Raw genomic sequence first — 60,948 nt, forward strand, 5'->3', positions numbered from 1 at the left:
TTCTAGTTCAGTTCTAGTTCAGTTCTAGTTCAGTTCTAGTTCAGTTCTAGTTCAGTTCTAGTTCAGTTCTAGTTCAGTTCTAGTTCAGTTCTAGTTCAGTTCTAGTTCAGTTCTAGTTCAGTTCTAGTTCAGTTCTAGTTCAGTTCTAGTTCAGTTCTAGTTCAGTTCTAGTTCAGTTCTAGTTCAGTTCTAGTTCAGTTCTAGTTCAGTTCTAGTTCAGTTCTAGTTCAGTTCTAGTTCAGTTCTAGTTCAGTTCTAGTTCAGTTCTAGTTCAGTTCTAGTTCAGTTCTAGTTCAGTTCTAGTTCAGTTCTAGTTCAGTTCTAGTTCAGTTCTAGTTCAGTTCTAGTTCAGTTCTAGTTCAGTTCTAGTTCAGTTCTAGTTCAGTTCTAGTTCAGTTCTAGTTCAGTTCTAGTTCAGTTCTAGTTCAGTTCTAGTTCAGTTCTAGTTCAGTTCTAGTTCAGTTCTAGTTCAGTTCTAGTTCAGTTCTAGTTCAGTTCTAGTTCAGTTCTAGTTCAGTTCTAGTTCAGTTCTAGTTCAGTTCTAGTTCAGTTCTAGTTCAGTTCTAGTTCAGTTCTAGTTCAGTTCTAGTTCAGTTCTAGTTCAGTTCTAGTTCAGTTCTAGTTCAGTTCTAGTTCAGTTCTAGTTCAGTTCTAGTTCAGTTCTAGTTCAGTTCTAGTTCAGTTCTAGTTCAGTTCTAGTTCAGTTCTAGTTCAGTTCTAGTTCAGTTCTAGTTCAGTTCTAGTTCAGTTCTAGTTCAGTTCTAGTTCAGTTCTAGTTCAGTTCTAGTTCAGTTCTAGTTCAGTTCTAGTTCAGTTCTAGTTCAGTTCTAGTTCAGTTCTAGTTCAGTTCTAGTTCAGTTCTAGTTCAGTTCTAGTTCAGTTCTAGTTCAGTTCTAGTTCAGTTCTAGTTCAGTTCTAGTTCAGTTCTAGTTCAGTTCTAGTTCAGTTCTAGTTCAGTTCTAGTTCAGTTCTAGTTCAGTTCTAGTTCAGTTCTAGTTCAGTTCTAGTTCAGTTCTAGTTCAGTTCTAGTTCAGTTCTAGTTCAGTTCTAGTTCAGTTCTAGTTCAGTTCTAGTTCAGTTCTAGTTCAGTTCTAGTTCAGTTCTAGTTCAGTTCTAGTTCAGTTCTAGTTCAGTTCTAGTTCAGTTCTAGTTCAGTTCTAGTTCAGTTCTAGTTCAGTTCTAGTTCAGTTCTAGTTCAGTTCTAGTTCAGTTCTAGTTCAGTTCTAGTTCAGTTCTAGTTCAGTTCTAGTTCAGTTCTAGTTCAGTTCTAGTTCAGTTCTAGTTCAGTTCTAGTTCAGTTCTAGTTCAGTTCTAGTTCAGTTCTAGTTCAGTTCTAGTTCAGTTCTAGTTCAGTTCTAGTTCAGTTCTAGTTCAGTTCTAGTTCAGTTCTAGTTCAGTTCTAGTTCAGTTCTAGTTCAGTTCTAGTTCAGTTCTAGTTCAGTTCTAGTTCAGTTCTAGTTCAGTTCTAGTTCAGTTCTAGTTCAGTTCTAGTTCAGTTCTAGTTCAGTTCTAGTTCAGTTCTAGTTCAGTTCTAGTTCAGTTCTAGTTCAGTTCTAGTTCAGTTCTAGTTCAGTTCTAGTTCAGTTCTAGTTCAGTTCTAGTTCAGTTCTAGTTCAGTTCTAGTTCAGTTCTAGTTCAGTTCTAGTTCAGTTCTAGTTCAGTTCTAGTTCAGTTCTAGTTCAGTTCTAGTTCAGTTCTAGTTCAGTTCTAGTTCAGTTCTAGTTCAGTTCTAGTTCAGTTCTAGTTCAGTTCTAGTTCAGTTCTAGTTCAGTTCTAGTTCAGTTCTAGTTCAGTTCTAGTTCAGTTCTAGTTCAGTTCTAGTTCAGTTCTAGTTCAGTTCTAGTTCAGTTCTAGTTCAGTTCTAGTTCAGTTCTAGTTCAGTTCTAGTTCAGTTCTAGTTCAGTTCTAGTTCAGTTCTAGTTCAGTTCTAGTTCAGTTCTAGTTCAGTTCTAGTTCAGTTCTAGTTCAGTTCTAGTTCAGTTCTAGTTCAGTTCTAGTTCAGTTCTAGTTCAGTTCTAGTTCAGTTCTAGTTCAGTTCTAGTTCAGTTCTAGTTCAGTTCTAGTTCAGTTCTAGTTCAGTTCTAGTTCAGTTCTAGTTCAGTTCTAGTTCAGTTCTAGTTCAGTTCTAGTTCAGTTCTAGTTCAGTTCTAGTTCAGTTCTAGTTCAGTTCTAGTTCAGTTCTAGTTCAGTTCTAGTTCAGTTCTAGTTCAGTTCTAGTTCAGTTCTAGTTCAGTTCTAGTTCAGTTCTAGTTCAGTTCTAGTTCAGTTCTAGTTCAGTTCTAGTTCAGTTCTAGTTCAGTTCTAGTTCAGTTCTAGTTCAGTTCTAGTTCAGTTCTAGTTCAGTTCTAGTTCAGTTCTAGTTCAGTTCTAGTTCAGTTCTAGTTCAGTTCTAGTTCAGTTCTAGTTCAGTTCTAGTTCAGTTCTAGTTCAGTTCTAGTTCAGTTCTAGTTCAGTTCTAGTTCAGTTCTAGTTCAGTTCTAGTTCAGTTCTAGTTCAGTTCTAGTTCAGTTCTAGTTCAGTTCTAGTTCAGTTCTAGTTCAGTTCTAGTTCAGTTCTAGTTCAGTTCTAGTTCAGTTCTAGTTCAGTTCTAGTTCAGTTCTAGTTCAGTTCTAGTTCAGTTCTAGTTCAGTTCTAGTTCAGTTCTAGTTCAGTTCTAGTTCAGTTCTAGTTCAGTTCTAGTTCAGTTCTAGTTCAGTTCTAGTTCAGTTCTAGTTCAGTTCTAGTTCAGTTCTAGTTCAGTTCTAGTTCAGTTCTAGTTCAGTTCTAGTTCAGTTCTAGTTCAGTTCTAGTTCAGTTCTAGTTCAGTTCTAGTTCAGTTCTAGTTCAGTTCTAGTTCAGTTCTAGTTCAGTTCTAGTTCAGTTCTAGTTCAGTTCTAGTTCAGTTCTAGTTCAGTTCTAGTTCAGTTCTAGTTCAGTTCTAGTTCAGTTCTAGTTCAGTTCTAGTTCAGTTCTAGTTCAGTTCTAGTTCAGTTCTAGTTCAGTTCTAGTTCAGTTCTAGTTCAGTTCTAGTTCAGTTCTAGTTCAGTTCTAGTTCAGTTCTAGTTCAGTTCTAGTTCAGTTCTAGTTCAGTTCTAGTTCAGTTCTAGTTCAGTTCTAGTTCAGTTCTAGTTCAGTTCTAGTTCAGTTCTAGTTCAGTTCTAGTTCAGTTCTAGTTCAGTTCTAGTTCAGTTCTAGTTCAGTTCTAGTTCAGTTCTAGTTCAGTTCTAGTTCAGTTCTAGTTCAGTTCTAGTTCAGTTCTAGTTCAGTTCTAGTTCAGTTCTAGTTCAGTTCTAGTTCAGTTCTAGTTCAGTTCTAGTTCAGTTCTAGTTCAGTTCTAGTTCAGTTCTAGTTCAGTTCTAGTTCAGTTCTAGTTCAGTTCTAGTTCAGTTCTAGTTCAGTTCTAGTTCAGTTCTAGTTCAGTTCTAGTTCAGTTCTAGTTCAGTTCTAGTTCAGTTCTAGTTCAGTTCTAGTTCAGTTCTAGTTCAGTTCTAGTTCAGTTCTAGTTCAGTTCTAGTTCAGTTCTAGTTCAGTTCTAGTTCAGTTCTAGTTCAGTTCTAGTTCAGTTCTAGTTCAGTTCTAGTTCAGTTCTAGTTCAGTTCTAGTTCAGTTCTAGTTCAGTTCTAGTTCAGTTCTAGTTCAGTTCTAGTTCAGTTCTAGTTCAGTTCTAGTTCAGTTCTAGTTCAGTTCTAGTTCAGTTCTAGTTCAGTTCTAGTTCAGTTCTAGTTCAGTTCTAGTTCAGTTCTAGTTCAGTTCTAGTTCAGTTCTAGTTCAGTTCTAGTTCAGTTCTAGTTCAGTTCTAGTTCAGTTCTAGTTCAGTTCTAGTTCAGTTCTAGTTCAGTTCTAGTTCAGTTCTAGTTCAGTTCTAGTTCAGTTCTAGTTCAGTTCTAGTTCAGTTCTAGTTCAGTTCTAGTTCAGTTCTAGTTCAGTTCTAGTTCAGTTCTAGTTCAGTTCTAGTTCAGTTCTAGTTCAGTTCTAGTTCAGTTCTAGTTCAGTTCTAGTTCAGTTCTAGTTCAGTTCTAGTTCAGTTCTAGTTCAGTTCTAGTTCAGTTCTAGTTCAGTTCTAGTTCAGTTCTAGTTCAGTTCTAGTTCAGTTCTAGTTCAGTTCTAGTTCAGTTCTAGTTCAGTTCTAGTTCAGTTCTAGTTCAGTTCTAGTTCAGTTCTAGTTCAGTTCTAGTTCAGTTCTAGTTCAGTTCTAGTTCAGTTCTAGTTCAGTTCTAGTTCAGTTCTAGTTCAGTTCTAGTTCAGTTCTAGTTCAGTTCTAGTTCAGTTCTAGTTCAGTTCTAGTTCAGTTCTAGTTCAGTTCTAGTTCAGTTCTAGTTCAGTTCTAGTTCAGTTCTAGTTCAGTTCTAGTTCAGTTCTAGTTCAGTTCTAGTTCAGTTCTAGTTCAGTTCTAGTTCAGTTCTAGTTCAGTTCTAGTTCAGTTCTAGTTCAGTTCTAGTTCAGTTCTAGTTCAGTTCTAGTTCAGTTCTAGTTCAGTTCTAGTTCAGTTCTAGTTCAGTTCTAGTTCAGTTCTAGTTCAGTTCTAGTTCAGTTCTAGTTCAGTTCTAGTTCAGTTCTAGTTCAGTTCTAGTTCAGTTCTAGTTCAGTTCTAGTTCAGTTCTAGTTCAGTTCTAGTTCTAGTTCAGTTCTAGTTCAGTTCTAGTTCAGTTCTAGTTCAGTTCTAGTTCAGTTCTAGTTCTAGTTCAGTTCTAGTTCAGTTCTAGTTCAGTTCTAGTTCAGTTCTAGTTCAGTTCTAGTTCTAGTTCAGTTCTAGTTCAGTTCTAGTTCAGTTCTAGTTCAGTTCTAGTTCAGTTCTAGTTCAGTTCTAGTTCAGTTCTAGTTCAGTTCTAGTTCAGTTCTAGTTCAGTTCTAGTTCAGTTCTAGTTCAGTTCTAGTTCAGTTCTAGTTCAGTTCTAGTTCAGTTCTAGTTCAGTTCTAGTTCAGTTCTAGTTCAGTTCTAGTTCAGTTCTAGTTCAGTTCTAGTTCAGTTCTAGTTCAGTTCTAGTTCAGTTCTAGTTCAGTTCTAGTTCAGTTCTAGTTCAGTTCTAGTTCAGTTCTAGTTCAGTTCTAGTTCAGTTCTAGTTCAGTTCTAGTTCAGTTCTAGTTCAGTTCTAGTTCAGTTCTAGTTCAGTTCTAGTTCAGTTCTAGTTCAGTTCTAGTTCAGTTCTAGTTCAGTTCTAGTTCAGTTCTAGTTCAGTTCTAGTTCAGTTCTAGTTCAGTTCTAGTTCAGTTCTAGTTCAGTTCTAGTTCAGTTCTAGTTCAGTTCTAGTTCAGTTCTAGTTCAGTTCTAGTTCAGTTCTAGTTCAGTTCTAGTTCAGTTCTAGTTCAGTTCTAGTTCAGTTCTAGTTCAGTTCTAGTTCAGTTCTAGTTCAGTTCTAGTTCAGTTCTAGTTCAGTTCTAGTTCAGTTCTAGTTCAGTTCTAGTTCAGTTCTAGTTCAGTTCTAGTTCAGTTCTAGTTCAGTTCTAGTTCAGTTCTAGTTCAGTTCTAGTTCAGTTCTAGTTCAGTTCTAGTTCAGTTCTAGTTCAGTTCTAGTTCAGTTCTAGTTCAGTTCTAGTTCAGTTCTAGTTCAGTTCTAGTTCAGTTCTAGTTCAGTTCTAGTTCAGTTCTAGTTCAGTTCTAGTTCAGTTCTAGTTCAGTTCTAGTTCAGTTCTAGTTCAGTTCTAGTTCAGTTCTAGTTCAGTTCTAGTTCAGTTCTAGTTCAGTTCTAGTTCAGTTCTAGTTCAGTTCTAGTTCAGTTCTAGTTCAGTTCTAGTTCAGTTCTAGTTCAGTTCTAGTTCAGTTCTAGTTCAGTTCTAGTTCAGTTCTAGTTCAGTTCTAGTTCAGTTCTAGTTCAGTTCTAGTTCAGTTCTAGTTCAGTTCTAGTTCAGTTCTAGTTCAGTTCTAGTTCAGTTCTAGTTCAGTTCTAGTTCAGTTCTAGTTCAGTTCTAGTTCAGTTCTAGTTCAGTTCTAGTTCAGTTCTAGTTCAGTTCTAGTTCAGTTCTAGTTCAGTTCTAGTTCAGTTCTAGTTCAGTTCTAGTTCAGTTCTAGTTCAGTTCTAGTTCAGTTCTAGTTCAGTTCTAGTTCAGTTCTAGTTCTGCTTCTAGTTCAGTTCTAGTTCAGTTCTAGTTCTGCTTCTAGTTCTGCTTCTAGTTCTGCTTCTAGTTCTGCTTCTAGTTCAGTTCTAGTTCAGTTCTAGTTCAGTTCTAGTTCAGTTCTAGTTCAGTTCTAGTTCTGCTTCTAGTTCAGTTCTAGTTCAGTTCTAGTTCAGTTCTAGTTCAGTTCTAGTTCAGTTCTAGTTCAGTTCTAGTTCAGTTCTAGTTCAGTTCTAGTTCAGTTCTAGTTCAGTTCTAGTTCTGCTTCTAGTTCAGTTCTAGTTCAGTTCTAGTTCAGTTCTAGTTCAGTTCTAGTTCAGTTCTAGTTCAGTTCTAGTTCAGTTCTAGTTCAGTTCTAGTTCAGTTCTAGTTCAGTTCTAGTTCAGTTCTAGTTCAGTTCTAGTTCAGTTCTAGTTCTGCTTCTAGTTCAGTTCTAGTTCAGTTCTAGTTCAGTTCTAGTTCAGTTCTAGTTCAGTTCTAGTTCAGTTCTAGTTCAGTTCTAGTTCAGTTCTAGTTCAGTTCTAGTTCAGTTCTAGTTCAGTTCTAGTTCAGTTCTAGTTCAGTTCTAGTTCAGTTCTAGTTCAGTTCTAGTTCAGTTCTAGTTCAGTTCTAGTTCAGTTCTAGTTCAGTTCTAGTTCAGTTCTAGTTCAGTTCTAGTTCAGTTCTAGTTCAGTTCTAGTTCAGTTCTAGTTCAGTTCTAGTTCAGTTCTAGTTCTGCTTCTAGTTCAGTTCTAGTTCAGTTCTAGTTCAGTTCTAGTTCAGTTCTAGTTCAGTTCTAGTTCAGTTCTAGTTCTGCTTCTAGTTCAGTTCTAGTTCAGTTCTAGTTCAGTTCTAGTTCAGTTCTAGTTCAGTTCTAGTTCTAGTTCAGTTCTAGTTCAGTTCTAGTTCAGTTCTAGTTCAGTTCTAGTTCTGCTTCTAGTTCAGTTCTAGTTCAGTTCTAGTTCAGTTCTAGTTCAGTTCTAGTTCAGTTCTAGTTCAGTTCTAGTTCAGTTCTAGTTCAGTTCTAGTTCAGTTCTAGTTCAGTTCTAGTTCAGTTCTAGTTCAGTTCTAGTTCAGTTCTAGTTCTGCTTCTAGTTCAGTTCTAGTTCAGTTCTAGTTCAGTTCTAGTTCAGTTCTAGTTCAGTTCTAGTTCAGTTCTAGTTCTGCTTCTAGTTCAGTTCTAGTTCTGCTTCTAGTTCAGTTCTAATTAAGTTCATTGTAGAAATTTTCCTTTAAAAATAGGTAAATGTTTTACAATTCACTGTATTGAGCACAATGTTTAATATTTATTATGTAATATTTCCTTTATAAAATGCAATTTTACCCATTGCTATTTTCAGGGTCTTGATTATTGCTTATTTTAATTTATATTTATTTCTTAAGATATTGTTTACCGTAACGTTATCTTAACTAATCTATAATATTTTGGATTATGAAGTCATTGACGATTGTTGCCGTTCAGAATTTATGATTATTTTAAAGCAATAAACACATTTAGTTTAGTGCAAAAAGCAACAATGGAAAGTGTAAAAGATTACAAATAAATATTTATTGATGTTTAAATAGCAGGAAAATAATAATATGGGGAAATCCTTAAGATTATGCCACAGGTATAGAATATGAAATCTACTTCAAGGAATAAAAAGAATTCATGAAATATTGCATCAGGTTTTGTGAAATGCGTCAATGATGGTAATTATTCTTTGTGATTGTTTTTAAATATTTAATTATATTTTTTCTAATTCACAACATCTTTGGCAAAACAAGACCACACTGGGTAAACAAAATATATAAAGATGACTTAAAATAATGAGATGTCACACGTTTGTATCAAGGTTATGGTCATGTCTTATCAATTTGGAGTAAATTTAACAAAGAAAAGTTTTGCAAAAACTTAAGCTTATCTTTAATGTATTTAAATTTCTTTATATATGAATATATTTTGCACACAGTAACAAATAAATTTGATAGGCGTTTAATAGAAGTATTGTAGTATTTTGAATATTCAAAATATGTTTATTGACTTGATAAGTCTCATTTAATTTCCAAAATCTAATTCATAAACATTTGCCCCCTGTTCATTTATTTGCTAGAGATTGCAAAACAAGTTTTTTCCACTTTTATTTTTATGTACCCAAAAATATTTATATTTTTATAGAATTGATTTCGATAAACCGATAAGATTGTGCGTAAATAATCACGGTATTAAATATATACAATTCAATGAGTTTAAAGAATTATTGATTCAGATAAACTAAGTTATTTAAATATCAAAAATTGCAGAATAAGTTATTGAAGTCTAAACACTGAAACTGATTTAGAGCTTCAAATCTAATTTAATGTCTTTTTGAACAACATTGACACATCGATCTTACATATTCTGCTCTCACTTAATTCGCCTTTTAAGAAGTCATTATAGTGCCTTGGTGCAAAGTCCAATTATTTTCTTCTTTCATTTCCTACTAGGCCTTTAAATCTTATTACTTTTAGTGCCAGCTTGAATTCCTATATTTTATAAACTTTTTGATTGTAAGTATTATCTCTATCAACCACTTGATTTTCTATAATATTTAGTGATTTATTATAAGTTTTTTAAAACCTTTATTTGCACTACTAATCTTTATCTGATTAGAAAGCTCTAAATAATAAAAAAAAAATCGCAAAATTATTGACGTTATTTTCTATGATTAGTTTTGCTTTTATTATTTATAGAGATATTTTTTTTGCTTAATAATCAATAATTTTAATTAATATTAAGTAAATAATGTCTATTTATGAAATCAAACTCTAATATAATGAAATTATTAACGAATATACAAAGTATTGTAGTAATTATACAAGCTTTTCGTACAGTTTCTGTAAAGTCAAAGGTTAAGCATAGTTCACAACCTTAGAAAGCTTCAAAATTAAAAGCTTTTTGGTTGTATTGTAGAGAAACCAGCTGACGTGACTTATTGATGCACAGTGATTCTATCGATTTCAACGTGCGAGGGATGGTTTGTTGGTTCAGAAGTGGGATTTTGACACAGAAGACAAAAATCGCCCAGGTCAACCAAAAAAGTTTCAAGACCAAGAATTGGAGGCATTATTCGAAGAAGATTGTTATAAAATTCAAAAAGAGCTTGCAGAATCATACTCAAGCAGCAGTTTACAATTTTTAGATTGTATGTTTAATTTTTCTGTCTAAAATCAAATCCTATCTTGAGCATTTCGTCTTTTATCCAATGAAGATTTTCTGATTTCTTAATCTTTTTGGTATAACTTATTTAAGTATTAAGTTACGATTAAAGAAGAGCTTTTTCAATGGAATAGAATTAACAGAGTTTAAAGTTCTCATTTCTTAATAAAAAAAAACTCTTATTACTCTGGCAACATATGGATTCCGCGCCAAAAGAACTGTTCATGTTTTTAGACCAAAAACGAATCAAGTCAATTTGGTATACTCTGATCCACAGTGAGGCGTATCCCAGACAAAGCGTTCGGCTTCGATCGAAACAAATAGTAGTCGGACGGGGCAAGGTCTAGACCATTGGTAGGCAAAAAGAGGCATTTAATTTGAGTGCTTTTTTGGGTAAAAAATAAAATATCCACAACAACATCAAGCAACTGAATGAAATGTGTGTATTTTTACGCTCTATTACGCTCTTTTGTTCACAGAACAATATGAACGCCTACCATGGGTCTAGACTAGAAAGCGGTTGAGGAAAACTTCCCAACCACTTCATTCTAAATAGTTTTGTGTTGGCCGAGCGTTGTCATAATGGAATATTACGCTTTCATGTATGGCCGCATATTCTGGGCGTTTTTCGGTCAATGCTCATTTTAAACGAATCAGTATCCTTCGGTACAGGTTCCTTGTGATGGTCTAGCCAACTCATAATAAATAGAACACTTTTGCTCCCACTAAATACAGAGAATTACCTTAGAGTCATGGAAGTTTGGCTTTGTTGTCAATTCGACTAATTGACCTGGCTTCACATACGATCTCTTACGCTTCACATACGATCTCTTCTCTTCTCAAGCATAATTTCGGACACAAAAAATCGTCTTTCAAGGTCTCCCGGCTTTGATTCATATTTTACCAAATTTCCCAGCTTTTGGATAAATCCTGTTGCTTGCAAACATTTTTAAATTGCTGATTAAGTACCTCCCAGTGGTTTTGCAAGCTCTTGTTGAGTTTGACAACAATCTTCATGAACCAATACCTCCAATTCTTGGTCTTCAAAATTGTTGGCTTGCTTGGGCGATCTTTGTCTTCCTAGACACGGAACCACTCAAACCATATCTCGCACTTTAAAACCGATGGATTACATTCACCATAGAGTTTCAGCTCAGTTCACTCAAATGAACTAGGTTGCTCTTTTAGCTCATTAGTTCTAATAATTCCTGATATTGTTCTCGAACTTTCGAGAAGGAAGGTATTACTGCAACAAACTGAGCGACAGCTGAACATTTCGTTTGAGATAACCGTTCTCAAATGGTTACAAATTTTAAATATTTTTAGGTAAACAAAATTTTTTTTTTTTTTTTTTAATTTTTTGGAAAAATAACACAGTACAACATTTTTCAGTTCATTGCTTTGGGACTCAATTCTGACAATTGCACGTGAAAGTAGCCCTAAAAATAAGAACTTCTGCATCATTAGTTTTGTCAAGTTGGCTGCCGTATTAATTTAATGGCCATACGAATTTTTTTCCTCAAGGTGGATTTTTATCACTTTTTCTATATTTTAGCACGGTTATATCTCGTATACCGTACGGAATATCTCTTCTGTGGCTGAAGCAAAGTTGTAGATATTGAATAGTAGAAAAAAAGTACGGAACATACCTACCCGAAAAAGGTGCATCCAGTGCCTTAAAAATCGCAAAAATGCCCATTTTTTTTAAATTTTTTACCAATTTTTCACCTTTTTTGCTCAATAACTGGATTACAAATCCAATTATGGACTGATCACCATGAAATTAGGTCGTGTGATTTGAGTCTATATGAAAGTTATTTATCATGAATTTTGTATGTATGCCATCATTTTTTATTCACTTTAAAGTGCTTTTCGGAAGCGGGTCTTATATGGGAGCTATGAATAATTATGGACCGATCATAATAAAATTGTTTGACATGAATTTTGTATATATAAAACTTATTTGGAGCGAAATTTGTGTATATACATATAAAAATTAAACATTTATGACCGATAAAGTCCAATTTCGGGAGGACATTTGTATGGGGGCTAGGTGAAATAATGAACCGATTTCAGCCAATTTCAACAGTTTTCGTCCTTGGGCCGAACAAATTATATGTACCGAATTTTTTTATGATCGGTCCATAATTAGTCATAGCTCACATATAAGACACGCTTCCGATAATCACTTTAAAGTGCATAAATCTGTAAAAAATTATGGTATACATACAAAATTCATGATAAATAACTTTTATATAGAACAAATCACACGACCTAATTTCATGGTGATCAGTCCATAATTGGATTTGTAATCCAGTTATTGAGCAAAAAAGGTGAAAAATTGGTTAAAAAATTAAAAAAATGGGCATTTTGGGGATTTTTAAGCCACGGGATGCATCTTTTTCGGGTAGGTATGTTCCGTACTTTTTTTCTACTATTCAATATCTACAACTTTGCTTCAGCCACAAAAGAGATATTCCGTACGGTATACGAGATATAACCGTGCTAAAATATAGAAAAAGTGATAAAAATCCACCTTGAGGAAAAAAAATCGTATGGCCATTAAATTAATACGGCAGCCAACTTGACAAAACTAATGATGCAGAAGTTCTTATTTTTGAGGCTACTTTCACGTGCAATTGTCAGAATTGAGTCCCAAAATCATGTGTTGTACTGTGTAATTTTCGAATTGTTATTTTAAATTTAAAAAAATGTTTATGTTTTTTAAAATTTTATTTTTGGTGTAAAAAAATAATTCGGCTTAAAAAATATTGTTTTCGATTTTGAACCATTGTAGGTCCATATTAATGTCTTAGTAATCCAGATATAGGTCAAAAATCGAGGTTGTCTTGGGTTTTTGCTCATATCTCAGCCATTTGTGGACCGATTTTGCTGATTTTAAATAGCAAAATTCTCGAAAGCATGTCTGACAGAATTATTGAAGATTTGGAACCCGAAGATATCTGGGGTCTTCAGAAAATTGATTTCAACAGACAGACAGAGGTGAAGGGTATAAAAACCGAGTTCAAACGATACGACATGTATTATAAAAGCCGATAGATCACATTCACCATAGAGTCGGGTTTATTAGCTCAGCAAAGCTCCTTTCAGCTCAGTTCACTGAAATGAACTAGGTTGCTCCTTTAGTCCATTAGTTCTAATGATTCCTGATATTGTTCTCGAACTTTCGAGAAGGAAGGTATTGCAACATACTGAGCGACAGCTGAACATTTCGTTTGAGATAATCGTTCTCAAATGGTTGCGTAAAGTCCCCATACAAGGTCTTTCGAAAAAGAAAAATTAAAAATGAGAATTTTCATATAAAATTCGGAAAAGAACATGAAATTGAGAATTTTAATTTCAAATTCGGAAAAAATTGATAATGAGAATTTTCATTTATAATTCGGAAAAGAAAGATTGAAAATGAGAATTTTCATTTGAAATTCGGAAAAGAACAATTGAAATTGAGAATTTTCATTTGAAATTCCGAAATAAAATCAAACTAAATTTGAGTTTCACTGAACTCTAACTTAATTGGAACTTATCTAGTAATGAAACTAGAACGGAACTAAAATATCAAAATTCTTATAAACAAGTAAGAGAGCTATATTCGGCTGTGCCGAATCTTATATACCCTTCACCAAATTATACTTCAAAATACAAATTTTCAATATTTTTAGGTAAACAAAATTATTTTTTTTTTAATTTTTTGGAAAAATAATTTTCGAATTGTTATTTTAAATTTAAAATTTATTTTTTTTAACTTTTAATTTTTTTTTTTAAATTTTAAAAAATTTTTTTGTTTTTTAAATTTTTATTTTTGGTGAAAAAAAATAATTCTGGTTAAAAAATATAGTTTCCGATTTTGACTGATTGTAGGTCCAACTTACTATGGTCTTATATACGTTTAAAATATCTATCATTATATAGGTCAAAACTCGAGGTTGTCCTGGTTTTTTCCTCATATCTTAGCCATTTGTGGACCGATTTTGCAGATTTTAAATAGGAAACTTCTCGAAAGATGTCTGACATTATTGAAGATTTGGATCCCGAAGATATCTGGGGTCTTCAGAAAATTGATTTCAACAGACAGACAGACGGACATGGCTTAATCGACTCCGCTATATATAAGGATCCAGAATATATATACTTTATAGGGTCGGAAAATTATATTGTGGAAATTACAAACGGAATGACAAACTTATATATACCCTTCTCACGTAGGTGAAGGGTATAAAAATAGTTATACTGTGAATAAAACTAACTCTGAATGATAATTGTAGTGCGAATATTATTTACTCGCACTGTATGTTGCAAATAATGGTACATTAAGCGCTTTAAACTTATTGAAAAGCTACCACCATTTAAAGTTAAATAAAGGCTTTCACAGCAAAGCCTATAGCTAAGACAAACACCACTTAAATGAAATGTTAATAACATTTTGTTGAGGCATACTGTGCGAGAACAATCGTATATTTACTATTATTGTACTCCATTATTTCTTAATAATTATGTTTGAAATTTGTTATATAATTTAATTTGATGCATATTTCCTGTGTAATTTTTCTTTTATCTCAAAGCAAAAAGAATTCGTAATGTAATTTACTCAAACACTTTTTTATTAACCACATTTCAATTGATAGGTACTACAAAAACATGTTTCAATTTATTGTTTGCTGCTAAAGGATGGTGGTGGGAAAAAGGTGTCCTTATGACTTCGACATTTTCAGCTGAAACTGCCTAATGAAGTGGCAAAAATGAATTGAATAAAAAACATTAATAAAGTGATTGATAGATTTTATTATTTATATGGGAAATATTTAAAAAAAAATTGATTTATTTAATCAAAATGTTTTAAACAGCATTAATTCAGAGAAATCAATTTAATAGAAAAAGTTTTAATAAATTAGGGAGAAATCAATTTAAAATATAATACTGAAAAATAAGTAGCCTTCGTTTAAAATTCTACACAACTAATCATTCTGGCCTCGTTATTATTATTCAAATAAAATTAAAATTAAGCTCATTATCTCGCTTTAATTTTATAATAACTAATTAGCAAACGTAAAATGTATAGTACATCTTATTTTCTTAACAATTAAAATATACTTATGTATTGTCCATAAAATAGTACTGTTCCTTAACACCCCCTAGTTTATGACCCCCAACAAATGTTTATGACTTTACCAACCCCATTAAACCACATGCAACTTCTATAACAATTTGTCTCTAAGATTTATAATCCTGCACTCTGTAAATATTAACAAGACTCAGTACAACCAACCGACCAACCATTGCAGTCACCAGCAAAATAAGGACATGATTTACCAACCCATAATAAATTGAAATCATAAAAATATGCTGAATAGGAAAACAAACCAAAAAGAACATAAAATACTTCTGTCTCTTCTTACTTTAGAACATTAACATTCATTTAAAATTAATAAAATCTTGTAATAAAAGATTTTTCTTGTAACAGTTATTGTAAGTTTTTAATGTATTTGTTGCATTTTAGTTAATTGTTTAACTATATAGTTATTCAGGTCAATGATTAGAGGAAAATAAAAGTTGTAACGTTTTTTCGAGACTGTTGGTGACTTTCAGAAACGCTATTCACTGAACTAGAACTGAACTAGAACTGAACTAGAACTGAACTAGAACAGAACTAGAACAGAACTAGAACAGAACTAGAACAGAACTAGAACAGAACTAGAACAGAACTAGAACTGAACTAGAACTGAACTGAACTAGAACTGAACTAGAACAGAACTAGAACAGAACTAGAACTGAACTAGAACTGAACTAGAACTGAACTAGAACTGAACTAGAACTGAACTAGAACTGAACTAGAACTGAACTAGAACTGAACTAGAACTGAACTAGAACTGAACTAGAACAGAACTAGAACAGAACAGAACAGAACAGAACAGAACAGAACAGAACAGAACAGAACTAGAACTAGAACTAGAACTAGAACTGAACTAGAACTGAACTAGAACTGAACTAGAACTGAACTAGAACTGAACTAGAACTGAACTAGAACTGAACTAGAACTGAACTAGAACTGAACTAGAACTGAACTAGAACTGAACTAGAACTGAACTAGAACTGAACTAGAACTGAACTAGAACTGAACTAGAACTGAACTAGAACTGAACTAGAACTGAACTAGAACTGAACTAGAACTGAACTAGAACTGAACTAGAACTGAACTAGAACTGAACTAGAACTGAACTAGAACTGAACTAGAACTGAACTAGAACTGAACTAGAACTGAACTAGAACTGAACTAGAACTGAACTAGAACTGAACTAGAACTGAACTAGAACTGAACTAGAACTGAACTAGAACTGAACTAGAACTGAACTAGAACTAGAACTGAACTAGAACTGAACTAGAACTGAACTAGAACTGAACTAGAACTGAACTAGAACTGAACTAGAACTGAACTAGAACTGAACTAGAACTGAACTAGAACTGAACTAGAACTGAACTAGAACTGAACTAGAACTGAACTAGAACTAGAACTGAACTAGAACTGGACTAGAACTGAACTAGAACTGAACTAGAACTGAACTAGATCATCACGATAATTCTTATTATAAGATTCTCTTGTGAGAATCGGTCCATAATTGACCCTCCCCCCATCTAAACCGTTATATCAGAAAAATATTTTATTGTCACATATTGATGGTGGGTGTACAAGATTCGGCGCAACCGAATCTTTTACTTTTTGTATTTGTTTTCTCATTCTGAATCATTTTGCCATTGTCTTCCAATAGATTTTCACGTCCTTTGTTTTCCGTTTCATTCTTTTTCCATTTTCTTATTTGGTTCATCATAAAATTCACATTATTTTTCATAGTTTTTCATTTTACATGGTGGGTTTCCACAGCAATTTTTTTTTGCTCCCCATTTTGTTTCCCAATATTATTTTATATATTCGTGTTTTTGTTGGATTTGTCGTTGTTATTCTTAATGTATTACTATGGTCGATTTCATTTTAATGTCAAACAGATTGATAACAAATATAAATTTTACAATGGCAAAAACAACAACTGCAACAAAACCAATATCAATGTGGAATATTATTGCAAAAACTCACACAAAATCATTGCAGTTATACACGTACATGAATATGCGACATTTACTCGTGTATACATGTAGAGATATACTGCAAGTTCATTGAGTATTATTGTAAATGTGGGTAAAAAGATCGGATAAAAATGTAATTAAATTTTTCAGGAGCAAAGACTCCCAAAATTGTGAATACTCACTGAATCCAATGTTCATTTATATGTTAATAGGATCAATCATTTGACTTATTTTTTAAATTTGTTAGTCTAGTAAAAGTTACTTCAGTCCCTTTAAAATCACTTTTACCCTGGTTGCTAACACATCACACAATAATTTCGTTTTATTTCATGGATTTTCATGGGGCATGTCACAGTGGTAACAGTAAATATCTGCGTAATAAACTGCAAAAGACGGAAAGAAGGATACACATATCCTACCACTCACACATCCTGACTTGCAGATATGCATGAGTATGTAAATCAGTATATGTTTTCATTCAGACATTTAAGATTGTCACATGACACTTTGTTTACAACTCTTTCATTTCTCTTTCCTTCATTTACTGGCACTGCCATCCAGTTTTAATTTTACTTCCATTTCATTTGCACACATTTTTGTCATAAGGTTGCAGCTAATGCAATTGTCCTTTTACTCTATACAGCGAATGTTTTTCCTTCATAAGGATCAAATATCATTTGATATAGACATGCATACAAACCAACGTTAAAATTTTGAAGAAAAAAAGACATGAAAATAATCCAAGAAATCACACAAGAAACGTTTACAATATTTGCATTTTATTAAGAATTTCTTTCATTTTCATTTTGTATAAGAGAATGTTTTACATACCAACATATATTTTGCATTTAATCTAGATAATAAGGTTGTTTGCTTATGGGTATGAGTGAGTTTTGTGTCATGGTTAATAATGTTAAGGAATTAAAGGATATATTGAGGATATTCACAAAGTAAAGGATAAATAATGTTATTAACGAGAAAGCTATGTTTACAGTTAAAATCGTTTTATGGATTTATAAATATTTTATGATCGTTCTACTGTGCAATGCCCTCACACAAGTGATCAATTTCGAAATTATTTAATTTTTGTTCGATGGGTTTGTGGCTTTGCTGAACAATTAATTTAATGTGAAGATTTGTTGGAAAATCTACACTAGATGGCACTATCTGCAAATTCATGGTGTAAATCTTTACTAAATAATTTTGTACTGCTGCTCACATTGATTAAATGAAGGTTTGTGTTTATGTTAAAGGAAGGCATTGCCAAGTTTAACAAACAGTTTCCATCAAACCGAGATCTATTAGTATGCAAATTCATAATTTGGAGTATTTTCATCATACTAGCGACACTACAAAGCATGAGGATACTAATTAGAGATTCGATTATACTATGTCTGTCCTTAACAATTTTGTCTCATTGAATTAAAGAAATGTTCGTGTTTCTGTTAAAGGAGGGCATTGCCAAGTTTAACAAAATGTTTTCATCAAACTGAGATCTATTGGTATGCAAATTTCGATTATTTTCCTCCTATTTGGGGCGCTACAAAGCATAAGTCTTCTGGATCCTAATTTGAGTGTCTGTACGAGGGTTTGTTGAAATATGTTTTTCGAAACCCTCTATATACATCACATACCCATTTGTGATATCAAAATACAAGAGTTCTGGGTAGAACTATTGAAAGTCACCAACATTAATATATAATTGGCTGTGATACGTATGAGCAAAAAACCATAACTGTCTCAGTATTCTAAAATTTTTTTAAATATATCAACAAGATGGGTCTAAGGGAATGGACAATAACTTTTGCAAATGGCAGCGAATGTCAGTTTTGTTAACATATTTGTGAAGAAAATGGTTACAGAATCATCCTCGAAAAGTTATAGAATCCTCTCTTAATCCTCAATATAGACGACGAGGCCCATTTTCATCTAAACGGATATGCAAATAAAAAAATTGGTGCTTCTGGGGCACTGGGAATCCAGCGACGTATAACCATTGCCAATCAGTTTTTATTCTAACTTAACTTATGGTGCCAATACACATACAGGATATTTCGAATGATAAGTTTCCGTTTCGAAATTTATTTCAAAAATTACGATAAGTTAAGAGAAAGCTGGGTAAGTTGGAAATCGTTTCTATAGCCGTTTTCTCGGCGTCCATTAACTCTTTTGGAGACTTATCTAAAACAGTGTTATTCAATGTTTTTGTGAAATGACCCACCTTTTATTTTCATAATCTTTCAGTTCCCCCAAGTATCTGACAAATTATGATAAAATTTTCATAGTTTACGATGAAGAAGGTGGGTCAATAAGTCCGTGACTTTTTCAATGAAACACAAATTTATGGATTTTTCAATATATTCTCCTTTGAGCTCTATGTACATTGTCAAACGTTTCTCCAATTTCTTTATCCTTTCCAAAAAAAAAGATTTGTCGTATTTTAGGTATTTTTTTGTGAGATTATTTTATCCTTGGATATCAAGCCATTTCTTCAGGTTTGCAAAAAAGAACTAGTCACTCTGGACTAAGTCCGGAGAATAGAGAGCCTAATCCATGGAAACTGCACATGTATGCAGCCTTTTGTGTACCCGATTGTGAGAAAACGAAGCAGCCAACTTGCGGAAAGCTTTGTCATACTCAAGTGATCATTACCGCTTCCACAATTTATCACACTTTCGATCTCCGATCGGCCAACGTCGGAAGTTGAGACCTCAACTGTGCTTCCAGAACGTTCGGCATCTTCCGTGCTTGTACGGCCAAAACGATATTCAGTAAACCACTTTCATACAAAAAATATCATTTTGATACATTCTAAATCATTGAGTATGAATTTTGAAGTTCTTTTGGAATCCCTTCACTTAATGATTTTTTGTGATTTCTATCATCTTTCAAATGTTTGTTCATATCATTGAACTGCTTTCTTGTAGCATTCATTTCTCTTTTAACAATACCCCAATACTTTTCTTTGACCTGAATTCCATGCATTTTGGAATTGATAGCACAAAACTTATTTTTGACCTTAAAAAATCCAAAATCCAATTGTATCAAGATTACATGTGAAAGTAGGTGGATACATTATATTACCTAATGAAAGTTGAAAATCTTATTTGCAGATACTTCTTAATATATATCTTGTTTTCTAACAAAATTGTGTTTTATATTTTATTTTAGCATCCAAAACATAAACTCTCTGAGATTGGAGTGTTATTTCCAAACTATTTTGATTCTGCGCACTGTTGTTATCACAATAATCAAATCTTTTCGATGTTAATTAAAGGTAGAAAACGAGAAAACTTAATACTTGGGGTTTAGCAGATCCCGAAATCGGATTCCGGAATTTTTTAAATTTCCATAATTACCAGTACTTGTTAAAATCGATTCCGATTGACATCCCTTATACAAATTGGAGACCGCGATTTGAATGGTCAATGCTATGCAAATAATTGACCTTTGGTCAATGGAGTATTGTTCAGTTTGTTTAATTTTTAAAAGAAGCTTTGAGTAGTTCTTTTTGCAGATTAAATGCACACATGAAAATCACAAAACTAGATATTGAATTGGGTGTATGACTTTTTTTATTTTGAAATATTTGTACAATATAAATCTATTCAAAGTATTGGTCATTATTAGCTAAGACATTTTCCTATATTTCTAGCAACATATGGATTCCGAGTCAATAAAAATGCTCATATTTTTAGGCAAAGAACAAATTAAGAGTATCCAAGAGAGATCGTTCCGCATCGATCGAAACAAATAATAGTCGGAAAGGGCAGGGTTTCGACTGTAAAGTTGGTGAGGCAAAAATTCCCAACACCTTTATTCTAAATAGTATTACGGTTTCATATCTGGGCGTTTTTCGGTCAATGCTCACTTCAAATGAATCAGTTGCATTCCGTATATGTTCCCTGTGATGGTCTGACCAGATTTCAGCAGCACATAATCGATAGGACCATTTTAGTCCCACCAAATACATAGCATTACCTTAGCGCCATATATATTTGGCTATGGTGTCGATCGCTTCTTACACCTCGAGTTATTGAAATGGATACATTTTTCATCGCAAGTGATGATTCGGTGTAAAAATTAGTTTCTTTTATAGCGTTCAAGCATCAATTCTATCGAGGTCTCTCGTCTTCAAATCGAATGGTACTCCCTGCTTTTGAATGAATCCTGCAGCTCGTAAACGTTTTGAAAATGCTGTTTGAGTAGCTGCCAATGATTCTGCAAGCTCTTGTTGATTTTTACAACAATCTTCATGGAGTTTGAAGACCTCCAATTCTTGGTCTTCAAACTTTTTTGGTTGGTCTGGGAGATATTTGTCTTCCGTTGCAAAATCACCATTTCTGAACCACACAAACCATCTCACCGATGGAGCACATTTACCATATGCTTTGGTATAGCCAAACTTCCATGTAACATTTCAATAATCACCACTTTAATCCAACTTTAAAATAAAAGAAAAAATTTAATTACACAAACTCAAACTCAAGTCTCAAATTATGACATTAATAACTTTCTCTAATAATACATTTTATAACATCTCAAGCAAATGTTAAAATAATTATAACCTTTAGCATTAATTACAATAAAACAAAAGAAATTATGGCAGCACCAGCAATAACTTATATAATTTCTTCCCTGTACACAATTAATATTTCTCACTGCTATTGTTTACAACACCATCAACTTTTTGACTCTTCTGGAGAATCCTTCATACTTATATCCTTGTAATATAGTGTTGCATTACATGTTTAGAAATTTGTTATTTGTCAATGTATTTTTTTTTATTATTATTATTCTTTACATTATTGTTGTTGTTTTTGTTATACTTATGTGTTATTGTTGTTTTTGTTATTTGTGTTGCCCTGATGTTGTTAACGCATTGCTGCACATAGAACATTTAACTATTTTGAACGTAAAAGGTTATTTACAGTTTTTATATACTGCGCTACTATTTGTGGTGAAAGAGGTTGGTCGTTGGTTTCGATCTAGAAATATTTATTTTAGATTCTATTAAATGTATAGTTTATATTATTGCTTATTTGAAAATTATGACCATTTGTGTGTGTGTAAAACACTCTCTTGCTCAAAATTCAAACAAGAAATTAATGAAATTCATCCAAAATGTTTATCGTTATCCTAGGATATTTGGTATAGAAAATCATTAAAATCGGTTCAATAGAAAAAGAGCTATGAACCAAAGTGTGAGACAACCTCGAAAAACATAGAGTTTTTCAATAAAAATCAATTTTTAACATTATTACTGTATAGTTTGTTGTTGTAATGTGTATAAGCTAACAGGTTTTTGTAATTTTGATTGTTGTTGTATTTAGAACACTACAACAACTGCCAACTCAGAATGTGGGTGTGGGCATGAATGTTGTAACGAGTGTAATTTATACAATACTAAATATAGATAAAGGGTATTTAAGATCCGGATTGAACAGATATAAAGTTAACTTGCTTTAGTTCACAAACGTTCTTATTTGTAAACATTTTGTACTAAAACCATGTTATAATATTGCACATTTGTGAAAACTACTTTTAATATATGAGGGGTATTTCAGTTTGGTTTTGCATTTGTAACTTGGTAAATATTTTTAATGAAAATTGAATCTAAACATATTTTACATGCAAAAGAAGATATGAAAATAATCTGACTTATTCTTGACATAAACATTTTAGACTCATTTGTAGTCTGACTCATAAATTGGCATAAATTCTCTCCTCTTGAGATTTAGTAGCAGGGCTAAAATAATTCGTTTTAAATATTATAAAATACCCCATCATTACTTGTTCCAGTTGCTAGTTTATTTTAATACACGTCGGTATAAAGTTATTTGTTGGCTAATTGTTGTACTTGTTGTTGATGACGATGACGACAATTGCTCAACATACGTAATTGTTGTTGCTTCTGCTGGCAACACACACTTAAAGTGTTTAAAAAGTCTTTAGCTTTTGTGAAAGAAGTAATTTCTTTCTTTTAAGCACCATAATTAAACGTTATTTAAGGTATGCAGAATTATGAAGATTAAGAATAATGATGCGTTTGCCTTACATTCTCACATTTTGTTCTATTGTTAAGGGGTTGTTAGGATAAAGGTAAATGAACGTTTTAGTATGAGGTTAAAATGTGAGGGAGATGTGGATGGCATTATTATGATATAAGTATTTAGGACAGTTAAATAAAGAATTGTATTGAAATCTTAACTTTTAATACTAAAAAATGTATGATTTAGAATTTAGTAGAAGATAGAAAAGTACTAAATTAGTAGTAGATTTAGTTCTATTTTAAAATTCTATAATAGTTAAAAAATCTGGTTTATTTTGAGATGAACCGTTAAGAAATATTTAAAAAAAATGTTTCTAATTTTATACTAATTTTTTACTTTAGTAGTAGATTTAATACTATTTTAAAATATTAATAATTGTACTATACCCAACATATTTGATAAACAAATAACGCATACTAAACAAAAAGTATGAGTTTTTAAAATATACTACATTTTTTTATTTAGTAGTAGATTTAGTACTATTTTAAATTTTGAAAATGATTGAAAAATCAGCATAATTTCTAGAACAACAATAAAACTATATTAAAAAATGCACCCAATTTAGCAAATTACTACTTTTTTACTTTAGTAGTGAATTCAGTACTATTTTAAAGTATAAAAAATTTACTATAGTCAAGATATTTGAAAACCTAATAAAGCAAATTGAACAATAATTTTTGATTTTAGTAGTAGATTTAGTACTATTCTAAAATATTAAAAATTCAACTATAGTCATCATATTTAGAACAAATTAAAACAAATATAACAAAATATACCATTTCTTTAGTTTAGTACTATTTTGAAAAAAATTGAAATAATACAAAATCCGCATAATTTTAAGAATAACATATTAATAAATGATCTTTTTTGAAGTTTACTACTTTTTGTAATTTAGTAGTAGATTTAATACTATTTAAAAGTTTGCAAAATAGTAATATAACCAACGTTTTTGAAAAACAATTAAAGCAAATTCAATGAAAAATATACTGTTTACTTAATTAATAATTTTATATATCTTTAAAATTAGTAGTAAATTTAGTACTATTTTAAAATTTAAATATTAATGAAGAATCTACAAGATTTTAATAATCACAATTAAGCAGTATTTAAAAAAAGCTCTTCTTTTTTAAGTTTACTACTATTTTAATTTAGTAAATTTAGTACTATTTTAAATTAATATAAGTAAGATAATAGTCAACATTTTTGAAAAACATATAATGCATACGGAACAAAAAGTATGAATTTTTGAATTTTTTATTTAGTAGTAGATTTAGTACTAATTCAAAAATTGAAAATAATAATAATGAAAATTAATAAATTATCAATATTTTGCTTTTTTTATTGAGTTTACTACTTTTTAACTTTAGTAGTAGATTTAGTGGTTTTTGAACATTTTAAAGTATTAATATAGATAATGGCCCATAATCATAGTCAGAAATAAAGTATATTTTAAGAGAAATAAAGTCGTCTTTACTTAAGAGTGGACTTTAGGTCTACCTATAATTTTGACTATAGTTGCAAAATAATTAAAAGCTGGTTTTTATATTAAAGTTGTTTTTAAAAAGAACCGACTTTAGTGTTTGACTATGATTATGGGCCAATGTATTTGTATAATATGTAAAGAACATTGAACAAAATATATGAGTTCTTAAGTATACTACTATTTTTAGATCAGTAGTAGATTTAGTACTATTTAAAAAATTTAAAATAAAGGATAAACCTGCTTAATTTTAAGAACGAAAATTAATAAATATTTAAAAAATCCCATTTAATGAAATTTAGGATTATTTTATTTTAGTAGTAGATTTAGTACCTTTTTAAAAATTTATAATATATAAAAAATTTGCAATATTTTAATAATAAAAATTAATCAATAATAAAAAATATACTTTTTTATTGAGTTTACTACTTTTTAACTTTAGTAGTAGATTTAATACTATTTTAAACATTTACAAATAGTAATATAGTTAATGTATTTGTATAATATGTAAAGCATATTGAACAAAATATATGAGTTCTTAAGTATACTACTATTTAGATTAGTAGTAGATTTAGTACATACTATTTTTTAAACTGAAAATAAGCCTGCATAATTTTAAGAAGCAAAATGATGAAGTATTTAAAATAAAACATTTTCTGAACTTTAATACTTTTTTATTTTAGTATGTAGTTGATTTAGTACTATTTTAAAAAATTTAAAATAATTGATAAATCTGCATAATTTTAAGAAGGAAAATGAATAAGTCCTTAAAAAAAACATTTTATGAAATTTAAAACTTTTTTAAATTTAGTAGTAGATTTAGTACTATTTCAAAATGTTAAATAAGTGAAGCAGCTGCACAATTTTAAGAAGAAAACTGAAGCAGTATTATAAAATCACTTTTACATAAAGTTTATTACATTTTTATTTTAGTAGTAGAATTAGTACTATTTTAAAATTTGAAAACCAATGAAAAATCTTTTGAAAATTGAAGCAGTATTATAAAATCACTTTTCTATAAAGTTTATTACATTTTTATTTTAGTAGTAGAATTAGTACTATTTTAAAATATGAAAACTAGTGAAAATTTTAAGACAAAATATTTAAAAATTCACTTTTTCATTAAGTATACTAATTTTTAAATTTAGTAGTAGATTATGTACTTTTTAAAAAATTAAAAAATTTTATTATAGTCAACATTTTATAATAACAAATAAAGCAGATTTAATAAATTATATACTTTTTGTAATTATACTAAATTTTGAAATTAGTAGTAGATTTAATACTATTTTCAAATATGAAAATAAGTAAAAATTACTCAATTTTAGAAATTTAAATTTATTAAAATTAAAAAAATTAAATTTTTATTTATTTTACTACTGGATTTTATTTAGTAGTAGATTTAGTACTATTTCAAAAATTGAAAATAAGTGAAACAGATGCATAAATTTAAGAAGGAAAATGAATAAGTATTTAAAAATATACCATTTTATGAAATTTAAAACATTTTATTTTAGTAGTAGATTTAATTTTATTTGAAAAATTGAAAATAAGTTAAAATTTCTAAATTTTAGAAATTGAAATTTATTAATATTAAAAAAATTACATTTTTATTTAGTTTACTAGTGTTTTAATTTATTAGTAGATTTAGTACTATTTAAAAAATTTAAAATAATTGATAAATCTGCATAATTTTAAGAAGGAAAATGAATAAGTTCTTAAAAAAAACATTTTATGAAATTTAAAACTTTTTTTAATTTAGTAGTAGATTTAGTACTATATCAAAAATGTTAAATAAGTGAAACAGCTGCATAATTTTAAGAAGAAAACTGAAGCAGTATTATAAAATCACTTTTATATAAAGTTTATTACATTTTTATTTTAGTAGTAGAATTAGTACTATTTTAAAATTTGAAAACTAGTGAAAAATCTGCATAATTTTAAGACAAAATATTTAAAAATACACTTTTTTATTAAGTTTACAACTTTTTAAATTTAGTAGTAGATTATGTACTTTTTAACAATTACAAATTTTTATTATAGTCAACATATTATAATAACAAATAAAGAAAATTTAATAAATTATATACTTTTTTTATAATTATACTAAATTTTTAAAATTAGTAGTAGATTTAATACTATTTTAAAATAAGTAAAAATTACTCAATTTTAGAAATTTAATTTTATTAAAATTAGAAAAAATTAAATTTTTATTTAGTTTACTACTGGATTTTATTTAATAGTAGATTTAGTACTATTTCAAAAATTGAAATTAAGTGAAACAGATGCTTAACTTTAAGAATGAAAATTAATAAATATTTAAAAAAATACCATTTTATGAAATTTAAAACTTTTTTATTTTAGTAGTAGATTTAATACTATTTGAAAAATTGAAAATAAGTTAAAATTTCTAAATTTTAGATATTGAAATTTATTAATATTAAAAAAATTATATTTTTATTTAGTTTACTAGTGTTTTAATTTAGTAGTAGATTTAGTACTATTTCAAGAATTGAAAATATGTGAAACAGTTGCATAATTTTAAGAAGAAAAAAGAAAAAGTATTATAAAATAATTTTTTATAAAGTTTACTACATTTTTATTTTAGTAGTAGATTTAGTACTATTTTTTAAATTTGAAAACAAGTCAAAAATCAGCATAATTTTAAGAATTCCAATGACGAAATATTTAAAAATTTATTTTTTCATTAAGATTACTATTTTTTAATTTAGTAGTAGATTAAGTACTATTTTAAAACATTAAAAATTTTATTATAGTCAATAAATTTGAAAAGCTAATAAAGTATATTGAACAAAACAATAACAATTTCAGTGTTTTACCTTGCTAAATTTAGTATGTAGTAGATTTACTACTACATTTATCAGCAAAACTACGTTAAATAAAAATGAATATTTTGCGATTTTTTTTTTAAATAAAATCTAAAAAAAATTAACATAATCATCTTTGCTTAAAAAGCTTACAGCAATTCACCTAGTTATAAATTTATATAAATAAATTATTTTTGTAAAATAAAACTCTGGCCCATTGTCTTTCATCTATTAATAAGTTTTCTTTATTTCTTGTTATTTTTGTTGTTGCTGTAACAACAAAAAATAAAGGCCAGCTAATACCTAACTAAACCCATTATAAATTTTCTTTTTGTTTTCATTATCATTAAATGATCATACACCAAACTATAAATAACTTGACCAAAACTATTTTTTCCCACATTCTGTTGTTACCAATTTAAGGCCAAGTAGAAAACAAGCATTTGACAACAGATTATTATACGGTTCTATGGTGTAATGGTTAGCACTCTGGACTTTGAATCCAGCGATCCGAGTTCAAATCTCGGTAGAACCTGTAAGAAATTTTTTATATTTTTTTTTAATTTTTAGTTTTTTTTTTAAATAATTTTTTCACCTATAATTCTTTTCTTCTCTGTCTCATCTCTCTATTTACCTTCAAAATTTTCCATTCATTGAATTTGTTCTATTTTTTATTGAAGTGTTTTTGACCTCAAGCAATTCATGTCATATCTATAACACATATTCATATTTTATAGCATCAAACATATGCGTCAATAATTAAAGTTATTAATATGATTAATGACTTGTAAGTACATCTTTTGTTACTAAAATAATAAATAAATATTTATCTTTCTTCGATACTTTATTCTTTCACTTTGTGTTGTTTTAATAGAATCAAATGTGAGTTGGCAAAAATCAGGGCGGCACTTTAAATACTTGTTGAAATACATGAAATTATTCATAATGTTTGCTTTAAAGAAAAATGTTTAAACAAGTATTACAATTTTTATTTAAAACACATAAATTTAAACCTTCAACTCCGTAGAAAATTTACTCACAACATGAGTCACTGCAACTGTATTAACTAAAATAATGAATATTTACCGAGTTTTTCAAAATGACATTTTTAGACTTTTGTTTGGTTTTATGCATGTCCTTTTATCCCTTTGCCCTCAAATATGATGATGCCTGTTTACTCTGGTAGAATATACTTATAACCAATGTTTTTATTATTGTGTTAATAAACCCAATTGTTTGTTGGTTGAATAGAGGTTGGATGTTTGGTTGATTTTGGTTTCGGTTGCAAGTATGAATAGTAATTCAATATTGTGCATTAATTAAAAATGCCATGCATCATGCTTCTATTACAAATGTAATTTAATGTTAACTAGCGCCAGCTAAAATGCCAAAGGATGAAACTAAAAATTAAAAAAATTTAAATTAAAATAAAAAAAAATGTCAAAAAAAATACTACGTTTTGGGTTTAGTAGTTAATGAATTATTTTTTGAAAATATTAAATTTTAATCTTTAGTCATTTAATTTAAACAATATTAGAGTAAATTGATGATTTTTATAAATATAATACTTTTTAATTTAGTAGTAGATTTAGTACTATTTTAAAAATTTGTAATAAAAGTATTAAAAGTGAAAATATTTTATTAATACTTTTTAAAAATATTAAAAAATTTAATATCTACTACATATTCGAAAAAAAAGCTTTCTAAAATTAGTAGTAGATTTAGTACTTTTTCCAAAATGGTAAATAAGTGATAAGCCTTCATAATTTTTAAATGAGACAATGAAGTAGTATAAAAAATTAAGATTTTTACTAAGAGTGCTAATTTTTTATTTTAGTAGTAGATTTATTACTATTTGCAAAATGGTAAAAAGCTGATAAGCCTGCTTAATTCTAAGAATGACAATAAAGTAATATCAAAAATTAAGATTTTTACTAAGTTTATTATCTTTTTATTTTAGTAGTAGATTTAGTACTATTTGAAAAGTGTTAATTAAGTAATAAGTCTGTATAATTTCAAAAATGACAATGTAATTCTATTAAAATAATTAAGTTTTTGTACTGGGTTTAGTGCTTTTTTACTTTAGTAGTAGATTTAGTACTATTTTGATATATTTAAAACTGTGTTAAAGTCAACAGTTTTGAAAAGCCAATAAAGCAAATTGAATAAAAATATACTATTTTTTTATTTTACTACCTCTTAATTTAGTAGTAGATTTAGTACTATTTTAAAATATTTAAAATTTGACAATAGTCAACAGTTTGAAAATATACTATTTAATAAAAATATAAAATTTCAAGTCAATATCTCAATTAGATTCAAAAATATGCCACTTTAAAACTCCGACCTTCAAAAATATTGCACTTTGTCATACTAAAGAATTTGTATAAATTTTCTTATTGTGACTGAGTCAGAACCAATGATTTGTGTTGAATAAAATATTAAGAAAATTTATAAAAAAAATTTAGTATGAAAAAGTGCAATATTTTAGAAGGACGGAGTTTTAAAGTGGCATATTTTTGAATCTAATTGAGATATTGACTTGAAATTTTTTTTGTAAGACCAAAAATTAACTTATCTAAACAAAACAATATAGCTCGGAATGAATGTGGATCAAATTGTTCCTAATATTTGCAATCCTATTAAAATTTTGATATAAATTTATGTTTTAGAAACTCAATGAATATGTATAAAATCTTTATTTATTAGCGAAACTCAATGAAATTTTCAGCGTTTTTTAAGTTTCTCATTCTAAATAACAAGGTGTAAAAAAACTTGTCAAAAGGTCAAAAAGAATCCCGAAATACCTGAAAATTGGAGCGAAAATCCCAAAAATGGTATTTTTTACAATTTTGCTCATAGAGTCAATTGTCCAATTCACAACGTAGTTGTATGTTGTACATTGTATGATACAACTATTGTGGTTGTGAACACAATTTTCGCCAAATCGTAAGCATACCTTGTTAAGTCTTGAAAATGGCAAAAGAAGGAGTTTAAAACAAAAGATTCCAAAGTCCAATAATATGTAAAATCATTATTAATATCAAACTAATATCTGCATTGCATAAAAATGAAAACAATTGACAAATACACAGAAAAAAGAAATTCATAATTGAAATGAATTTTGTAATAAATATTATTAATCGAACTTGACTTTTTTTTCCCAAATTATTTTCATTCAGAATAAGAACATGTTCATAAATATTATAAAATTGTACATGACGGAAATTTTTGCTTTTTTTACGTAAATTTTATAATATTTTGTAATAAATTGCATTATAATTGCATTATAATTGCATTATATAATGAATTAGTTAAAAAATATTTGCATAATAGCCATATATTGGCCAATATTTTAAGATAAATAAAAAATATCTGAAACTTAAAAATTATCATTAAACATAATAAAACATTCATAAACCTAAAAGCATCCTCTTAAAACGATTTAATCATTTTCGCGCATAATATATAAATTTGTAGCTGAAAATCATAAAAAAATTTTCCAAGGAAAATTTCAAACATTTTTGAACATAAAAAAATACATAAATGAAATTGAAATATTTTTTTCAAGCCTTCTAGATTTTGTTTGAAAACATAAAATATGAAAAAAATCATACTATTTAAGACATTATTTATAAATGTTAAGAATTGTAATCAATGAAATCGAATCATAATATTTATGTTGAAACTTTTTTCTGTGTATTTAAAACAAATTATCGTTTTTCATAAATTAAATAAATCAACTGATTTCAGTGTTACCGTTTGGTTATTATTTTACACTAAAATTGTCTAATTTTTTTGTTTATGTAAAAATATGAACTTTTGGTAACACTTAAACTTTCATACAACATTCGAAAAACATATGTAAAAAATATAGAAATTATCAACAACATTTGTACAACTATTGTAGATTCAGACGACTTATAACTCATACGAATGTACAACGTCAGTTGTGAATTGAACAAATATTTCCTTTTGGGCTGTGTAAATACTTTAGTGATAAATAGGGAATACATCAGGGTTAACAAAACTGCTTTCCGTTTTCTGAGCCCAGCTTTGGGATTTTAGAACATGTGGCCCAAACTTGAAATTTTGATAAAAAATAGGTCAATTTCCAAAGGGAGTAGGGCCGACATGTTCGAAAAATAGGACATTTTTTTTATACCAAAATGTTCTCCGTAAAGAAACTTTATAGAAAAACATAAAATTGTTATATGTTCTTAAAGAAAGTTATTTTTTAATAAAAAAGAGTTAAGTCACCTTTTTGTCCAAAAAACAGCAAAAATATACTATTTTTTTAATTTTTAAATTGAAAATCGGTTATTTTTGGATTCGCAATTGATATTGCTCTGAAATCTTTTGTGTGTTGTTGGCAACTTAGTTGTCTAACTAACAAGAAAAATTTGAGTCCATTCGGTCCAAAATTGCGCCCTATATTTTTAAAAAAGCGGACCAAGGTATGGCAAAATTTTAAAATTTAAATTTTATTATTTAAATTTAAATAAAGCACATACAAGCATGCTTTTACAATATCTAGCCGTGCGCTTTCCAAAAATATAAAATTCTTTGAAATCGGATGGGAAACAAAAAAATGGCACGTGTTTAAAAATTTTACATATCGAAGGTACCCTACTTTGAGCCCCCATAGCGCCGCCCCTGCAGCATTTGTAGGGCCCATTTTAATAATTTAAACTGGAATACTCCTTGGCTACGCCCAATTCAAATTTAATCCCGATCGGACCAGCCGTTTAGAAATGCTAGATTTAATTTCAATTCTGCCCCACTGTGCACTACTATAAGCATATCACTGAATCAATTGCTGAATTCACAACAATTTCTATCGTGTATCTTGTATTAAATACAATTTTTGTTTATTAGTTTGTGAACACCCATTGTATATTGTATGAATATTTTTGAAAGCGTAGTATGTATAACAAGTAGACCGACTCTCATTTTTTTCAAATTACTCTCTCACATATACCCTCAGAGAAATTTATAGCTGTAAACCAATACAACTTTTTAAAAACATACAAAATAAAAGTGTATAAGTGTATTTAATTTTTGTATGAACTTTTCCAACAACAAGCTTACACTATTGTGTTTGAATGCAATAATACACTCGATACAATGATACAAGGGGTTTTGTGAATTCAGCAAATATCAAAAAAATTTAATTTTTTGTATGAAGATTACTACATTTTTACTTTAGTAGTACTAACTACTATTTTAAAATATTATAAATTTAGCTACAATAAATATATTTAGGAAACAAATACAGCATATTGAATAAAAATATGCTTTATTTTAAATTTACTGCTTTTTCAATTTGGTAGTAGATTCAGTACTATCTGAAAAATTAGAAAAAAGTGAAAAATCCGCATAATTTCTATAATGATATTGAAACACTATTAAAAAAATTACTTTTTTATTATGTTTTTTAATTTCTATATTTAATAGTACATTTAGTACTATTTTAAAATTATTAAAATTGAAGTCGTATAATAAAAATGAAAGCAAAATAACAAAAAGATATATATTTTTATGTATATTACATTTTTAAATTAATGTAGTAGATTAAGTACTATTAAGATATTTAAAATAAGTGAAAAGTCCGTAAAATTTCAAGACTGACACTGAATCAATATTAAAAACAATCAATTTCTAAGTAATTTTATTGGGTGTATGACTTAAAAATGCGGGACTTACATTATATGGAGTATCTTTTTAATTTTTAATAACAAAATATTCTAACTTAGTTATTGAACAAAAATGTTTTTTCTGCTCCGAGAATATCGAATTTTGTGCTAACAAAGCATTATATGTGGGAAGTTTTGCTTTAATTTGAAAAAAAGTGCGCTGAAACACAGCGTTGCTCACATTCACCATAACCTTTGCTCACCAAAGGTTATGGTGAATGTGTTCCATGGGTTTCAATTTACGAGAGATGGTTTGTTCGGTGAAGAAGTGGTGATTTTGACACGGAAGAGAAAGATCTCCCAGGCCAGCCAAAAATGTTTGAAGACCAAGAATTGGAGACATTACCCCATGAAGATTGTTATCAGACTCAACTAGAGCTTGCAAGATCATTGGTAGCTACTAGCTACTCAAGCTGCAAAACGTTTGCGAGCAGCAGAATTCATCCAAAAACAGGGAAATTGTGTACCATACGAATTGAAGCCGAGAGATCTTGAAAGACGATTTTGCATGTCAAAAACGATGTTGGAACGCTATAAAGGAAAATAATTTTTGTACCAAATCATTACTTGCGATGAAAAATGGTACAATTGCGATAACCCGCAGCGTAAGAGCTCGTATGCGAAGCCCGGCCAACCATCCGAATCCATGGCGAATCCATGAGACGTCGAAATTTAAGCAGACCATTACAGTGAACCTGTACCGAACGCAACAAGAATTGGCCAAAAATACCAAGAATATGCGGTCAGACATGGAACCGTTATGTTTCATCATGACAACGCTCTCCCACATAATGCAATACCTGTTAAAAAGTATTTGAAATTAAGTGGTTGGGAAGTTTTGCCCCAACCACCTTATAGGTCAGACCTTGCCGGGTGCTAATACTATTTGATCGATGAAAAACGCAATTCAGAACAACATGACGCCGCCATCCCAAAATCCAAACCAAACATTTACTTTTTCGGGATGCATTGGACGCTCTTCGATCTCATGTGGATTGGTATCATCCCACATTCGACAGTTTTGTTTGTTGACGTACCCGTTTATTTCCTTTTATCCAGAAATCATTCTCAACGTAAAATGGGCGTACAGCTGCTGGAACGTTTCCCGAGCAGAACACCCACCCACAATTTGATCATTTGCATGTGTTATTGAACGCTATATCCTGGCGATTTGGCAAAACAAACTGAATAAATGACAGCCAATTCGACAGATGATGCTTCAACAATATGGACGCTATCAAATGTCAAAATTATGAAGTCCCTATTAGAAGACCCCTTTAGTACTAAGACTTCATATCTTATACACATTATGTTGATCGCAGGGACCTTAGGATATTTTGTGTATTCTTAAGGATATTGTATTTCTCCATTTTCATTTTGCATCCTAGAAAACCAAAGTAGGCTAGGTTAAGAACCCGGTCTCTTCAATTTTGTTTCTTACCCGTTTAAATACAGAACATTGCATTGGTCCATATAATGATTCAGCGTTTCGTTCTCTCTTCACACTCTCTACAGAGCGCATTGTCGTATAGACCAGTACGAGAGAGATAAATCTTCAATTACAGTTGTATGTCCAGTTAATACACTAATTGGTATTCTGAGTGTTGGTCTATTTAGATCAGGGAAGCGCAAAAAGAGAAATTGTAGTTTGTGTGCATGTATGGGTTAAAAATAAAAAAATCCACAATAACATCAAGCAACAGAATGAAATATTTGTATTTTTACGCTCTATTGTTTGCAACTAAATGAGTAGTTTGTATTTTTTACGCTCTTGCTGTGTGTTTTGTTAACTTTCGGGTTGTGTACGTGTAAATTCACGAAAATGTTCGTAATCTCAACAATATGAACGCCTACCAATGATTTAGATCATTGGTGGCCAAACACTACCGCGGGGTAGTTATTCTCACTAATACATACGCAATACGAATGCTCTCAGTAAAAAAACACAAAGTAAACTGAAAACAAAAACAATTTCATACAATTTTTTCAGTGCAAAGCACACGCATTCCATTGGTGTACTCTTTTATTTATTCACTACAACATATGCATATTAAGCACTCTATCGTTGGCCACCACTGATTTAGATTCAGAATTTTTGTTCTTCTTTTTTTGTGCGAGTTTATTAATATGTAGTATGTCGATCGTTCTTCTAGTTTCCCAGATGATTAACTATTGCCAATTTGTGAATATCATGTTTAAACTTTGCGAAGGATCCATACATGATCCCATCTAGGACTGTTTACCCGTATTTTCGCTTTCGATTATGCCATGGGGTTTGGCACCCATATTAGCTCAAGATTTTCGCAATTGAATTAAGAGTTATCAATCCACTTGAATCATTTAATACCTTCTATAATTGCAATGACATCAGCCAGATATATCTTATACTATCTATAGATAGTATAAGATATATTTAGGCTTAGTTCGTAGTAGCCCATTCCCGCTCGGTCAATTATTTTTGAACAATCTGTACATAGATCGGCTCGTTGGTTATACCTTACTCTTTATAATTAACTCTAAAGCAATTTTAAAACATTTGTTTTGCCTCTCCTATACATTTACTAACATTTTATTTAAAGCCTTTTGCATTTTAGCTAACGATATACAATGTAGGTACTGTATTATATGTCTCTGTGACCATGCAACATGTTGCTCTCTCCTTGCTATCATAATATTTATCTATAACATCAGGCTAGTTGCTGCTGCTGGTGCAAAGATAATGAGATATTTTGTAAAATAATATATGCTAATTAATAACAAAGGAAGAATTTTATTAAATGTGATATGAATTTCATAGGAATTCATTTAATCAAATTAAATTTTAATAAAATTATTTTATATACAATTATTTAATAAACCTCTTATTAATTAATTAATAAAATAATATAAATGTTGGCATATAATTCATTTAAAATGTAAAATGAAAAACATAAAGAAAAAAAGATGATCACAAGGTTCTACCGAGATTTGAACTCGGATCGCTGGATTCAAAGTCCAGAGTGCTAACCATTACACCATAGAACCGTTATAAATTCCTCCAGCCAAATAACAGTTTTTTCTTTGCTTATAAAGTGCTTTGGTAGCTCAAATTTCCCACCCTGTATTTTGAATAAATGTTTTAAGAATTTATTCAAATAAAATCATTTCTAAAATTAATTGTTAAATTAATTTGATGCATTGTATGCGCAACAAACAAAAAAGGGTTATTTATAAATTTAAAAACTTTTATAATCACTGAATATGTACTTCCTATGCACAACTTAAACAGAAAAATGAGCGTGAGATAGCATGGCTGGGCATGAAATAACACTACAACATAACATATAAATATGACTTATTCGCATATACCTACAACTAATGAAAACCCCTTAAGGAAAAGTCTAATAGGGTCAAATCGCAAGATATCGGTAGCCAATTCGCATTACCTCCAATATGGCTGAGCTGTGTTGCAAGTAGCGCTGTCCTGTTGAAATCTCCAAATAAAACCAAAAGTAATCTACCTATAGTGTTCACCGGTGACGGAGATGACCTGACCAACGTCGTTCTCAAAGAAATATAAACCGATGACACCGCCGGTCTAAAATACCCACAAAACAGTGACCGTTTTAGATATGCATTGGATGGTCAGGGATTTTAAGTGGTCAACAATTTTATTTATTGACCTACCTATTCAACCACAAATGGGCTTCATCACTTTCACTAAACAAACCGAATAAATGACAGCCACTTCGACGAGTGTCCAACGTCGTTCTCAAAGAAATATGAACCGATGACGCAGCCAGCCCAAAATCCACACCAAACAGTGACTTTTTCGGGATGTATTCAACTTTTTTGGATCTCATGTGGATTGATATCGTCCTAAATTCGACAATTTTGTTTGTTGACGTACACATTCATACAGAAGTAGGAATCATCTTAAAATGGGTGAAATTGGTCGAACAATGACTAAAATGTTCACTTGTTTGAAAAGTAGAAGCTAATGCCAACAGCTCCACAAAAATTTATATGATTTCCTCAAAAAAAATGTATGGTTTTTCCAACAAGAAATTTATAAAAAAATATTTGCACAGGTTCTACCGAGATTTGAACTCGGATCGCTGGATTCAAAGTCCAGAGTGCTAACCATTACACCATAGAACCGTTATGAATCTGGCATCAAAATAACCTAACTTCAAATAAATACAGATTTTTCCCATGACCAGTAATCGATAATTTATAGAAGTAATCGATATAGATAACGTAGTTTAGATAAGTTTTAACCAACATTGGCAAGTCGTGTCCTGCGCCTCAAATATAAGGAGCTGCAGAACAAAAGGTACTTTATCGATTTTTTTTACAAATTGATTTTTTGGTATTTTTATATTTTTTTTTCTAGAAAAAATCAATTACCCAAAATTTTTAAATTTTCAAAAAAGTACATTTTGTTCCACAGCTCCTCATATGCTCTGCATGACATACAAAGAAATATTAAGTAATAGGAGGTTAAAAACAACGTACAATTTCTGAATAGCTTTCAGATTTTATAATATTGCATTATTTACAATTGCATTATTGTTTTTCAGTCGAGTTGTTAACTGAAATACTGCCTATTATTCTCGGTACTCGAAATGAAATTATTCCTTTAAAGAAAGTTTTTTCTAAAGCCAAATAGTTTCAATATTTTAAACAAAAAAAAAATTAACTTCCTAGGTTCTACCGAGATTTGAACTCGGATCGCTGGATTCAGAGTCCAAAGTGCTAACCATTACACCATAGAACCGGTTATTTTAAGCGCATGATTTTTGCACATTTGAAGTTGACAGACAATTATGAGCAAAATAATTAAAAGAAAACATGTTTAAAATTCTCGTTTGTGTAAAATATTTTGCAAAAAAATAGCAAAATTTGCACAGTGTTACAAGTCAGCAATTTTTGCATAAATATTTATATTGATCTTTATTCATTAAGAGATAATTGCTGAATTCACAAAACCCCTTGTATCATTGTATCGAGTGTATTATTGAATTCAAATACAATAGTGTAAGCTTGTTGGAAATTTTCATACAAAAATTAAATACACTTATACACTTTTATTTTGTATGTTTTTAAAAAGTTGTATTGGTTTACAGCTATAAATTTCTCTGAGCACACATATACGGGTATATGTGAGAGAGTAATTTGAAAAAAATTAGAGTCGGTCTACTTGTTATACATACTACGCTTTCAAAAACATATTCATACAATATACAATGGGTGTTCACAAACTAATAAAAATTGTATTTAATACAAGATACATGATACAAATTGTTGTGAATTCAGCAAATATTTTTTCAAAGGGCTTTAAAACAAAACATTTTTAAAAACATTGGAAATATATATATTTAAAATTATATTATGCAAATCTGTATTTATTTCCATTTTTATAATCAAAATCTTTTAGAATGTTGCTTGCTGAAGAATAAAAATATTTATACAGGTTCTACCGAGATTTGAACTCGGATCGCTGGATTCAAAGTCCAGAGTGCTAACCATTACACCATAGAACCGGATAGCTTGTAGCTGACTTCCTTATCAATTTTTAAATGGGTTTATTTTTTATTTAATGGTTTATGTTGTGGATAAAATAAATAAAGAACATTATCAAAATTGTGTTAAAAGATGCAAGAATTGCTACCAATTTTACTATCTGCATGTTTCTATTTAAGATTTTAATAAGATATTTAGTTTAAATTTTTTATTTCTTAGCATTTATTTGATGAAGAGGTTACATTGATGAAGAAGAAATGTGATATTTCCATATCTACGAGTTTAAGCACTGCATGTCTTTAACACAGTTTGAATGAACGAAGAATTATTTTCATATATATAATTCTAAACTTTTGAATTTTCAATATATTAGAGCATTTTTAATATCAAACATTTCTAATCAATATTTGCTGAAGCTGAATCACACAGATTGCTAACCAATGATTATGGCAAATGTATTCCAAACGTGTCAAAATGCGAGAGATGGTTTTTGTGGTTCAGAAGTGCTGATTTTGACACGGAAGACAAAACAGTTTGAAGACCAAGAATTGGATGCATTACTCCATGAAGATTGTTGTAAACTTCAACAAGAGCTTGCAAAATCATTGGCAGCTAGTCAAGCAGCAAGTAACGACTTGCACCCAATCATTACTTGCGACGAAAAATGGATCCATTGAAAAGAACTTGGAAATTGAAATTGTAGTTGTAGACAAAGATATGGAATTTGGATATAAAATCAATCAATAGATAAATTCAGAGATTTGAATTTATCTCAAAGAGTTTGAATTATATGATTGATATGAAAGTAGCTAAAATTATAATCTTTAGCAGGTTCTACCGAGATTTGAACTCGGATCGCTGGATTCAAAGTCCAGAGTGCTAACCATTACACCATAGAACCGTTCATTTGTTAAGAAGGTATTATAATTCTATATATACGATCAAATCGGTTAAAACATGGATATAACAAAATTTATTTGACTGGTTTCCACACAGAGAAAACAGATTCGTGATAGCAACCGAATTTGTTTCCAATCGAATGATTCGGTTGCACATATAGAATTTTTAAGTTCTATCAACAGAAAGTCAGTTAACAAAGAAGAATTTCGGTTGAAGCTACCAAACTTTTGTTACCCCTTCCAAAATTTTGTAGTCACAACTGTAAAATTCGGTTACTATGGTATAATCATTCGATTGGCAACAAATTCGGTTGCTATCACGAATCTGTTTTCTCTGTGCACAGATGTTTTGCTACAAATTTGAATCCATATTTTCATTAATACAAAATTAGTATGTAAAACAGATTTTAGTGTAACACAATGATTTCCAAACCTACGAGTGTTTTCATATTAGACGTATTGAAGTGGTAACTTTGACATGGAAGACAAAGATCAACCAGGCCAGCCAAAAAAGTTTGAAGACCAAGAATTGGAGGCATTACTCCATGAAGATTGTTGTCAAACTCAACTGAGGCAACAATTTCGAAATTGGTTACCACACGATTTGAAGACGAGGGTCCTTGAAAGACGATTTTTCATGTCCGAAATGGTGTTTGAAAAGAAAATCATGTTTGCACGGAATCATTACTTATGATAAAAAATAGATCAATTTAAATAAACCGAAGTGTAAGATAAGTTTTGCCTCGCCCGCTTTATAGTCCAGACCGTGCCCCGTCCGATTACTATTTGTTTCGATTGATGCAAAACGCTCTTTTGGGATAAATTTCACTTGATTCGTTCTTGCTCCAAAAGATAATTTTTTTTTTGTCTCGGAATCCATATGTTGCTAGAAAGATGGGAAAATATCACAGCTAACAATAGCCAATACTTTATCTTTTGGGATAAACTTCACTTGATTCGTTCTTGGCTCCAAAAGATGATAAGTTTTTTTGGCTCGGAATAAAAATGTTGCCAGAAAGATGGGAAAATATCACAGCTAACAATAGCCAATACTTTATATTTTAAAATTCTTAATAAATGCGAAATTAACCCTATACTCTCTTTTGTTATGTCTTATTTCTGACTCTCTGGTTGAATTTTCCGTTTTGATGTATTCAGGGACGAATAATATATTTGCGGAACATTTTAACCCCTTAAATCCCTGTTTTAATGGTGTTTTTTGCTCATTATTAAGAGAAGGACAAAAAATACCCATGCCTTGAGGATGTAGAGGGTTAACATATTCTACAAAAATATTCTCCGTAACAGTTTACATAACTTTGCGGAACACATTTTATACCTAAAATGTAAGGATCATATGGTTTCTTATGAATATTAACAAAACTTTAACCCCCCCTCAAATAAAATTCAGATGTAAACTTTCAAAACGCCGATATACGTGTCTTTTTTTTTTGTCTCCTCTATCAAAATTTATTGGTCGGACCTTGTAATTTTGGAAAAAATTTGATTTTGTTGTATAGTGTAATCTAAAGTTTGTCTGGTATATATTTTCTAAACATAATTTTTCCACCAAAACTTTTTTTAAAGTTAAAAAAATTTATAGGTTCTACCGAGATTTGAACTCGGATCGCTGGATTCAAAGTCCAGAGTGCTAACCATTACACCATAGAACCAGTTATCGACATTGAATTCGCCTAAAAATCGCAAAAAAGATTAGAAATAATTCTCATTTGATTGAAAATTCGGAATGAAAGTAAATTAAAATTACTTTTCTCATATTTTCTTATTCACCTCTATTCTAGGCAATAAAACACTTAATAATTATGAAAATAAAACTATTTTAGCATAAAGAAAGAAAAGTTTAAACTAGTAGGAGCAAATGTTGAAACTTTGATCACAAATAAACCTAATTAAAGAAAAAAAATATTCAGGTTCTACCGAGATTTAAACACGTATCGCAGGATTCAAAGTCCAAAGTTCTTTAACAAGACTTGTCTTTTATAAAGTAAATAATTTTAATAAATTCATACAAAAGAACAACTTAAATTTTTAAAGATATTACAATAAAAACGTTATTATTTTAGTAAAATTCATATTGAAAAAAACTTCTAACTTAGGTTCTACCGAGATTTGAACTCGGATCGCTGGATTCAGAGTCCAAAGTGCTAACCATTACACCATAGAACCGGTTACTCAAGGACGAAAAGCAATGTTTTGCAAAGGCATTATTATGTCATTAAACTCAAGCAGTTACTTTTACAAGACTTGTCTTTTATAAAGTAAATAATTGTAATAAATTCATTTAATCTTTATAAGGTCTTCGGCTCAAATTTGACCTATTTTTAAATTCAAATTTAATTTTTTCTAAGAGTTAGTGGTTGATATTTTTGATATTTTATGACTTTTATTTAATTTTAGGTTTAAAAAAAATCTATTTTCTATATAGGTCAAATTTGATCCAAATATTGTTAACGTCAATAAATCTGAAGGTTAAAAGAACTATTTAAATTTTAAAAGATTACAAAATATTAAAAAATTTATTAAAATGCATATTTACCAAAAAAAATCTAACTTAGGTTCTACCGAGATTTGAACTCGGATCGCTGGATTCAGAGTCCAAAGTGCTAACCATTACACCATAGAACCGGTTATCTACACAAGAGTAAATGTTTTGTTTTCAACAGCAATGAATTTATGATGAAAATAATAGATTCAAATAAAATGTTTATTTAAATAAAAAAATTTACTTGAGCGTTCAAAATAGAGCGAATTTTTTAACATTTTACGAATTCAGTGCAAATTGTGTAATTATGTTGATAAAATATTTGTAATTTTTGTTTAAATAAACATTTATTTATAAAAAAGAATATAAGAAAGAATAATTTCAAATAAAATTATGGTTATTTAAATAATAAAGTTGACTTAAACATTGAATTCTGTATAAAATTCTTTAAAATTTTATTAATCCAGGGCAAATTGTCTATTTTGAAATAATATTTGTATTTATATGTATTTAAATTTGTTTATATTAGAAATTTGAAAAAAGTTATTTTAATTTACAGGTTCTACCGAGATTTGAACTCGGATCGCTGGATTCAAAGTCCAGAGTGCTAACCATTACACCATAGAACCGTTTACTTAAACTGATAATGAAGGGCTTGTCTTCTTACCTATTAAATGATATTTAAATATTTTTAAATTCCTTGTCCCTTAAAAGTAATCGAAAATTAATTAAAAGTATGAAATATGTCTAATGGCGTGAAATTCAAATCTATACATTACATTAAGCTCCTGGAGTTTCTAGAACATCTCGCGGATCAAACTAAAATAAGCTAAAATGAGTGCCAAATATAAAACTTGGACAGCACCTGTAAGAAATATCAATACCGGAGGGGGGCATATTGGAAAATAACGCAAGAAGAACATATGACGAGGTAATGGGTAAATTGAAGTAAGTAATTAAACATATATAATTTGAAAGCTACTGAGAGAATTGCTATATTTAATATTGCTTCTTTTTACAGACATTTTATGACATTTGTATAGGCATAAATTTAATAAATAGAGGGGGGACCTGGTAACAAAATTTTATTTTACAGGTTCTACCGAGATTTGAACTCGGATCGCTGGATTCAAAGTCCAGAGTGCTAACCATTACACCATAGAACCGGTTACTTTAAATCGAAAAGTATGTGTTTCACATAATAGAATAAATAAGTATTCGATTACTCAAAAAAAAATCAGCAGTTTCTAATTGTTGAGAATGAACATTAATTTTTCGATGTTTTAAGAAGGAAATCTTTTATTGGAATGTTAAAAACCAAGTGTATACATCATTTGAAATCTTATAAATTTGAATATTTAGCAATATAACATTATTAACTATTAACAAAATGTTTGTTAATATAAATTATCAAAAATTTTGATTTCCAGGTTCTACCGAGATTTGAACTCGGATCGCTGGATTCAAAGTCCAGAGTGCTAACCATTACACCATAGAACCGGTTACTTAAAATAAAAATTCTTGGATCCATATACACACTTAGTAGACAATGAAAATAAACCGGTTACTTAAACAAAAATCAACAGTTAATGCTTTCAAACTTATTGCTTTCTAAATTACATTTGGCATTAAAAATCATATTAAAATTCTTTTTCTTTTTATATGGTAGTTTGTCCTCTGGAAGCTTATTTATTTCTGGTTTTCGAAAAATATTATTTGATATTCTATAAGAATTTATTATTGAATTGTGTTAAGAAAAAAATATAAAAAATTATTTACAGGTTCTACCGAGATTTGAACTCGGATCGCTGGATTCAAAGTCCAGAGTGCTAACCATTACACCATAGAACCGGTTACTTTTGTAACGATTTAAATACACATGTTAATATAATGTTATCTAATAACCTGAAAGGTGGTTACTCAAATTAAAGAAATTTTTAAAATTAAAAAAAAAATATATTTTTTTTTTTTCAAATAAAAATTAATATTTGGTATAATACAATAGAACTTCTATTGTCTTGAAAACTTAATTAATATCACTGCATTTTGGGGAATAGTGGAGATTTTTTAATTCATGACTTCTTTTACATCTTTAACTTTTAAAGGAATTTTAAACTGAAAACCCTGTTTTTTTTAATTTTTTAGCTTTAATTTCATTGTCTTTTCATTTGTTTGAAAATTTCCGAACAGTTTCTATTTGGAAATTTTAATTTACATTTAAAACAAAAAACTTTGATTTTCAAGGTTCTACCGAGATTTGAACTCGGATCGCTGGATTCAAAGTCCAGAGTGCTAACCATTACACCATAGAACCATATATTTTCGGAATCGGTGCAAAGTAAATACAAAATGGTTCAAAATCCCACAAGTTCAAAAATATTTTTTTGTATATCTTTAAGATTTTCTCAAAATCTTTTAAGATTACAAAGATTTAATCTTAAACAATTTGAAACCCCTTTCCTAGTTAATTTCAAAGATTTGTTGCATCTTTTGATATTTTTAGATGATTATTCAGTTTATAAAATTGTTAACAAAATATGTTGTTACACAAGGTTCTACCGAGATTTGAACTCGGATCGCTGGATTCAAAGTCCAGAGTGCTAACCATTACACCATAGAACCGTTATTTAACTGTTTACAAATGAATTAACCCTAGAAAGGCTTAAAACAATTAGTTTTAAAATATTTATTTATTTTTTACATATTTCTTAATACATATACAAAAGTTTTTATGAAATTCAGCATAAATTTTGATTCGTATGCAAATTAAAAGAAAATATATTACAAATGTTAATATTATGTTAATAAATATAAATATATGTAAGTGCTTATATATTTTATTTATTTTTCAAACATTTTGCTATAAATTAATTTAATTCATTGCATTTTTAATGTTTATTTCAATAAATAAATTGCTTTGTTGATTGTTTTTTGGTGGCAAATATCTGTTTTTTTTTCTATTCACAATAATCGTAAATATTTTTAGTTTGTTTTATATTTAATAGGTTTTTGTTCAAATTCTTTTGTCTACAATGTTGATATTGTGGAATATTGTGCCTTAGTGCCAAATATTATTAAAGAAAAAATACATAAAATTAAATTGAAATTGTTATGGTGAATTTTGTGTTGTGAATAGGTATAAGGGTAGTTTCTTTAGTTCTGCTGGCTTATAACTTAATTTACCTCCCTTTAACTGTAGCGTATTTAATATTTCTAATAGAGTTTTTATGCAAAATAAGCTTAGAAAACATATAAAGGAAAATTTAAAATTATTGAACTAAAACTAATATTAAAATTAAGGTTGTCCCGAAACACATTCTATATTTGGTCGAACTAGAAAAAAGAACACGGTGTGACAGGGTTAGTAGCAATAGATCATTATACAAAAAAAATGCATTTTCATTGTTGAACAATATTTCAAAAATACTGAAAGTTTGGTGGCCACAGTTGGGGGAGTTCATCAACCTAAGCATTGGAGTATAGTTTCACATTGATGGATTTGTTAATTTTCAAAAATTGGTTTTGAGAGAACCCACATGTATGTATCAAATGTATCCCCTGTTAGATTTTGGTCTTGTCTTCACTAGTATGAGAGAAAGAACAATACAAGCCGGTGCTTATTTAACCCTAAATATTACGTTTAGCACTGGAAGTCCCTAAAATTCCTCGTGGACCAACAAAAGGTTAGCTAGGTTGGTATCCATTTATCAACTAAGATGGAATGATAGAATGAATAATATAAAGTTAACTATGTAGTGTGTAAATCTGCCCCCTGCATGTAAGAAAACAATATCGAAGGTGGATTTCTTTTATTACAAATGTCTCTAGAAGAGTGGAGGATTAGGAAAGGGATCTTAGGGTGAGCTTTACGAGAATCTTCAAGCTCACAAGACAAAATATGAATCCGAACCTTCCGACGAACTTCCGATGCAAACACCAATGTTTGTGGAAGTAAGAACTTGCATAGTCAAACTCTTCACAAAAAGCAAAAAACTCTTTTGGACCCAAATGAGGAAATCAGCAAGCATGAGATAGGGAGCAGCTCTATAGAAGGAAATGGAGCATAAGCCCGTAATTGAACTCTATACACGGCTATAATAAGACCAAGTCTGAATCGATAGAATATGATGGATATACTTAGAGAATAATGTCTACACAGAGAAAACAGATTCCGAATTTGTTGTCAATCGCATGATTCGGTTGCACGTATAGAATTTTTCGTTACTATCAACAGAAAGTCAGTTGATAAAGAAGAAACAACCAAACTTTTGTTGCTCCTTCTATCAACAGAAAGTCAGTAGAATTTTTTGTTACTATCAACAGAAAGTCAGTTGATAAAGAAGAAGCAACCAAACTTTTGTTACTCCTTCTAAAATTTATACCCGCAATTTAGAATTCGTCCACTATTGAAAACAGATTATCATCGATCGAAATACAGTTGAAATATTAATCTGCAACGGTAGCGGGAGAATGGCTAATAAATGATCATGCAGCCAGACATAAAAAGATAATAAATATCATTCCAGATGTTTATATTGTTATTAAAAGATGTGACCGAATTCAAATCAAATATGTGAATATTAACTGTATCATGAGATTACCAAAAGGGAAGGAATGTGGAGACAAGAGTGAGAAATTACCGAGGATCTACTTATGTATAGATTGTTCAAAACTATATGACAGAATGGAAATATGCTTCTAAAAACTAAGCCGAGTAAGGCTTGGTTTTACCATGTACGAATGAAATAAACTATTAGTTCAGTTAAAAACATATTGGGATAACATGTGATGAGAAGGTGAACAAGCTATCTAGGATGAGATCATGTATGAAAACCATCAAAAAACCCAATGCAAGCCAAAGCTTAAAAATAAATTTAAGGAATGGACAATGGATTTTACAGCCGATAAAACGGCCGACATTCTTCGAGGAAATATAAAAAGATAATAAATTTCTTTCCAGATGTTTATATTGTTATTAAAAGATGTGATCGAATTCAAATCAATTATGTAAATATTAACTGTATCATGAGATTACCAAAAGGGAAGGAATGTGGAGACAAGAGTGAGAAATAACCGAGGATCTACATATATACGGATGGTTAGAAACTACATGACCGATTGGAAATATGCTTCTAAAAACTAAGCCGAATAAGGCTTAGTTTTACCACGTACGAATGAAATAAACTATAGTTAAACACATTTTGAGATAACATGTGATGAGAAGGGGAACAAGCTATCTACGATGAGATCATGTATGAAAACCATCACCCTGGAAAAAACCGAATGCAAGCCAAAGCTTAAAAATTAATTTAAGGAATGGACAATGGATTTTACAGACGATAAAACGGCCGACATCCTACGAGGAAACCCATACATGAAGAGAATTTAGGATATTATATCAATCAACAGATTAATTTAAAGGCTTAACTTTATTGTTCGATTAAGTCAAAAACTTGATTTTCGAGTTACTTGATTATTCTAACAATGAAACAGTCGAGTAAATGGAATATGCAAACACTACGAAATCCAGTTAGTGAGTTAACTGTTATCCACTATGGAATTAGGTATCGATATCATCACACTTAAAACCACCAAAGCTTTCACAAAGTTTAAAAATTAACCAATGTAGCCATCAATCAGAAGACTATTTAGTGGCTCACATGGATCGCACTAATCTATCCTTGATAACAATGTTTAGAACATTTCGCACTGGTTCATCTGGTTCGCATTGGTCTATTCGACAATTCCAGCTGCCGAGTGAGTGAGGAAGAGTATGAAACGTGGGAATATTACCAGCTCCAATGTCCTATATTTAGTCTAGTTAAAAACGAAAACTTTTATATGAACATCAAGCCTAACTTGGAATATATTAGGGATTCAAGTTAAAAATAGTTAAGAAACTATATTGAGAGAAAACCCAAACCTAAAGATAACAAAGGAAAATCTGAATCTAAATAGGGCAACATTTGGAAGAATACTGGATAGACAAAGTTGAAAACGATCTGAGCAGCATGTAATGAAGAGGACGAAACGCTGGAATATTTTCTTTGCCAATGTAGTGTATTTAGAGACGATAGCATTCATATAGACACCAACCCAAACTTGGAATATCTTAGGGACTCAAATAAAAAATCATTGAGGGTTATCCCAAACCTAAAGAATAAAAGGACGATTCTGAACCTATACAGCCCAACACTCAGAAGACTAGTTAGTGTGGAATTATGGTATAATAGATTTTGACACAGAAGACAAAGATCGCTAAGTCTAGTCAAAAAACTTTGAAGACCATGAATAGGAAGCATTACTCCATGAAGATTGTTGTCAAACTCAACAAGAGTTGGCAAAATCATTGGGAGCTATTCAAGCAACCATTTCACACTCATTACTTCCGATGAAAAATGCATTCATTATGATAACACGAAGCGTAAGAGATCATGCGTGAAGCTCGATGAGCCGAATCGACACTAAAGCCAAATATCCATGGCGATAAGGTAATTCTCTATTATGAGCTACTGAAATCTGACCAAAATATCACAGCGAACCTGTAGCAAACGCAAATGATTCGAGCATGTAGCGAGCATTTGCCGAAAAACGCCCAGAATATGCTGCCAAAAATAAAACCGTAATAAATAATAACGTAGCGTAATAAATAATAATAACCGTAATAAATAAAAATAAATATTCCATTAAACGTTCGCCCACATTAAGCCATATCTGTTAAATCTCTTTAGAATGAAGTGGTTTTGTCTCACCCACTTTATAATCCAGACCTTGACCAGTCCGAATACTATTTGTTACGATCTATGCAGAACGATCTCTTTGATGATCTCATATATGTCATACAAAATAATAAATTTATAACGTAATTTCAAATTGAATAGTCCTGCATTAAAACAATTAAGGAAATTCCTATATAAAAACAAAATGTCTACCAGAAACGTTTAGAATTATAAATAGTCGTATAAATGAGTCAGTGACTATCACAAACATCAAAAAATTTAATATAAACATTTGGTTTCTTTTTAAATAAAAAACAAGTAAGAAAGTATGGTCGGTCAAGCCCGACCATATAATACCCTACACTATTTAAGTAAAAGCGCAAAAACATTTTTCTTTTAAAATTTCAATAATTTATATTTTTGAGCGATTTTCGGAAGTGGACCTTATATGGTGGCTATGACCAATTATGGACCGATCACCATGAAATTAGGTCGTGCGATTTGTGTCTATATGAAAGTTTACTATGTTGAATTTTGTGAGTATACCAACATTTTTAAGCGATTTATGCACGTTAAAGTGATTTTCGAATGCGGGTCTATATGGGAGCTATGACTAATTATGGACCGATCGTAACAAAATTTGGTGACATGAATTTTGTATATATAAAACTTATTTGGAGCTCAATTTGTGGAGATACATTTATAAATTAAACATTTATGATCGATAAATTCCAATTTCAGAAGGATATTTGTATGGGGGCTAGGTGAAATAATGGTCCGATTTCAGCCAGTTTCAATAGGCTTGGTCCTTGTGCCGAAAAAATAATATCTACCAAATTTGATTGAAATATCTTCAAAATTGCGACCTGTACTCTGCGCACAAGGTTTACATGGACAGCCAGCCAGCTAACCAGACGGACTAACGGACGGACATCTGCACAAACGCATAATACCCTCACCACTATGGTGGTGTAGGGTATAACAAGTAAGAGAGCTATATTCGGCTGTGCCGAATTTTATATACCCTTCACCAAATTATACTTCAAAATACAAATTTTAAATATTTTTAGGTAAACAAAATTTATTTTTTTTCCAAAGTTGTTTTTTTAATTTTTAAAATTTAAAAAATTTGAAATATCTATTATTAGATATCCATATTGTCAATATTAATGACTTAGTAATCCAGATATAGGTAAAAAATCTCAGCCATTTGAGGAAACTTCTCGAAAGCATGTCTGACAGAATTATTGGAGATTTGGATCTCGAAGATATCTGGGGTCTTCAGAAAATTGATTTCAACAGACAGACGGACATGGCTTAATCGACTACGCTATCTATAAGGATCCAGAATATATATACTTTATAGGGTCGGAAAATTATATTGTGGAAATTACAAACGGAATGACAAATTTATATATACCCTTCTCACGAAGGTGAAGGGTAAACATAAATAAAACATTTTTCTGCAAAAAAAGTTTGGAAAAATTGGCTGGAATTCAAATGTCCGTTTTATGAAAAGGTATATTGAAGCACTTTAAGAACGGAAATTGTGGGTTGGTAGCAAAAACATTTGAATGTAATTTTTTGCAAAGAATAATTTTAAAATAGGAAATTATGCAGACTAAGGAAATTTCAATGAAATTAACTATGATTTAAATTTGTCAAAGTTTTATTAAATTGTTGAGTAATTGCAAGAAATTTGAAAAAATTGATAAATTAGTTTTGAATAATTTAAAGCTTTAAGCAGCAATAAACAAAACCATAAAAAGTGTGTTAATTTGTTGGTCACGTGTTTAAATATCGATTTGTTTGTTATTACTTACAAGTTTATTTGTTCTTGTACTTGCCGCTTAATGTCGTCCTTTCCTCTAACACAGGACATTGAACTTTTCAACAAATTATACACAAACCATTATGAACTTTGACTTTTATAAACTTCCCTATAAACACTAGTGTTTCTCTTATCATTTCCTATTTATTTTTATGTGAATATTATACATTCTAACACGCCATCTTCAATATCATCGTCAGTCAGGAAGCCTATTTATTTTTACATTTTGACAAGACATTATAAGTATAAGTAAATTATTAATGTATAATTACTTTAATATGAAAATCTAAATGTTAGTGGAATTGTTGTTTGAATACTGTTTTAAATATTGTAGCTTTTACTTATTCGAAGTCATTAAATACTTGGTATTGGTAATATAGTGTATTATTGTATTATTTTTATTAAATATTAATGAAGTCCTTAGAATTCTGCTATATATAAAGTTTAAGTGGTTTGGATATAATTAACAGTGGATACATAAACTCCATTATATATACTTTCTCAGAGAAGAAATACCTATTGCTTGCTTTTAAAACCCACCATTTAACCCCAATTTTATCAACTCCTCTCCCCTCACTTCACACACACACCTCATTAACAGCAAATAATCCATAAAATACTCGTGTAAATTCCCTACCAAAAAACCTTTATCATAATTTTCTATGACATTATCTATCATTGTACTCAAATAAATAGCACAAACACGTTATATACACATTTAATCCTTATCGTCCTTTAACAAATAGTGGTATGTTATGCTCTTCACAAAAGGAAGTTTTATTTGACTTGTATTTGACATGGGTTGTGGATAGGAATATTTGGTTTTATTACAGTTTTAATAATAATATTCGTGTATGGAAAATAGTATGAATATTTGAAGCGCTGAAGAATGTAGTTGAGTTTTTTATTGTGGAGGGACGAGGTCAGCACAATAAGTAACATAAATGAAGAATAATTTGTGGAAAATTTGGTCAAGGAAATGGAAAATTTGTGCAAACTGGCCACAGAATAAAGAAATTTGCGCAAAATTGTTAAAAAAAATTTACTATAAAAAGAAAGTTTGTACAAAATTCGCCAAGAAAGTTAGAAGTTTGTGCAAAACCGACAAAAAAAAATATTGTAGAAAAAGTAAGTTTGTGAAAAATTTAAAATTTGTGCAAATTTTACTAATGCTATTTGGTAATTGTACATATTTGATTAAAGGAATAGACAATTTGTACAAAATTGACTACAGAATTATGAAATATTAGTAAAATTTACTAAAAGAAAAAAAATTTGTGCAAATTTTACTACAGAAATAGTAAATTAGTGTAAAATTTACTATAATAAAGCAAATTTGTGAAAATTTGAGTACGAAATGGAGCAAATGTGCATAACTGAGAAATGAAATAGACAAAACTATAAACTGTTTAAATTTGTGCAAAATGTTCTAAAGAAATAAGAAATTGGTGCAAAATTAACTAGGATAAACCAAGTTTGAATAAAATCTAATAATGAAATAGATAATTTGTGCAAAATTTAGTAATAGGAAATTTGTGCAAAATTATATAATGGAATAATTTGTGCAAAATTTTTATTGAGGGAGAGACGTGGGCAGCACAATAAGTAACATAAATGAAGAATAATTTGTGTAAAACTGGTATGAGAATAAAGAAATTTGTGGAAATTTTTGTGCAAGGAAATGGAAAATTTGTGCAAAACTGGCTACAGAATAAAAAAATTTGTGCAAAATTGTTAAAAAATTTACTATAAAAAGAAATTTTGTACAAAATTCGGCAAGAAAGTTAGAAGTTTGTGCAAAACTGACAAAAAAAATATTGTAGAAAAAGGAAGTTTGTGAAAAATTTAAAATTTGTGCAAATTTCACTAATGCTATTTGGTAATTGTATAAATTTGATTGAAGGAATAGACAATTTGTACAAAATTGACTACAGAAATATGAAATATTAGTAAAATTTACTAAAAGAAAAAAAATTTGTGCAAATTTTACTACAGAAATGGGAAATTTGTGTAAAATTTACTATAATAAAGAAAATTTGTGAAAATTTGAGTACGAAATGGAGCAAATGTGCATAACTGAGAAATGAAATAAACAAAATTAACTTATTTTGTGCAAAATTTACTATAAACTGTTTAAATTTGTGAAAAATGTTCTAAAAAAATAAGATATTGGTGCAAAATTAATTAGGATAAACACAATTTGAACAAAATCTAATAATGAATTAGATAATTTGTGCAAAATTTAGTAATAAAATAGGAAATTTGTGCAAAATTAAATAATGAAATAATTTGTGCAAAATAGACTATTTAAAATTTGTGCAAAATTTTATAAATTTTTTATTCTTGCAAAAAGTATATTAAGTTTGTCAAACATTTCTTATATAAAAAATAATTTTTTTCTAAAACTTCCTATAAAAATAGAAAGCTGGTACAAAATTTCCTAAAAACATATTAAGGGTCCTCATGTAAACGCTTAAAAGCCTCGCAAACTGTGCAATCTGTGCATTTTTACACTCTCGCAAATGAAATGTCAAAAAATGTATGGAAATTCGTTTGCACAACTCCGATAAGTTTGCGCGACAATTTAGACTCGCAAACTTGAATTTATTGTGCATTTGATGAATCAGTTGCTTTTGTTTACTTTTATTTATAAGAAATAAAAATCAAATAAAATATAAAAATTTTGTGCATGTGAAAATTGTGTAACTTTGGAACAGAATGATTGTATTAAATGACATTGTGTATGAAAACATTAACCAACAGCTAGAACATAAACAAAGTCCTCCAAACTATGTATACCACCGTTTGTTCCAAAGATTTAACTTTCATTCAACATTTTAAAATTAAAATTTATACAATTTGAAAAAAAATTATTAAAGGTTTTGTTGAATTTATGTATTTTTATTTGACAAATATAAATTTTCTGTATAAACTTGCACAAAATTGAAAAGGTGGGTTCATGAAACATGTCGCGCAAATTTGCCCATTTGCACAAATGGGAAACTTAAGCGTTTAAATGAGTACCCTTATTAAATTAAAATTTGTGCAACATTTTCTACAAAACTAGGACATTTATCCGAAATTCACAAATTAAAGATGAAATTTGTGCAACATTTCCTAAAGAAATGGAAAATATTTCAAATCTTTAATAACTTTGTAAATACTGTGATTTTAAAGAAAATAAGCTTAATCTGTGATCACTCATATTTTAAATCAAAAATAGATTTTTAATACAAAAAACAAATATTTAAAATCGTAAATAACTTCGTAAATACTGCGATTTTAAGGAAAATAAGCTCAATCAGTGATCACTAATATTTTATACCAAAAATCGATTTTTAGTATTAAAAAAACTAAAATATCTTGTGGAAAATACGAATAAACAGTTTGGTACTTTTTTATACCCTTCACCTTCGTGAGAAGGGTATATATAAGTTTGTCATTCCGTTTGTAATTTCTACATTTTTCATTTCCGACCTTATAAAGTATGCATATTCTGGATCCTTATAGATATCGGAGTCGATTAAGCCATGTCCGTCTGTCTGTCTGTCTGTCCGTCTGTCTGTTGAAATCAATTTTCTGAAGACCCCAGATATCTTCGGGGTCCAAATCTTCAATAATTCTGTCAGACATGCTTTCGAGAAGTTTGCTATTTAAAATCAGCAAAATCGGGACAACCTCGATTTTTGATCTATATCTGGATAACTAAGTCCTTAATATAGACAATATGGATAGATATTTCAAAGTCCATTGCAACGATGTAGATAAGGCTATAGTAAGTTGGACCTACAATGGGTCAAAATCGGGAAAAATATTTTTTAACCCGAATTTTTTTTTATCAAAAAATTTTTTTTGTCATAAATTTTTTTTCAAAAAATAAACAAAAATTTTTAAAAAAAATTTGGAAAAAAAAATTAAAAAAAAAAATTTTTTAAAAAATTAAAAAAAAAATTTAAGAAAAAATTTGAAAAAAAAATAGAAAAAAAAATTAAATTTTGTTTACCTAAAAATATTTAAACAAATTTATTTTAAAGTACAATTTGGTGAAGGGTATATAAGATTCGGCACAGCCGAATATAGCTCTCTTACTTGTTAAAATATGAAGACAGATTTGAATCGCTTCAGACATATCTGTATCACAAAAAATTTCCGCAAAATGGAGAATTTTGAAAATTTTAATTTGTCGAGTGGAAAGGGATGTTGGTACTTTTTTAATATTATAAATTACACTATGCAACAAATGAAGACTTTTGGAAAAACACAAGATCATGACAGTATAGGTTCGACTCTACTACCAAAGTGTAGTAAACCCCTATACTGAGTTTGTTCATTTTGGTGACCGATTTTTTTTATGGGCCCCCAAATTTTCTGAAAATCAGTGGGGCCTCTGAAAAAGGTGTCATCAGTTTTGGTTAAGAGCCAATTCAGACTTTGTGATACGGCTTAACTTTATATGGCAATAATATAGCTAAGAGTCCGCCAAATAAATTTTGTTAATATTTTTTTTTCCAAAAATACCTTTTTCGTCCACTTTTGTTGAAAAAATATAGGAAGAAAAATTTTTTTTTACTTTTTTTAGAACAACTTCCAGGGACAGGGACTAATTTTTCACTAACAATATTTAGCAAAGTTGTAGCTACGGTAAATCTGAATAACTCTTGTGAACATATCAATGCATTCTGAACGTGTCTAGTCACTTTTGCACCTTAACAATATAATGTTCATCAAAGTGAAGTTATAGTTAGATATGGACAGAAGTAATGGTACTTTTTCATTCTTCTAATAGTACTTTTTAATTCTTTATTATAAAGTACCTAGAAACTTAAAAATAGAGCAAATAGTTTTACACTTTTGATGGCAAATGCATATGTAATAATATGAGGAGCCGCAGAACAAAAGGTACTTTTTCGAATTTTTGTACAAATTTTTTTTTGGTATTTTTATAATATTTGGGTTAAAATATTCTAGAAAAAAACAGTTTCCCAAAATTTTTAAATTTTCAAAAAAGTACCTTTTGTTCAGCGGCTCCTCATATATCCTTAAAAACACCCAAAAAACCGTTATTAAATAAGTAAAGTATTTTTTTTTTTAGAAAATCCAGTCATACTTTTATTATTATTGAACGTTATAGTGACGAATTTTGTGCCAACAAAGTGTCATATGCGAAAAGTTTTGATCTACTTCTTTATTTTAAAAAAGTGCTGCTAAATCGTATCGATTGATCACAGAAGCTTATGATGAATATGTTTCATCGGTTTCAACATGAGAGAGATGTTTTGTTCGGTTCAGAAGTGGTGGTTTTGACATGGAAGACAAAAATCGCCAAGGCTAGCCAAAATAGTTTGAAGACCAAAATATGGAGGAATTACCCCATGAAAATTGTTGGCAAACTCAACAAGAGCTAGCAAAATCATTGGGATCTACTCAAGCTGCAATTCCAAAAGCAGGGAAATTGAAGCCGATGGACATTGAAAAACGATTTTGCATGTCTGAAATGCTGATTTAACGCTATAAAACAAAGTTGATTTTGCTTCGAATCATTACTTGCGATGAAAAATGGATCCATTGCGATAACACGAGACGTAAGAGATCGTATATGAAGCCCGACTAAGCAGCCAAATCGACACCAAAACCAAATATCCAAATCTGAACAAACCATCAGTTATTATTTCTATAGGGAATTTGTATATCAATAGGAAGTTTTTGAAAAATTCCTTAATAACTATTAAAATTTTGTAATAACTTATTACTATCACCACGTACTTCGCGTTCTAAAAGAATTTGTCTTCCTTTCAGTTAGAATATAAAATGCTCATAAAATATGGCCATGATTTATGACCTTTAAGTGATGGCTGTTTGTGTTTGGATTTTTGGTAGAGATTTGGGGCGGTTTGATGTTAATAGTATTAAATATAGAAGGTATTAAAATATTACAATAGTAAAATAATATAAAAATGTAGAGAAAACTAAATGAACTCATAGCAATTAAATAAAAATTAACTAATTACAAGTCATTATTAATATAAATTTTCAATTTTAGCGTCTTTAAAATTGAGGAGATTTATAATTTGTCATATTTTTTGCCGACAAGTTTTGCCTTCTAAATAGCCTATGTGTTTTTTCAAATATATTGAGGTGAGCCAAAAACAAGTTTATGTTTTACTTATATGAAAGTCATACAAATATGCTCATGATCTTTACTTCTGAGTCAGTGAGGATATTTGGTAATGTATTATTAATGGAATAAATTAAGAATAAGGCTCTCAGGACTTCTTGCAGGAAAGATGTTCATATGTAGTATATTTCCATGATTATTGCCTTTGAAAAATAGGATCATCTTGCTGTTATAGAGTCCTCGTTAATGTCCCTTGAGCTATATAATTTATCTTAAAATTAGTATCATAATTTGTCGAATTTTCTAAAATCCCTTTAAAATATTAAAAAGAACATCCAATTTATTTCCATTTTCTATTCAACCAAAAAAAAAAAACTGCAGTAAAAAACTAAATCACTTTACACAATTTATCTTTAATTTACACTTTACTGCATCTTTTATTAACTTCAAACAAACCCTTTTTTTATAAATATTTTGCCACATTCTTTCGTCATTTGTTCAAGAGATTTACTTTAAAGAATAATTTATTTTCAGTTAGTTTGTGATGCAAGAAAAGGGAGTAAAATGCAAAACTATTTCTGTAAATAACGCATAAGTGTAGTAAGATCATCAATCATTTGATGTATGAATGGATGTGGGGAAAGTACACACTTATGAATTTTAAATGATGTTATATTTACAACAGCAAACGACAACAAAATAAGCTTTATAATAAACTTATACTGTAGATGTTATAGCTTGCTGTAAGTTGTAGTTAGAAAAAATAATAAGAGGGGACAAATAATCAGTAAGTAGTAGGAGTATTCACAGATTACTCAGTTCACTTAGTACACCAAGTTTCGAAGGACCATTAGTAGGTCTTTAGCTTCAATCGTGGGTCTTTCTATAGTCAAGTTTTAGCTACAATCGTGGGTCTTTCTATAGTCAAGTTTTAGCTACAATCGTGGGTCTTTCTATAGTCAAGTTTTAGCTTCAATCGTTGGTCTTTCTAGAGTCAAGTTTTAGCCTCAATAGTGGGGTTTCTATAGCAAAGTTTTAGCTTCAATCGTGGGTCTTTCTAGAGTCAAGTTTTAGCTTCAATCGTGGGTCTTTCTATAGTCAAGTTTTAGCTTCAATCGTGGGTCTTTCTATAGTCAAGTTTTAGCTTCAATCGTGGGTCTTACAATAGTCAAGTTTTAGCTTCTATCGTGGGTCTTTCTATAGTTAAGTTTTAGCTTCAATCGTGGGTCTTTCTATAGTCAAGTTTTAGCTTCAATCGTGGGCCTTTCTACATTAAAATTTTAGCTTCAATCGTGGGTCTTTTTATAGTCAAGTTTTAGCTTCAATCGTGGGTCTTTCTATAGTCAAGATTTAGCTTCAATCGTGGGTCTTTTTATAGCCAAGTTTTAGCTTCAATCGTGGGTCTTTCTATAGTCAAGTTTTAGCTTCAGTCGTGGGTCTTTCTATAGTCAAGTTTTAGCTTCAGTCGTGGGTCTTTCTATAGTCAAGTTTTAGCTTCAGTCGTGGGTCTTTCTATAGTCAAGTTTTAGCTTCAATCGTGGGTCTTTCTCTAGTCAAGTTTTAGCTTCAACCGTGGGTCTTTCTATAGGTAAGTTTTAGCTTCAATCGTGGGTCTTTCTATAGTCAAGTTTTAGCTTCATTCGTGGGTCTTTCTATAGTCAAGTTTTAGCTTCAGTCGTGGGTCTTTCTATAGTCAAGTTTTAGCATCAATCGTGGGTCTTTCTATAGTCAAGTTTTAGCTTCAATCGTGGGTCTTTCTATAGTCAAGTTTTAGCTTCAGTCGTGGGTCTTTCTCTAGTCAAGTTTTAGCTTCAATCGTGGGTCTTTTTATAGCCAAGTTTTAGCTTCAATCGTGGGTCTTTCTATAGCTAAGTTTTAGCTTCAATTGTGGATCTTTCTATAGTCAAGTTTTAGCTTTAATCGTGGGTCTTTCTCTAGTCAAGTTTTAGCTTCAATCGTGGGTCTTTCTATAGTCAAGTTTTAGCTTCAATCATGGGTCTTTCTATAGTCAAGTTTTAGCTTCAATCATGGGTCTTTCTATAGTCAAGTTTTAGCTTTAATCATGGGTCTTTCTATAGTCAAGTTTTAGCTTCAATCATGGGTCTTTCTATAGTCAAGTTTTAGCTTCAATCGTAGGTCTTTCTATAGTCAAGTTTTAGACTCAATCGTGGGTCTTTCTATAGTCAAGTTTTAGCTTCAATCATGGGTCTTTCTATAGTCAAGTTTTAGCTTCAATCATGGGTCTTTCTATAGTCAAGTTTTAGCTTCAATCATGGGTCTTTCTATAGTCAAGTTTTAGCTTTAATCCTGGGTCTTTCTATAGTCAAGTTTTAGCTTCAATCATGGGTCTTTCTATAGTCAAGTTTTAGCTTCAATCGTAGGTCTTTCTATAGTCAAGTTTTAGACTCAATCGTGGGTCTTTCTATAGTCAAGTTTTAGCTTCAATCGTGGATCTTTCTATAGTCAAGTTTTAGCTTCAATCGTAGGTCTTTCTATAGTCAAGTTTTAGACTCAATCGAGGGTCTTTCTATAGTCAAGTTTTAGCTTCAATCGTGGATCTTTCTATAGTCAAGTTTTAGTTTCAATCATGGGTCTTTCTATAGTCAAGTTTTAGCTTCAATCATGGGTCTTTCTATAGTCAAGTTTTAGCTTCAATCATGGGTCTTTCTATAGTCAAGTTTTAGCTTTAATCATGGGTCTTTCTATAGTCAAGTTTTAGCTTCAATCATGGGTCTTTCTATAGTCAAGTTTTAGCTTCAATCGTAGGTCTTTCTATAGTCAAGTTTTAGACTAAATCGTGGGTCTTTCTATAGTCAAGTTTTAGCTTCAATCGTGGATCTTTCTATAGTCAAGTTTTAGCTTCAATCGTGGGTCTTTCTATAGTCAAGTTTTAGCTTCAATCGTGGGTCTTTCTATAGTCAAGTTTTAGCTTCAATCGTGGGTCTTTCTATAGTCAAGTTAGCTTCAATTGTGGATCTTTCTATAGTCAAGTTTTAGCTTCAATTGTGGGTCTTTCTATAGCCAAGTTTTAGCTTCAATCATGGGTCTTTCTATAGTCAAGTTTTAGCTTCAATCATGGGTCTTTCTATAGTCAAGTTTTAGCTTCAATCATGGGTCTTTCTATAGTCAAGTTTTAGCTTTAATCATGGGTCTTTCTATAGTCAAGTTTTAGCTTCAATCATGGGTCTTTCTATAGTCAAGTTTTAGCTTCAATCATGGATCTTTCTATAGTCAAGTTTTAGCTTCAATCGTGGGTCTTTCTATAGTCAAGTTTTAGCTTCAATCGTGGGTCTTTCTATAGTCAAGTTAGCTTCAATTGTGGATCTTTCTATAGTCAAGTTTTAGCTTCAATTGTGGGTCTTTCTATAGTCAAGGTTTAGCTTCAGCCGTGGGTCTTTCTATAGTCAAGTTTTAGCTTCAATCGTGTTTCTTTCTATAGTCAAGTTTTAGCTTCAATCGTGGGTCTTCCTCTAGTCAAGTTTTAGCTTCAATCGTGGGTCTTTCTATAGTCAAGTTTTAGCTTCAGCCGTGGGTTTTCTATAGTCAAGTTCTAGCTTCAATCGTGGGTCATTCTATAGTCAAGTTTTAGCTTCAATCATGGGTCTTTCTATAGTCAAGTTTTAGCTGCAATCATGGGTCTTTCTATAGTCAAGTTTTAGCTTCAATCATGGGTCGTTCTATAGTCAAGTTTTAGCTTTAATCATGGGTCTTTCTATAGTCAAGTTTTAGCTTCAATCATGGGTGTATCTATAGTCAAGTTTTAGCTTCTATCATGGGTCTTTCTATAGTCAAAATTTAGCTTCAATCATGGGTCTTTCTATAGTCAAGATTTAGCTTTAATTATGGGTCTTTCTATAGTCAAGTTTTAGCTTCAAAAGTGTTTCTTTCGATGGTCTCATTCGTTTAGCTTTTATCCTGAGTCTTTCTATAGTCATTGATCTGTGTTTATCCCTACAACTGTCAGTATTTTTTAGTGATTTCGTTTTCTCCCTTCTCTCTCTATTAAAACATACTGTAATTGACACTAAATGAATGGTTAAAGTTTATTTTTTCAACAAGCAAATGAGAAAAAACCAGAAAGCAGAAGGAAGTTGACAATAAACTGCGGTTTGATAAATGATGAATTTTTTTCTAGCAAGTGCAATACAATCTTTTTACTATTTTGGCATTGAAAACTATAATTTAAAGTAAAAAACACAAAATTAAAAAAAAAGCTTAAAACACTTTTAAGAACTCAGAATCATTATAAAAAAGTTTTTATTTCTATCCATTCCATTCAAGTGAAAACTATAAAAAATAATTCTAATTGATTTCTTTTTCTAACCAAAAGCAATTTTGAAAGTAATGTTTCTATTTGCTTGTGATGCTTGGGGTAGAATAGTTAAAAATTAATTTCTTGATATTTTTTATATGATAATTTCAACTTTAATTTTTACAGAAATTTTAAGTGGTTTGATTGTTTGTTTTTAAGTGTGCTGACAATTTGTTTTTGTTATTTTTTTTTGCTCAAGTGCTTCTCTTTTCAAAGCTTCCATTTCAATCCTTTTTTTATTGTTTTGTTTTGCTGGCAAAGCAAAATACTTAATAAACTGAAATATATATACAAAAAAAAAAAACAAAAAAACACAAAACAAAAAGTTTCATTTTATAAATTGCCAAGACTAGACCATGCATGCATTGGATGAGATGCAAGCATTCATGCAGCATCGATGGTAGAGACAAGTAGTACTTAGAAGCATCATTTGGAACTAATGACTGGTTTGTTTTTATTAAACAAAATAAACAAACAAACATATTTGTATGTCAATTATAGAGAAAGAGAAAAGTATTGAGTAGTTATGTATTTTAGAAAATAAAAGGAAATTACAAAAAAAAACTGAAACATTTTTTATTAAATTTTTTTAAATCATGAGGAAATTTTTCATAAATCATTGTTACAATAAAATACCGGCAATATATAAAGTATTTTAAACTGCTTTGAAAGTTAAAATTTCTTGAAAATAACCTTTAAACTACTCCAGTAATAAATGTTTTAAT

At 29.9% G+C, this 60,948-nt stretch overlaps 15 non-coding genes across 15 annotated transcripts; 1 reads left to right on the top strand and 14 right to left on the bottom strand.

Moving 5' to 3' along the window:
* Positions 1 to 27,106: 27,106 nt before the first annotated feature.
* Positions 27,107 to 27,178, top strand: TRNAQ-UUG (transfer RNA glutamine (anticodon UUG)). The gene has a single exon. It is a non-coding gene; the product is annotated as a tRNA-Gln (tRNA).
* Positions 27,179 to 35,291: 8,113 nt separating this feature from the next.
* Positions 35,292 to 35,363, bottom strand: TRNAQ-UUG (transfer RNA glutamine (anticodon UUG)). Its single transcript has one exon. It is a non-coding gene; the product is annotated as a tRNA-Gln (tRNA).
* Positions 35,364 to 36,407: 1,044 nt separating this feature from the next.
* TRNAQ-UUG (transfer RNA glutamine (anticodon UUG)) lies at positions 36,408 to 36,479 on the bottom strand. The gene has a single exon. It is a non-coding gene; the product is annotated as a tRNA-Gln (tRNA).
* A 547-nt stretch (positions 36,480 to 37,026) lies between these two features.
* On the bottom strand, positions 37,027 to 37,098 carry TRNAQ-CUG (transfer RNA glutamine (anticodon CUG)). Its single transcript has one exon. It is a non-coding gene; the product is annotated as a tRNA-Gln (tRNA).
* A 694-nt stretch (positions 37,099 to 37,792) lies between these two features.
* TRNAQ-UUG (transfer RNA glutamine (anticodon UUG)) lies at positions 37,793 to 37,864 on the bottom strand. Its single transcript has one exon. It is a non-coding gene; the product is annotated as a tRNA-Gln (tRNA).
* Positions 37,865 to 38,673: 809 nt separating this feature from the next.
* On the bottom strand, positions 38,674 to 38,745 carry TRNAQ-UUG (transfer RNA glutamine (anticodon UUG)). Its single transcript has one exon. It is a non-coding gene; the product is annotated as a tRNA-Gln (tRNA).
* Positions 38,746 to 40,344: 1,599 nt separating this feature from the next.
* On the bottom strand, positions 40,345 to 40,416 carry TRNAQ-UUG (transfer RNA glutamine (anticodon UUG)). Its single transcript has one exon. It is a non-coding gene; the product is annotated as a tRNA-Gln (tRNA).
* A 442-nt stretch (positions 40,417 to 40,858) lies between these two features.
* TRNAQ-CUG (transfer RNA glutamine (anticodon CUG)) lies at positions 40,859 to 40,930 on the bottom strand. Its single transcript has one exon. It is a non-coding gene; the product is annotated as a tRNA-Gln (tRNA).
* A 387-nt stretch (positions 40,931 to 41,317) lies between these two features.
* TRNAQ-CUG (transfer RNA glutamine (anticodon CUG)) lies at positions 41,318 to 41,389 on the bottom strand. The gene has a single exon. It is a non-coding gene; the product is annotated as a tRNA-Gln (tRNA).
* A 414-nt stretch (positions 41,390 to 41,803) lies between these two features.
* TRNAQ-UUG (transfer RNA glutamine (anticodon UUG)) lies at positions 41,804 to 41,875 on the bottom strand. Its single transcript has one exon. It is a non-coding gene; the product is annotated as a tRNA-Gln (tRNA).
* Positions 41,876 to 42,340: 465 nt separating this feature from the next.
* Positions 42,341 to 42,412, bottom strand: TRNAQ-UUG (transfer RNA glutamine (anticodon UUG)). Its single transcript has one exon. It is a non-coding gene; the product is annotated as a tRNA-Gln (tRNA).
* Positions 42,413 to 42,674: 262 nt separating this feature from the next.
* Positions 42,675 to 42,746, bottom strand: TRNAQ-UUG (transfer RNA glutamine (anticodon UUG)). Its single transcript has one exon. It is a non-coding gene; the product is annotated as a tRNA-Gln (tRNA).
* Positions 42,747 to 43,025: 279 nt separating this feature from the next.
* On the bottom strand, positions 43,026 to 43,097 carry TRNAQ-UUG (transfer RNA glutamine (anticodon UUG)). The gene has a single exon. It is a non-coding gene; the product is annotated as a tRNA-Gln (tRNA).
* A 391-nt stretch (positions 43,098 to 43,488) lies between these two features.
* TRNAQ-UUG (transfer RNA glutamine (anticodon UUG)) lies at positions 43,489 to 43,560 on the bottom strand. The gene has a single exon. It is a non-coding gene; the product is annotated as a tRNA-Gln (tRNA).
* A 236-nt stretch (positions 43,561 to 43,796) lies between these two features.
* Positions 43,797 to 43,868, bottom strand: TRNAQ-UUG (transfer RNA glutamine (anticodon UUG)). The gene has a single exon. It is a non-coding gene; the product is annotated as a tRNA-Gln (tRNA).
* Positions 43,869 to 60,948: the final 17,080 nt, after the last annotated feature.

The sequence above is a fragment of the Calliphora vicina genome, chromosome 2 (genome assembly GCF_958450345.1).
Source record: "Calliphora vicina chromosome 2, idCalVici1.1, whole genome shotgun sequence".
Classification (NCBI taxonomy): domain Eukaryota; kingdom Metazoa; phylum Arthropoda; class Insecta; order Diptera; family Calliphoridae; genus Calliphora; species Calliphora vicina.